General features: G+C 38.4%; 2 protein-coding genes across 3 annotated transcripts in view; both read left to right on the top strand.

Annotated features, from left to right (window-relative positions):
• The window catches only part of LOC138906424 (uncharacterized), a 2,017-nt gene extending 1,261 nt beyond the window's left edge, over nucleotides 1-756 (top strand). The window contains exons 5-6 of the mRNA XM_070195146.1: nucleotides 190-362; nucleotides 522-756. Coding sequence (XP_070051247.1) covers nucleotides 190-362; nucleotides 522-756 — 408 coding nt within the window. The remainder of the gene's footprint in view (nucleotides 1-189; nucleotides 363-521) is intronic.
• Nucleotides 757-34,176: 33,420 nt separating this feature from the next.
• Nucleotides 34,177-65,264, top strand: LOC104108131 (CAAX prenyl protease 1 homolog). 2 transcript variants are annotated; one of them, XM_070182210.1, is made up of 15 exons: nucleotides 34,177-34,314; nucleotides 54,307-54,454; nucleotides 54,557-54,641; nucleotides 54,724-54,819; nucleotides 55,963-56,028; nucleotides 56,128-56,226; nucleotides 56,429-56,542; nucleotides 56,647-56,757; nucleotides 58,608-58,670; nucleotides 60,007-60,099; nucleotides 63,526-63,639; nucleotides 64,535-64,606; nucleotides 64,718-64,783; nucleotides 64,924-65,075; nucleotides 65,141-65,264. In XM_070182210.1, the coding sequence occupies exons 1-14, from the start codon at nucleotides 34,284-34,286 to the stop codon at nucleotides 65,038-65,040; spliced, it is 1,275 nt and encodes a 424-aa protein (XP_070038311.1). In that variant the 5' UTR covers nucleotides 34,177-34,283; the 3' UTR covers nucleotides 65,041-65,075; nucleotides 65,141-65,264. The 2 variants fall into 2 exon arrangements, with proteins under 2 accessions (XP_070038311.1, XP_009615410.1); XM_009617115.4 differs by having other exon boundaries at nucleotides 64,924-65,225.
• The last annotated feature ends 6,825 nt before the right edge of the window (nucleotides 65,265-72,089 follow it).

The following is a 72,089-nucleotide window of genomic DNA, read 5'->3' as shown; positions in this document are numbered from 1 at the left end:
TTTTAAGGTCGGAGGGGACTTCGACAAGGTGATCCAATATCACCTTTACTTTTTGTGTTGGACATGGAATACCTCTCCAGAACATTAGGGAGGATGGGTGAACTTCCAGACTTCAAGTACCATCCAATATGTAAACAATTAAAGTTGAACCATCTCATCTTTGCTAATGATTTAATGGTTTTTTGCAAGGGTGAAGAGAGATCTGTGAATAGAGTAATGGAAGCACTAAAGCATTTTAGTGAGGTGTCAGGACTAATAGCCAACTTGGAAAAATCTAACATATTCATGACAGGGGTGACTAATCAAGCAAATGAGAAATTGTTGGCTGCCACAGGGTTCTCAAAGGGGTCTTTTCCTATTAGGTACCTTGGCCTTCCTTTGTCACCTAAGAGGTGGAGCAAGCTGGAGTGTCAACAACTGATAGAGAAGATCACTCACAGAATTAATGTAACCTATGCAAAGAAGTTGTCACATGCATGAAGGATTCAAATGATAACTGCAGTTTTATTTTTAATATACAGCTTTTGGGGTGCAATATTTATTTTACCTCAGAGTGTCTTAAAGGAAGTTGATAAAAGATGTCGAGATTACTTATGGGATAGCTCAGAAGATAAGAGAAGAGTACCATTAGTTGCATGGGAGAAGATATGTTGTCCTAAGAAAAATGGTGGCCTGAACATCAAGGGATGCAGTAGTTGGAATAAAGCTTCAGCTGGGAAACTGTTGTGGCAGCTAACTGATAAGTGGAGATTTTGACTACTTATTAGCGCCTTTTAGCTTTTGTTTTAGTCCAAAAGCGTTTAATTGTGTTCTCGAAAATTGATGAAATGTGCTAAATTACAGAAATATTGGAAGATGGACTCCCGAGATAAAATCCAACTCAAAAAGGAGTAATCTAAACTCAAGGTCATAAAAGGAATAGAAGCTCACAAGTGTGGACCGCAGAATATCATCTGCGGCTGCAGATGATGAAGGATAAGCCAACAGACTTTTGTGCAAAATGTGGTCCGCGTATGAGTTGTGTTGCCGCAAACGATGGCTAGAAATAAAGTTCAGACAATGTGCATTTCAAGTCCTTCAGAAGTGCGGACCGCACAGGAATTGTGCGGCCGCAGGTGTAAAAGTGCGGACCGCAGAAGACCCAGTTACGACCACAGATGTAAAAGTGCGGACCACATAAAGGATGCCTTGCGGCCGCAGATCAGAATTATGCGGCCACAGACCTCCAGTTCCTGACAAGATTGAAGAAATATGCGGACCGCAAATGGAATTGTGCTACCGCAGAACCTCCCAAAGGGCATTCACAATTTTAGGTTAACTTTTGACATCAGCTGCTACAGTAGTCGTTTCTCTTTACTTCTTTTAGTAGTTTTTCATATTTTAGGATATTTTAACATAGATTTGATCATTTTTATTTTGCAATATGAGTTTAATTAGCATTTCTTCTTCTTTTTCTTCAATATCAAGCATAAGTAGCTAGATTTTTACTAGAGTTTTCACCCAACCCTAGTGTATAAACCTTATGGGTGTTTAATTTAATGCTTGTTATGGTTGAGTGTTTATTATTTAGCCTTGTTCATGCTTTAATTTGTGAAATTAATAGTTGCAAACATTAGTTCATGCCTATTTGACTTGGTCTCTACTTGAAAAAGAGAGGCTTAGTCTAGGAAAACTTAGCTAACAAGAAATTGGGTCAATCGAGAGATTGATAATCCCAATTAAAGGGTTCAACCTAGAGATAGTGATAACCCGACTTGAGCTTTTATCAACCATTTTGTGCAATACCCATTTGGGCTTGAGAAAGCCAAATTGGGCAAAATCACTCTCTGACCGAGAGGTATTGAGTGAGTAATTGAGTGTTGATAGCTATAATACACCTCGATCAATAAAATAAGCATTAACGTTTATATCTCATTAGGCAAACACCTAGGTGATGGTCATAGACCTAGGCTTTTTACAGAACCTGAAAAACAACAAAAACAATTCTCTTAGTTTTATTTCTCAACTTTTCAATCTTAGATTTAAATTAGACATAGAATCAACCCAAATTTGTGGAAGTATAAATTGAGATAGTCAAACTCACATATTACAATATATACTCCTAACTCCAACATATAGCTCCCTGTGGAAATCGACCCCGACTCTTGTTGGGTACTATTATTGAAATCGACTGTTTCATAACTTTGAATTGAGATGTGAAATTGGAAAAGATCACTAACTCGGAGTAAGAACTTATTATGGGTCAAATGGGTGCATGGCATCTATATCAAGAATGATCCTAATGTATGGTCTCACACTATGCCCCAAGATTGCAATTGGTATTGGAAAAAACTAAATTCCCTAAAAGAGAAGATGCAAGAATGGTATGTGCAGGGTAAATATATACAAACTCCTAAAGGGGACTATTCCATAACAAGCAGCTATAATGATATACTGGGATGCCAAGAAAAGATGGAGAATGTGAGTCTAATTTGGAGTAATTTTGCACAGCCAAAACACAGAATCATTGCTTGGCTAGAAACTAAAAAGAGATTGCTAACAAAAGAAAGATTAGGCTAAATGCGGATTACAGTTATAGATATGGCTTGTTGTTTATGTGATGATGAAGCAACTGAGACTAGCCAATATTTGTTTGGCAACTGTCCTTGGATACAGGCTATTAGAAGATCACTTTTGCAATGGACAGATACTCGACTGCATGCTGGTGAGCCTAAACTGGTATTTGATTCAATTAGAAGAAAGCATTGGCAGAAACTCAAGAAGGAAGTGATGGCTATCATATCGGGAGCAACTATCTACCACGTATGGACTACCAGGAATAAAAAATTGTTTCAAAATGGAAATGTACAGGTGGATACTATAGTTACACAGATTAAGAAAGAGATAAAAGAGAGAATAGGTATGATCAAACTGTCAAATAGAGGAAGTAGGAGTAGAGGATTCATACAGAGACTATTGTGTAATTAGAGATATGGAGTCCTAGTTTCTTTGTGGAAGCTAGGAGCTCTTTAGGTGTATTGTTTAATTTTATTATCAATGGTAATATTCACAGTTGTTACCAAATAAGATAGATGTTTAGCCTGGCTAAGGTGCCGTAGTATCACAGAAAGATTCAGAAAAGTCAAGCCTTAAAGGGAAAGATATCAGAAATGTTAGCCTTCGCGCTAGAAGTTTAATTCCAAGATACACCAAGAAATTTTGTAAATGTATGATATCAAAAAGGTAAGATTACATAAAACATATATTTTTCTATGGTGCACCCATATAGTTGTACCAATTCAGAGTAGATTTTGAGAATTGGCATATGAGTTTCTCGAAGAGCCTCACTTTCTCAAGTTCGGCTAAATGTGACTCAAAATAGAATAAAACATTATGAGAAATAGTATCAAGGTGATTTGCATGTAAAGTGTGCAACCTAATGTAATAAATTGGATGGTATATGATGTTTAGACATAAGATTTGTAGTTTTGAAGAGTCGTAAAGTTCGGATACAATAAGAACCAAGAGAGCCCGAGATGAGTGAGCCAATTGATCAAATAAGTGATCAGGTGTTAGGTATTACACGAGCTAGACGATGAAATAAGAAAGTAAATCCTAAAGAGATAGATAACTAGAAGAAAATAAGCCACTAGATGAGATCATGACTAACTAGTGGTATTAAGAGATGCAGTAATGAATCGAGAAGGGGTTCATCTATAAAGTATTAAATCGAGGAAGTCTTGAATATTATGAAAGGATTAAATGCGCGTGGAAGTACATTTAAAGAGATGTTGACAATACTAGGATAAATCTAGACTAATGGTTAGTACTCGAAAAACCTATATATGACGTAAGTATCAAAGTAAATGAAGGACACTTTGCTCCAAGAAGATGGATGCATGAAAGAACATATCTCCTTACGAGAATAGTGATTACTAGGTTACTGAAGTGAAACATCTGCAATTAAGGAAGAATCCTATGAAGCACAAAGAAGGTTAAAGAACACGCTCAATCATTTAAGAGTGAGTCGTGATAAGTAAAATCAGTAGAAGATTGGTCCAACAAGAAGAGACCTCATCCATCTGGAAAACAAATAGATACTAAATCAATATAATCGTAATATATGTGGTGTCATGACCATAGACTCATACTAGGGAATGAATTAACATCCTCTTTTAAGGGTCAATGCCAAAACCATTTATCGTTGGCTAGCAAACCATCATCGAAGTAAATGGCAGGTCCAAGTATGTACTCAAGTTTAAAGGTGCTTGTATAATGCGAGTTTAATACCAAAAGTGATATAAGAGTACCATGGATGTTGTAGTAGATTAGGATGTATCAAGGGATTAACAGAGCAAGATGAGAGATGCCACAGGAAAATGGATATCATAAGCACACATATAGCGCAAAACAAAGGGATAAAGTTTTTAAAGTGTTAATAGCCTTAGAGGCTAAGGCAACAATAAAGTATTTTTAGCCAAAGAGCTAGAGCAGAGTACGCTAGAGCGCCTAAGCTATGCGATGCGGTAGCCCTAACATGTGCCTATTGTACACTTGATTGCGTGATATACTTGAGAATGGTGCCAATAAGTGAGCCATGGCAGACGTTAAATTGCAATAATCCCAAGGATGATAGAAGAACACCACTATGTTTTGGGTAATTTCAAGAAATTAGAAAGGATGAGAAGATGAAGAACATACATGGATGTTCTAGAGTTTACGTGTCACCACTTGTCACAAGCCATATGGAGGTGGATAATAGCTTATCCGTAGAATATTTAACTCACAAAGTTAGATATTTTCACAAGTTCAGAAAGAGTTTTATTTGTAACAATCAAGTGGGCAGAGGGTCGAGTTGCCAAATTGATATAGTGAACCTGATAAGATAAGTGGTATACTAAGACCCAAAATGGATAAAAGGAATGTTAGATATAAACGATTAAAGGGTGGCAACAGTCCTATGTGGAAGAATGGCGTCATGAGATTGAGGTTGCGAGAAATATGGTATGTTATAAATATGTGGTCTATAAGGAAAGTACATCTACTTTGAGAAGAAAAGGGAGGTGACATCTCAATCCCCCTAAACCTTTTGTCAGAAAGAAAAAGCAAGAAAGAAAGGACTAAATATGAGTCATGTTTCCGATATAACTTTATAATTTGTATGAGCAGACCTACAATAAAGGGTGCATTTCAAACCTATATGTGCCTTTTCGTGATGAAAGAACTAGAATAGAAGTGGAATAGTTAGTATGGTTAAGTCGCAAACCAAAATAGTAAGAGTGGCTAATTCGAATATAGAGGCTGAATCACAAGCCGGGGGGGTAGGGGTATTATGAAATTATAATTGTATGGTAGCTTCATAAGATATATAAGGGAACTTACGTTGGTTTTACTATTACATAATTTCTCTTAAAGGTCACGAAAGATCTATATAAATAAAGTCATGTTCCATGTTATCCTCAAGAAATTATAGACTAAAGAAAGACTTAGAAAAGGCTACATGAAAAGCAGAAGAAGACATGAAGAAAAAGTACTCTCATTTATTTGAGGAAGAGGTATGTAAATGTTCCAAGTTCGATAAGTTTTTATACTTGTATGTGCACTAGTTTTGATAGATATATATGATCATGAGAGCCTTGATTTTGGATTGTAGTTGGATAGCAATGTGGGAAATAAAGATTGAGATTTGACATGTTGAAAATACTGTGGTTGCTCTAATTCCAAAGGAGGCACTATAGAAATTTATAAGAAATTCAAAGTGTTGGCTAAAGTTTGCATTTTAGGTAAACTATGCAAAAGATACAGAGAGCTAATGGAAGGAGTGTTAACTTTAAGTGACCCATTCGATATTCAAGGACGAATGTCATATAAGGAGGGGAGATTGTAAAGCTCCGGAAAACTTTTGCTAAGTATTATGTTCTCGCTCAAGCTCTAAGTTGGACACAAAGATGTGTGAAAATTTATGAAGACATAAAATACATAAATCTTATGTTTAGAAGGTTGAATAGATAGTTATAAGAGGAGAGGAGTAAATTAAAATTCACTGGAGTTGTTTAAGGGATAAAAATGACCTTAGCCGCATATTACCTAAGTTTAAATGATCATATATATCAATATATAATGAATTGAGATTTTATCTATATATCAAAAGAAAGCGCTTGAAGTATAGTTTCTAACACTTCAAACTGTTCATCATTTCGACATTCCTATAAAAAGGTTATAGGCATTTTACTGTAGACTATCTTGTCAAAAAAAATGGGCCGCGTTTTTGGGCACACAGGGGCCCCTCCAGGTGCGAATGATAACACCAAAATAAGAAATAATTTTATATGGGAAGTTTTGGGCAATGTTGGGCGCGGACCGTGACGCTGAAGGCGTGAAGTTGAAATAAAAGAGACGAGGAGAGAGAAAATAGCCTCATTCTTTTAAGATTAAGCCTCCCCTCTCATCCTCAAGTCATCCAAGGGTTCTCATACTACCTAAGGTGAGTTTTCAATTCGATTAACATTAGAATAATACTTCCAAACATCAATTCTAACAATATTCCATCTCAAAATTGCTAGATTCTCAACAAGAACTCAAGAACAAGGTCTCTCCGCTAACCTAGAGTTTTGCGATTCAAGGTAAGTTTCGTAACCGCTTTCAACCACAATTGTTAGAAGGGTTTATGGTTGATATTTTTTCCTAGAAACTACTACAAAACTTAGATTAGCAATGAACCCTAGAAAGAGAGAAGAATCAAACCTAGGGTTTCTATATTTTGGAAATCTTGGAACTTCTAGTATTGATTTTTAAATTAACTATGTATAGATTTGTTTGGTGGGTTGAACTCATTGGATTTGAGAAAAAGAAGGTATTCAAAAGCAAGGAATCAAGGTGAGTAGAGACAATGCTTTTACTAAAGTTGTCTTCTCACAAAGATCATGACATGAGTATTTGTTGGACTGTATAGGAAGTTAATGTGGGCTCTGAATAGAACGAGTGGACTCACATTATTCATTAGAATTATAGAAAAGATCTTAGATGATTATCATGGTTAATAACTCGAGAATAGTATGTTGTTCTGTAAATCATGTCTCATGCATCCATGACTTGCATATATTTCTTTAATGTATAAACTACTGAAATTTCTTTTACATGATTTTATGGAGCTGTTTTGATGAGAACTGTGAAGATATATCATTGTTTTAAATTTTGTGATACAAGAATCACTCAGAATAATATTTTGAGAGTTTCCTTAGATCTCTGAGAATGGTTCATAGCCTATAGTAGTTTATGTTACCCTAAAATTAGTCGTACCAGAATAGGAGATTAGTGTACTGTTGGCTCAGGCACTATGATAGAAGTGCCCTGGTAAGGCACAAGAACACGAGCATGCAAGAACCTTAAACTGTGAGGCACCACAGGAATGAGGTCCAGGCAATCAGGCTGGGATCGTCCATCATACTAATCATATGGTGACATTTTCAGAATCAGAATCAGAATGAATGTCAGAATCAATGGAACTCCCCAGAAAAGAAAAGAAAATGCTTTAGAAAATTTACAAGGATTATTATGCAAAAGTTTACATATTTGTCTATTTGAATTTTATATTTTTTTTTCCAGAAAATAAAACAAAAGAAAAAAAGAAGAAGAGAATTTTCAAGATTGACATCAAGAAGATTTTTACAATAAATATGAGTTGTCTGTTTCAACTCTTTATTAGAAGCTTTTAGAATTTTCTTATATCATGCATACATACTTCTTTTGGAGTCTCGTTCCGACTTTAGTAGGAGGATTGCTTTACTTACTGAGTACCGTTGTGATGTACTGACGTTCTCTTCATGGGAACCTACATTGACCTATGTCAATGTGGGCACAGATTTTGTAGGTAACCAGGCTGCGAGCTATGATATTCTCCTCCCATTACCAACAGATTTGGTGTGCTCCATTTTAGTTCGTGGAGTTCGTTGATTCCAAAATTTTATCTTACTATTCAATATTTCTTAGAGGCTTCATAGACATAGTTAGAACAGAGTCATAGGCGTCCACTTTGCATTACATTTGTTTTTCAATGTATTCCAGATAACATAATGAATTTCTTTTCATACTATTATTTCGATTAAAGATTCAGAAAAGAATTTACTTTAAATCATATCGAATTATGCTGAGATGCATTGCATAACAGAAATATAACAGAATAGAAAAGCCAAGATGGTTCGCTCGGTCAAGTTAAGGCACTGAGTGCCTACGACTTGGTTAGAAATTGGGTCGTGATAATATGTTAGTCCCTTTGCGCTTTAAGTTGGCCTTTTCGTGGGTTTGCCCTTAAAAGGACATGTAATATTGCAATCTTAAGGTGGACATTTAAATCCTTTTGTACCTTAAGCTGGTCTTGTTGCGGTTGGTACTTTTATATGTTGTTGAGAATTTGTCATTCTATATGTTGCCATGGATTTGTCCTTTTATTTGCCATATGAACCTTTTCGCCTTAAGATTAGGCCTCCGACTTTCTGGCAAGATGACAGGATGAGTATCCCTCCCTTTACACTTTGAGAGTAATCTCTCCGGTATTCGAGCGAGGATAAGTATCTATCCCTTCACACCCTAAGTTATCCCTCTGATTTTTCGGGCGAGAATGAATGTCCATCCCTTCACACCCTAAAATCACCTTTGCATAGAAGTTTAACCTTAATTGTTTGGCCAGCAAAAAATAGAGGGGAACAGTAAAAGGAAAAAAAAAAAAAAAACCTATGTGGTGCTCGCAAATCAAACTCGAGAGTTGATACAAAGGCTGCTGTGTCTTGATATTAACAGTTGGAGAAAACGCAGCTATATATAGCGAGCAAATAGCAGTTGTCTAAGGAAGTAATGTCGATGTGGGATCAAGTGTTATAATTTATCTGCTAGAAGGACTTTGACTCTCAAGGCGGCAAGTATTTCCTAGTTACATGCAAACTGGAAATTGCTTACGAGATAAAACGAAAGGGAGAATAGTAGAAGGCTCTGTTGGAGACTTGGAGTCAAAAAGGGAGAAGTCATCCGTGGGTCCCGCATAAGTGCATATAATCTTGGAAGATAATATTCTCATTTTAGCCAACTATCAAAATTGTTGCCTCCACCTAGATTTACAATGTCAGGCCATTTGTCTTTAGCTAAAAAGATTTTCTATCTTGGCATAAATGGTCAAAGGTGTGTAGTACTATATATATGCTGCCGGGCAAAACAAGTACTCTACGTGAGTAATTTTTGTGTGAGTACACTCGGAAAGATATGATAATTATATGGCGTTTCTTTTGTGATAAATGTTGCAAAACCGTACTTCGTTAAAATGCAGGCAACTAAACCAAATGTGAATTTCAAGTGAGTGTTTTATGATACTTCAAGCCTTTGTCACGGATAATCGATAATTCAATACTCCGATAAGTCTTGAAGTAGGGGGTATTTGTAGGCATTTAAATTATATTTTAATTCAAGACAAATTAGTCCAAATATATATTATGGGCTAATATAATTGAATTAAATATATAAGTTTAATATATATGGATTGAATAAACAAGTCCAAATTCATTAGGCTAGCCCAATTAATTGGGTTGCGAATGATTAGCTACTTTGTCAAGCCCAAGAAGTCATCTTATTCTAGAGGCTCAGTTTGGTGCCACAAGTCAAATGATGTGGCACGTCAAGTCAAACGGAACAACCGATGGGATCATGCCACGTGTCAAAATGACAAGGCATGCCAATACAAATTAAATGGCTAGTGAAACTATGCCACACGTGCAAGTGACATGTTCTAACCAATCAAATGTGGTCTTGTCACGCTTCAATCTGATTGGTCGGAAAGAGTTTGTTTTCATCACAACTCTTCTCTTCCACAACTATAAATATGGGTCTTCATAACTCAGAAAAGACACCAGAAGTTATAACAAGAAGCAAGTGAGAGTTCGTGGATCAAACGCCACAAATTTCTCTACAAGTTTCAAGCTTTAAGCAATCAAGTTCAATAATTCAAGTTCAAGCACAAGAACGAATAACAAATCAAGGTTCAAGGAGTACAAGTTCAAATCAAAGTTCGTGCTAGTTGAATTAAAGATCACCGTTCGTGGCAACAAACATAGATTCAAGATCAAGCTCAAATACCCTTGAATTTATTTACTATTGGAAAGAAGAATCAGAGGAATCATAGAGACTGTAACAGTCAAATTATTTAAAATAAAATACTACGATTGTTGCAATATTTTTTGGTCTCGATTATTTTTCTTGACGCAAATTTATTGTCTACATAAAGCTTAGATCATTGTGCTCGGTGAAGGTTGCAGAACAAGAAGTGAATATAACAATTGGTTATTTTTTTATTGAATAAAATAGTTCTATGGTTTTGCTTTCAATCAAACTATAAATAACACAATCTCTTGTATTTCATGCCAAAAACACAGGTTGAGTAGTACCTGTTACAACCCTATTTAAAATTTAATTTTTGAAATTTATTTTAAATTAACTTCAGACTGAACCTTCTCATCTTTGCTTCCTCTTCTTCTTAAAATTCTTTGATTTAAGGCCTTGTTTGGATGGTTGTTACCTATTGTATTGTTTTGTATTGTATTGTTACTTTAAATACAATGTTTGTTTAATTGTTACTTACCTTTTATTTTATCATATCGTTAAATTCATCGTTACATAACAAGAAAAAGTGCAACTTTATGGAACGATGAATTTGGTGTGTTGGTGTCGTTTCCTTGCTTTTTTCTCTCATTTTTCCCTTCTTTATTATTAAATAATTATATTTTATCATTTATCCTTTTTTGTATATAATAATTCTACTGTTTGACCAAAAAATATACACTTTTGATTAAACTAATTAATATTGTATGATGAAGGGCTAAACATAGTTAATGATAATAACTTCAGATCTATAATCGATTAACACCAATCACGCAAAAGCAGTGTTGAGAGAAGATTAAATGTGATGTACATTCAATGTTTCAAGATCATTAATGATGGGGGGAATATCAAGCAATAAATAATGATAAATGACATTAAAGTAAATAAGGAGAATGATTCACCCAATATTAAATGAGGTGGATGATTCTTCTTTCTGACAATGATAAATGATAGATAAATACTAGAATGTTGGGACCCTTCTTGGATCTAATGGAAAAAGTGTAGAATAGTAGACAATCTAATATCTTTAGAAAGGTAGTGATTGTCTTTAATCTAGAGAGAAAGTCTACTTTTCAAAGAATGTTCTTATCATAGAATACTACATATATCTCTCCTCATATCTCTTTTTATATTTATATGGGACATTCCTCAGTCAACCCTAAAAGTATAGACACCAAGAATATTCAATAGAATATTTTCCTGAATATTCTATTACAAAAACTAGTTGTTAGCACTCGACCTCGGCCGTTATTGACTACTCGGCTACGAGCCCCGTTATCTACTAATTGACCTCAACTATATCGCTTTCTACGATACCGCTTCGTGTCAAATCTTAATGAAAGCAGATTTTGACCCATACAGTTAGTCCATCCGCTTATTGATGTCGGCCCTGGACGACCTCGATGAGCGGACTCTGTCTGTCAAGCTTGAGAAGTTTTATGCGAGCATGTCGAGTAATAGCGCTTCATACAGGATGGAAACATGGCCTTTTGTGATCCACAACCTAGGGGCACATCGTTTCATCGTGACGTTATGTTATCATGCGTCATTATTATGCATTTTTTCGATACCCTGTGTCGTTTCCTGTGTCTCTGCCGCTTCGATATTTGAGCTGGGTAACTGTGGTTTGCTTCCTCGATATTGATGCCCTAACTCTTATAAATGGGGATATTCAGTTCTTATGTTCACTCTTTGCTTTCTAAAAATCGGATTTTCATACCCCCTTCTTCCTTAATCAGAATCTCTGCTTCCTTGATTTTACTTCATACTTATGCCTTCACCGATTTCGGTGGTTCTTTCTACTCGACTCTTCTACATTTGCACCCTCTCTATTCATAAACAAAAATGGTTAATGTGTCTTCTAATTTTGGGGGGATACCTAATCCTGCTCCTTTGGCAGTGTACATGGCTCCCAATGACGGTGGGGCTGCCATTGCCGTAGAAGATGAAAGCTTTCCTATGGTGGAGGAAATAATTTTCCATAGTGATAAGGCTAGAACTGACTTCTCAAAGCTACCCGAGGATGACCCTGAGGCCATAGAGTCCGAGATGGACGGGCTGCCCTTGCTAATTTCAGGGCGAAGTTCAAAATTCCAGTCCACATCGATCTGGTCCCAGCTGGACGTGATGTGGTGCATATTCATCGCCCTGGATATTGCGCGTTCTATGCATATCCATTCTACGTGGGATATTCTTTCCCATTCTCCCATTGGCAGAGAAGTTCTGTCGCTACTACGGTGTCTGCCCGACTCAGCTTTCTCCTTATATCTACAAGCTCATCCTCATGCTGTCAAAGTATGCGGAATTGGATGGCTGCGGGGTCTCTCTTTGCCACCTGATGCACCTTTTCACGCTGAGTTTTTATAGAGGGATGATGTTGCACCTTCATCACCGTAGAGGCAAAAGTTTGGTAGTAAAGATGGACGATAAAGCGAATCGTCGATTCTGGTTTAATTACTTCTTTGTCAAGACTGAGGACGTGGTGGCGAACGCGAACGGATTTCCTGAGGCATGGAATTACGCTCGTAAGTGTTTTCACTAAGTGCTCATTTTGCTCATTCTGGTCGCAGTCTAACCATTCTGTCTTTTTCTCCGTCAGTTGAGACCAAGCCCCCTCCATTGGTCTCAAATATTCATGAATGGGTTAGCCAAATCTTGCCCCACACAGTGGGGATTCGTGGGTGGCCGGCCTTTTTCCTGAAGTTCGGGCCGAAGCTTTTAGCGACTGTTGAGTTTGTCCATTCATATAGTGACTTTTTACTTATACCATTCTGGCCTTGTGGTCGCGAGTTCGTCATGGCTTTGATAGTTGTCGTTCTAATAACTTTTGCAGGAGGGTCTTCGAAGAGGCGAAAAGCTCCTGCTCCGGCATTCCGTAAGAGGAAAGCCATTTCTGTTGCGGTGAGACCTGCTCGGTCGTCGACTACTGCAATGGGTGTCTCAACTTTGCCTCTACTTTATCTAGTTGACGAGGACGATGAGGAAGGATCGTCGCCGACTGATGATAATCTGCTTCGCCGCAAGAGGCGATCTGTCGGTATCGGCGAAGAAAGTGTCTGTGTGGGAAGTTAAGTGATAGATAGTTTCGTCATCAGAGAAACGACGACTGTAGATCTCAGAGTTGGTGCTGAGCAGACGTCCACGATCCCGCCGCAGTCAGGGGCCGAGGGATGTACTTTTCTCTTTGAGGTCAGAATGGCTTTTGAAGGATCGTCGACGCAGATACCCGATGCCTTACAATGGGGTGAGGCATCAATCTCTTTACCGACAGAGGGCCCTTCCTCTCGGGTTGACAACAAGGGCAAAAGTTTTGCCGAAGAGGATTATGAGACGGGCTCCGATATGGACGCTGAGGAAGTTAGGATGATGGGGGAAGGACTTACCCGGCTTGAGGTGAGGTTGGAAGGGAGCACGCGGACCATTGCGATCCCTTTGGACCGGGACCTATTAGTTGATACAAAGGACGTGGTCCCTTCTCTTGGTCCACTCTGTTCCAATATGGAGGGTAAGACCCTTGAGAAGTTGAAGGATTCCACTTTGTCGAAGAGCATAGCCGGCCTTGCTCTTAGGGTATGTTTGATATTCTGTTTCCTAATTCGTTTTTATGTTGATTTTGACTTTGTTCTTACCCGCTATGGCTTTCTTTTCAGACCGTGATCTTGGAGATTGAAAGTTCCCGCCGAGAGGAGAGGCGTAAGGCTATCTTCCAAAAGATAGAGCGGAAATATCGCGAATATCGTGATAAGCACCATCAGTTTTGCCTGGGAGTTGGTGGTAGTAGCATCTTTCGGGCCTTCCAAAGCGAGCTAAAGGAGAAGGATGACGAATTGGTGAAGGTCATTGGAAAATGTAGTGAGCTCGAGGGGGCGTTGAAGGACAAAGAGAAGGAGCTCGAAATGAGTAGGGTGGTTGAGGCCCAATGCGCCGACCTTCAGTCCCAAGGGGTTTCGCTGCGTGCCGAGCTGGAGGAGTGTTAACTTCGAGCGGCCGTTTTTAGTGGCAAGGTTGCCAAGAAGGTAGCGGATTTGGAGAGGGCAGACTCAGCCCAGTTATCAGCTGTGCGTAGAGCTGCAGCTTTAGAGGACGCAATCCGTGTTATTCATTCTGAAATGAATTGCGCCATGGAGACGGCTAGGCTCAGAGAGGAGCGGCTTGATGAGCGGATTGGGGAGTTAGAAAAAGAGACTGTGGACCTTAATGATCGAGTTATTACCCTCGAGGCCGAGAAGGCCTAGTTATTAGTGCATTCGTCCTCCTCCTGTACTGTTTTTCCTGATGTTCCTCGGGATCTGTATGAGGAATGGATTCACGCCGAGGCCCGGCTGGAAATATACAAGGATATGATGGGGACGGGGCTGTTTCGGAAGCCAACTTAGTGAATGCACGTGCTAAGGAACGTGAAGCTTGGTTTGCTTGTGGCTATGACCCTGCCACACCACAAGCTGGTGATGCTGAGGAAGATGTGGAAAGGATTGAGCAGGATGTCTGGTACGATGATGAGTATCCCGACGATGAAGATGGAGAAATGGGTGGAGATGATGCTGCTGAGTTAGGTAGCACGTAGTTGTTTTTCTTTCTTTTGCTTGTAATTCTTGTACATACTTTTGCTGGCATCTGTTTTAGCTTTTATAAGGAATATATTTGAAGTAAGAAATGTCATTTTAATCATAAATATTTGGATTGGGCCATGGTCGTGGATTAGCAGGTGTTAATTGGAACGAGGCCGAACGTAACCTGTATTGAGTTGGTTTGAGCGAGGTCTAATGTGAGTCGATTCGAACAAGGTCAAATGCGAGTTAGTTCGAACGAGGTCGAATGCGAGTTAATTCGAACGAGATCGAATGTAAGTTAGTTCGAACGAGGTCTAATGCGAGTTAATTCGAATGAGGTCGAATGTAAGCTAATTCGAACAAGGTCGAATGTAGTTTAATTCGAATGAGGTCGAATGTGAGTTAATTCGAACGAGGTCGAAAGTAGTTTAATTCGAACGAGGTCGAATGTGAGTTAATTCGAACGAGGTCGAATATAAGTTAATTCGGACGAGGTCGAATGTAGTTTAATTCGAACGAGGTCAAATGTAATTTACTTAATTATGGAAGAGGGCCGGGTTGATATTGAGACGATGTTGTTCTAGCGAGAACATGGGCGGACTTCATACATTTGTGTTTTGCTCATACTTGGAGAAATTTACATGTTTTTTGGGCTGGCATTCCAGTCCCAGTCTATCTAGTCCCTTTATTGGGTGACCTGGAGACGTGTTGAGAGGTTGGGCAATGAACTAACCATCCGGTGTCTCTTTCCGTTCGCATTTTGACTTGGAAGTGTGCCCTTTGTCGCCTCGTTAAAAACCTCCTCGAGAAAACCCGATTGGGACAAAACTCAAGTGAGGGAAAAAGAGTGCGACTTCAAGGACGCTTTTTCATAAAAGTTGAAATACTTGAGGTGGGTGACATTCCAGTTGTTTGGAAGTATTTTTCCTTCCATTGTTTCTAGTTGAAATGACCCTTTATTTGCTGATGTCATGATTTTGTATGGGCCGTCCCAATTTGTCCCTAGTTTGCTTTCCCGCGAGTCTTTACTTGCTTGTGTTTTGGCCTTAAGCACGTAGTCCCCGACCTTGAGTGGTCTAATCTTGGCTTTTTTGTTATAATAGTGTTCTGCCTGCTGTTTTTGGGCGACCATCCTTATGTAGGCCATATCTCTCTGTTTTTCGACTTCATCGAGCTTTTGCCTTCTGCTTTCATCGTTTCTCGGCCCGCTCTGATGGGAGTATCACGAACTGGGCTCTCCGACTTCAAATGGTATTACCGCATCAGTCCCATAGACTAAAGAGTAGGGTGTCCCTTTTGTACTCGTCTTTGGCGTTGTGCGATAGGCCCAAAGCACTTCTGGTAACAGCTCCAGCCATAATCCCTTAGCGTCCTCAAACTTTTTCTTCCTGATTTTCAGTATTGATTTATTGGAGGACTTTGCTTGCCCGTTGCCAATGTGGTGGTATGGTGTGGAGAGTATTCTTTTGATATGCCACTTCTCGAAAAGTTTGGCGACCTTTTTTCCAGTAAATTGGGGTCCGTTGTCACGACTGATCTCTTTGGGGAGGCCAAAGCGGCACACAATGTTTTTCTATATGAAGAAGGTCACTTCCTATTCGTGTATTTGGGCGAATGCTCCTACTTCTACCCATTTTGAAAAATAGTCAGTTAAAACCAAAAGAAATCGTACGTTACCTCGCCCCGCAGGGAGGGGACCGACGATGTCCATTCCCCATTTGATGAAAGGCCAAGGGGAGGTGACCGAGTGGAGATGCTCGCCTGCTTGATGGATCATTGGGGCGTATTTTTGGCATTGATAGGGCATGATAGGTGAATCACTAAGAAGATGACAACTGGAGTGTAATAATTAAAAGATACACGAGTTACATGAGGTACGAACAAATCACTCACGAGATGAAAGGATGCAGTTGCTCGCGCCTAAATTGTTCAATGAAGAGACACGAATGAAATGAGTTAAGACAATAAAAAGGGAAGATTCACGAACCTCCAATTAATGAGAAAGAAGAATCGGAACTGTTACAGAATCTTTATGGACAGTTACGATCGCCAATTATAACGGTTCATTTAATGTCATTAATGCTCATAATGACTCAGACATAAAAGGAATGAAATGTTATATTAGTAAACCTCTATATAAGGGAAGAGAATTTCACTTGTAAAGGCACGTTCTGATTCTTACTGGAATACAATTACTTTCTTTTGTTTTCAATCAATTATTTCCATATTTCTTGTCACGTTTATTTCCTTTCATATAATTGAGAAAGTATGTAATTTCTTGGTTATCAGTAACTCGAGTTCTTCTAAAAATAGGCTTTGACCGAGAATCTTATTTTTTGGTTAAACCAGTAACGACACCCTCACGACCATTATGAGAAAAATGGAAGAAATGGAAAATGAAAACAAAATGCTTCGGTATCAAATGAGAGAACACTAAGAAAGAGTCGACAAAATACCAGGTGCCCCAAAACTCTTGCCAAAAAGAGTCGTTGGTCGGTTCGTCGAACAACCCTACAGTGATGAAGCCACCTCACATGCCATACCCAAGACGTTCAAGATGCCGCCTTATCTGAAAATTTATGACGGTACGACCGACCCCAAAAATCATGTAACTCACTATGTCACTGTGGTAAAGGGCAATGATCTCGCCAAAGAACAAGTCTCCTCCATCTTGTTGAAAAAGTTCGGTGAGACCCTTACCGGAGGAGCATTGACTTGGTATTCACAGCTGCCCGCACGCTCCATTGAAATATTCGAAGAGATGGCCGACAAGTTCGTAACTGCCCATGCTGGGTCTTAAAAGGCGGAGGCAAGAATGAACAATATATTTGCCATCAAACAATCACCCGGAGAGGGATTGAGGGACTTCCTCGCTGGATTCAACAGAGTAAGGATGACCTTACCAAATGTATCAGAAGGAATGGCTGTAGCAGCTTTCCAGAACGGGCTGAACAGGAATGGCTCGAGGGTGACCAGAAAACTATTAAACTGACTTATGAAATATCCTCCAACCACTTAGGATGAAATACATAACGCCTACTGTGCCGAGGTCCATGCCGACGAAGATGACCTGAATGGGCCAACTCATCGATTGACCTCGGTACAAGCCGAAACCAGGAAGGATTGAAGAAATGATGCCAAGAGAGATCTTGCAGCTCCACAATCCAACAGAGAAAGGCATCAACCATATGTCAGAAGCGATATCATTCCCCTCTTCCGCCATGAAGAGATCCCATCTAGGCCAGGGACAGGGACTCACCGGAACGAGAGAGGTATGCCCCCTTTACTATCCGCTCACAATTTTTGTGTGTCACCCTCAGAAATAGTCTATGCATTGGAGAAGCTAGGACCAAAAGTAAAGTGGCCACAAAATATGAGGTCAGATCCAAGCACTAGAAAATCAGACGCCCTCTGCGAGTTCCACCAAGAGCGAGGTCACAAAACTGAGGACTGCATCGCCCTAAGACAGGAGGTCGTGAACATGCTTCATCAAGGACACCTCAAAGAATTGTTGAGCTACCGGGGAAGGACCAACTTTTCCCGAGGATGTGAACAACACCAGGGACCTCCGAAACAACCCTCACTGACTCACACCATTCAAATAATCATCGGGGGCGACGACGATGTTTCAATCAACAGCGTAAAGTTTGCCACAACCCATAAGCTCAAACGATCAATCACTCATGAACGGTACGACGAACTCGAAGAAAGTATCATCTTCGATAAGTTAGATACCCACAGTTTAGTTTTCCCTCACTATGATTCCCTCGTTATCACTTTACAAATATTAGATACAAATGTAATATGCATTATGGTGGATGATGGTAGCGGCGCGTGCATTGTACATCCTCGAGTACTTGCACATGAAACTCGAGGATAAGATAGTACCGCACTGCATCATGCTAATGGGTTTTAACAATGCAGTTCAATGAATATCCGGGGAAATCACACTCCCTGTCCTGGCCAGCAGCGTCATTCTCAAAACCACATTCCATATCATGGACCAGGATACGACGTACAATGCCGTAATAGGTCAACCCTGGATACACGCCATGAGGGCTATCCCTTCCAGCTTGTACCAAGTTATCAAATTTCCAGCCCCGTGGGGAGTATTCAGCATACGAGGAGAGCATCGCACATCCCGAGAATGTTATCGCATCGCCCAGGATTGTACATAGACCCAACAAATGAAGGGAAAAATAGAGGATGCATAGCAATTAATTGTGTCGAGGTCGAGCTGTGATGATAAGGCAGACGTCATCAGAGATCCCGAAATAATAGACCACACGGGATCAACCATAGAAGACCTCGACCCCGTCCAACTTGATGAAAACAACCATAGCAAGAAAGCCTATGTCGGACGCAAGCTTCAAGAACCAGGTAAATTCCGTCAATTCTTAACTGCTAACGCGGACTTGTTTGCTTTTTCCTATGCAGACATGCCAGGTATCCCAAAGGAGGTCGCCACACATAAGTTGAACATAGACCCGTTCTACCCCCCGGTAAGGCAAGTTAGGCGAATGTTCAATTCCGCAATAAACGATGCAATCCGCAAGGAGGTCGAAAAATTGTTAGAAAACGGCTCCATCGGGGAATCAAAATATCCCCAGTGGGTCGCCAATGTGGTCATGGTAAAAAAGAACGGAAAGTGGCTGATGTGTGCAGATTTCACGGATTTAAACAAAGCATGTCCCAAAGATTCATTCCCGCTACCTCACATTGACCAGCTCATTGACGCAACGGCCGGGCATGAACTGCTGAGATTCTTAGATGCCTACTCGGGCTACAATCAGATCCTTATGGAAGATGAGGACCAGGAGAAGACCACCTTCATCACCCACCAAGGAACGTACTGCTACAGGGTGATGCCCTTCAGACTGAAAAATGCTGGGGCGACATACCAAAGGTAAGTGACCAAAATGTTCAAAGACCAACTTGGCAAGACCATGGAAGTCTACATAGACGACATGTTGGTCAAGTCCAAAAAGAAAAAATATCACATCGACCACCTGATAGAGGCCTTCGACATACTCATGCGATATGGGATGAAACTAAACCTTGAGAAATATGCGTTCAGCGTAACTTCAGGAAAGTTCCTGGGTTTCCTAGTATCACAAAGAGGCATCGAGGTCAATCCCGACCAAATCAAAGCCATTGAGGAAATACCAGAACACTTAACCAGCAAAAAACAAGTTCAAAAGCTGACCGGCCACATCGCCGCCTTGTCGAGATTCATACCACGATCATATGATAGATGTCACAAGTTTTTCGGCATGCTCAAGAAGGATAACGGCCTCCTATGGACATCCGAGTGCGTTCAAGCCCTGAAGGAGTTAAAAGCCTACCTATCATCTCCACCGTTGCTTGCAAAAGCAGAACCAGGGGAACGTCTGCTCGTCTACCTCGCCGTATCCGAAGTAGCGGTGAGTGCAGTCCTAGTTCGAGAAAATAAAGGCATGCAATATCCTATCTATTATATTAGCAAAACCCTAGTCGACGCCAAGACGAGGTATCCCCACCTCGAAAAACTGGCCTTGGCCTTGGTCATAGCTTCATGAAAGCTTAGACACTACTTCCAATGCCATCTGATCTCGGTAATCACAACTTTCCCTTCGAGAAGCATCTTGCATAAGCCAGAGCTATCGGGAAGATTAGCTAAGTGGGCCATAGAATTGAGAGAGCATGATATTACATATTAATCGCGGACGATGATAAAATCACAAGTCCTCGCCGACTTCAGCACAAAAATAATGCTCGAAGTCGAAAAAGAAGTCGCCCACATTCTCTCCAAACACAAGATCTATGGATTTTGTACACCGACGACGCCTCCAATGCATCAGGGGTCGGACTGGGACTTGCACTCGAAGTCTCGACAGGCGAAGTGGTTCGCCAGTCCATAAGGTGCCCAGACATGAGTAACAACGAGGTCGAGTATGAGGCCGTGATTGCAAAGTTAAGGCTAGCACTCAAGTACGGGGAGAGGCGGGCCATCCTACGCTACGACTCTCAACTCGTCGTCAACCAAGTCACAGGGTCTTTCCCGATCAAAGAGCAAAGGATACAAAAATACCAGGCCAAAATATGCAGACTATTGCCCGAGTTCGACGAGTGCCAGTTCGACCAAATCCCTCGAGCACAAAATATCGAAGCAGATGACCTCGCCAAATTAGCGGCATCAACTAAAAGCATAACTAGAGAAGGAAACGTGGTCACCCTCCTCCACTCATCAATAGATCAAATCTAGGTAAGGACAATAAATCTAACATGGTACTGGCGCAACCGTATTGTTACATTCTTGTAGGACGACGTATTCCCAGATGATAAAAAAGAAGCCACGATACTCCGGATACAAGCGGCCAGTTACAACATCATTCACAACGACCTATACAAAAGGATGTATGGTGCCCCTAGCGAAATGCTTAGGCCTGAATCAGACACGGCGCGTACTGGAAGATGTCCACGAAGGCCACTGCGGAGCTCACTCAAGCAATCGAGCTCGGTCAGATGTCTCATACGGGCAGGATACTACTGCCTACCATGAAAAAAGAGGTCGCAGACTTCATAAAAAATGCGAACAGCCACATATAATTCCACGTGTATTATTTATTTTCTACCAATACAGATAGTCCCCCCCACTTGTCGAATATTCTGCAATTGAATATTTGGGAAGTGGTACGTATTTATGGCGGGAATCTTTTGCCACCATTTCCTATGTATCATTGTGTCTTCTTTAGAACTAACACATCGCATGTCACTTCCATTTAATGTATGTGCCATGTGGCCTTCGTCGATTGGGTCTGCGACTCTTCAATGGTTTTTACAGCTTTCTTGCGGTTGCGTCAGTCACAAAGTGATTGTTTCATTATGACGTTTCCATCATGACTTACTTTACATGACAGTTGCTTTTTCTTATAAATACCTTATGTGCTTTTAGTTTCACGAAACCTTCAATCTACAGTATTTTTCTTCTTTAATCGTTCTTGTTCTTCATCACACATTATTTTCTTGTATAACCATGTCTTCATCAAACCTTGATCCTCGCAGAGTAGTAATTGTAGATGAACTTCCCCCTTCAACTACTCATGTTAGGAGAAGAAGAGGTGGTAGATTATGTAGTTTAGGATATGTATCTATTCGTGGTTCTACTTCCCAAACCAACATTGTTACTCCTTCTTCTTCTAGGACTAGGGCTTCTTCAATCCATAGATCTTCTGCCAGAAATAGGGAATCAAGTGAACCCATTCGAGAACCAACGGTTGATGAAATCGTTCCTCAAGAATTTTCTTTCTCTACTGATCGTGAATCGATTAGGAACCAAGTTACTTCTATGACTTCCCATGATCGTGCAGATGTCTATCCTTCCTAGATTACTAATGGATTGATTTCTCTTGTGCGAAGAGAATGCCACTAGAAATCTGATTTTCCAGTTTTAGTTCCTGGCTCAAACCAAAGGATAACTTCGTACCATGCTGGTTATTCTTTTGTTTACATATATCCTTTTACCTTAGGTTTCAAACCACCTATTGACCCAGCACTCATAGAATTTTGTCATTTCTTTAACGTTTGCTTAGGATAGATTGGTCATATTGTATGGAGAGATGTTGCATATCTACGATACCTATCTAATTTGGCTTCCTTGCCCTTTACCTTTCAACACTTGCTTCATCTTTATCCCCCTAAGTTGTTTCGTTCAGGGGTCTTTACTCTCGTGACCAGAAGCAAAAGGGTTTTGGTTAGCCCTGAAGATGATAGAGATCGTGGCTGGTATGCCCGTTTTGTTGCTACTCCTACAAGTGGTTTGGTGGGTTAGGAGAACATGCATTTTCCAGAAAAGTGGAATTTTGCACGTAAGTATCTCTCTTCTTCTTTTATGAGGGAAGAAGAAACTTACGATCTCGTGGATTTTTTTCTTTTCTTTTTAGCAACCATGAAAGTTTTTGAAGAAATACCAAACTTCCGTGATTGGGTAGAGAAATTGTTGTCAGTTTCTCCTATGGAAGGAAGGTCTTGGAAATACCTTTCTCATAGGTTTGATTGGAAAGTCAAGACTTATGGTATCATTCTCTTTAATTTTCCTCCTTTCTTTTGTATTTACTTGGAGGTTACTAACTTTTTCCTCTACTAGGGTTTCCCATTCGAGGTGTCAGTGCTGCATCTATTACTTCATCAAGACTCTTTTTTTCCCTTGCTCGAGAGATGATTTTAAATTCTTCATCAAAGAGAAAAGTGGAGGGAGCTCGTGGCTCGGAGGGTGAAGAGTAAAAAGAAGAGGGTCCTTTAGTGCGCAGGCCTCGGGCTAGGAGGCGCATTATTTCGGATAATGAAACCACCCCTTCTCCAAGTTCAGTTCCTGTGAATGAGCCTGAAAGTGCTACTTTAGTGAGTTCTGATGAAGAGAAGAATGTTGCCCCTCGTGACTCTACCGATCAATTGTTTTCCCGTGGTTTTGATAGTGAATATCTTGGTCCTGTTTCCGAAGAAGTACCCCTTGCCTCTTTTTCAATGTCAGTTCCTATTAATTCTCAAATTTTCACACCTGTTGTTGCTGCTACTGCTCCTCCCGTGGTTGTTTTAACTTCCTCAACTGTCCCTATTGCTACCACTTCTCATGTTGAAGTTGGTACTTCCAGTAATAATAGGATGATGAAAAAGGTTACCATAGAAGTCCCCGAGGACGGTAATCTTTTGAAAAAATCCGGTCAAGCCGACGTATGGCTAAAACCTCTACTTGGCCCAGTTGAGAAGTCGAAGTTGGAAAGCTATATTTCCTTGACGTGGATGAATGATATTGTTCATTCATCTTTGAAGGTACAAGTCTTAGCTCTTTCCTTTATTATCCTCGTGATTTTAATCTTTGTTTGATAATCACTTCTTCTTCTTCTTTTGTAGATCAACTTGATAGGCACAGAGCTTATGAAGATAATTGCCCACACTGAACAACTAGTCAACGATTATCGTACGGAGTCGGACAACTGGAAGGAATAATACGAGGGTTTTCAGTTGGAGAAAGAAGTTTTAAATGAGGAGAAGTGTGCTTTGGAACAACAAGTAGGAGTGATGGCGGCAGAATTGGCAATTGAAAAAGCCTTTTCCAGTCAAGTTGGAAAAAGATAAAGACATCCTTGAGTCTTCATTTGCAGATCAACTTTCCAAAGCTACCGAAGAGATTAGGGGTTTGAAAGAACTCCTTAATCAGAAGGAGACCTATGTCGGGGAGCTTGTTCAAACACTCACTCAGGCTCAAGAAGACCTCCGTGCCTCTACTGATAAGGTCCAGTTCTTGGAGAGATCTCACGTCCCTTGAAGGCTTCTTATGATGCCTCTTTGACTGAAAGAGAAGAGTTGAAGGCTGAAATTGAGCAATGGGAGAAGGACTACGAGGCTCTCGAAGATAAATCAACTCTTGACGTAAGCTGTGCTTTTCTGAATATGCGCCTCGAGACTTTGATGGAGGCTAGCCAGGAAGGCTTTGACTTGAATGTTGAGATTGCAAAGGCTAAGGAAACTATTGAAAAAATTCAGCAAAGTCAGAACTTTTCCTCACCTGAGGTTGGAGTTCCCGAAGGTGATGAACTTACTCCTGGTGAAGTTGGTGTTCAAGCCTCTTCTGCTCAAGTCGAATCTTCTCCCGCTGCCGATGATGCCATATTGGATTCTGCCTCTCCCGATGCTGATAGTGTTACATTGGATTTTGCCCCATAGCGTTCTTAGTTTGTTTCTTGAACTTTTGATGGGAAGTTTTTTTTTTTTTTTTTTTTTGGAATGATTGGCTAGTTTTTACCCCTGGTCTGTTTTGGGGTTTGTAATCAAACTAATACCTTGGTTTTAACTAAGTTTATACTTAGTTTTAGCCAGGTTTATTATATAATATTTCGTTTGAGTTTATGTTTTACTCTTTGACTTGCATTTTAAGAATGCTTTAGTATTTCATTATTTTGGTATAGACACGAATTTTATAAAATAGGGCCCTTCTATAAAAGACACTAATGAAGAAGACGTTTCAGCTTCATATTGGTGTAAGTATATGAATCGAAGTAGGAAAATACATGTTTCGAAGAGATTTCTTGAATAATTTGAGGAAATTTCATATTTTGAACTTTCAAATTATATAACACTTTACGTGTATTCAAGTAACTTTTTGTACAACATCTACAACTCTTTCATAACTGTTTTCCTTATAACATATTTCATAAAATTCTAGGGTATATTTTGTAACCCATGACTAATCATTACCCTTAACCTAAGTACTCGTAGGATCTTATAATTTACATCCGCGAGTTTACACTTTATCAAAGCTTATTATAAAGGTTTTTGAATCAGGCTTATTTTTTGGCTCTTGATTAGCTCTTGATTTTTTATTTTGGGGTTGATCCAGGCTTGACTTGAATTCTGACTCTTTTAGTCTACTTTTGTCTTCTTTGACTTTCAGTCTTCTTTGCCTTCCATAGTCCCCCAAGTGTTAGAGCTTTGAAGTATGAAATCTCGAGCACTTGATTATTCCTTCCATGTGATCCATTTCCTGAAAAGGAAAATACATACGGGACTCGGAGGTATATTTTTAGATGATGACTGCTTAACCCTTTTTATTTCCATCAGAAAGGTTGTAACCCAGACCAGAAATAATTTTGTATCCCGCATGTCTTTCAGGTCTAATATCATCATTTGGTGGGGGCTAGCTTTTTGCCTATCATCTAAAATTATTAGTATAATTTTACTGAACAAAACAAAATCGTAGTTAAGTGATACCTAACCGTGGAAATTTCCCTTGCTTAGAAATAATATTTCTTCAAATGAACAACATTCCAATTCGAAGGTAACACCTTGTTTTCTATGGTTTCTAATTCATAAGCACCTTTCCCAATGATACCTCGAACTTTATAAGGACCTTTCCAATTTGGGTTCAACTTTCCTGCTCCAACTATTTTTGTTGATTGAAAAACCTTTTTGAGAACGAAGTCCCCAATCTTGAAGTATCTGAGATGAGCCTTCATGTTGTAGTATCGTTCAATGGTTTGCTTCTGTGCTGCCATCCTTATTAGAGTCGCTTCTCTTCTTTGCTCGAGTAAATCCAAGTTCGTTCTTAACTCTTCATCATTTTTTCTGTTGCTTGTGTGAATCTCGTACTTGGCTCTCCTATTTCAACTAGGATTAAGGCTTCTGAATCATAAACAAGTGAAAATGGTGTTTCTCTCGTGCCTGTCTTTGCTGTTGTTTGATAAGCCAATAATACTCCCGGTAACACCTCGGGCCAATTGCCCTTTGATTCTTCTAATCTTTTCTTCAAATTATTAATAATAATCTTGTTTGTTGACTCATCTTACCCATTTGCCACGGGATGATAAGGTGAGGAAGTTATTCATTTGATTTGCCAACTTTGAAAAATTTCTGTGACTTTCGAGCCTATAAACTGTGGGCCATTATCACATACGATTTCTTTTGGCACTCTGAATCGGCATATAACATTCCGCCAAATAAAATCCATTACTTCCTTTTCTCGCACTTGTTTGAAAGCTCCTTCCTCTACCCATTTGAAAAAATAATCCGTTAATACTAACAAAAATCGTACCTTTCCTTTAGCTTGTGGCAAAGGACCCACTATATCCATTCCCCACTTCATGAATGGCCATGAAAAAATAACCGTGTGTAATAATTCTGCTGGGCGATGCATATTATTTCCATATCGTTGGCATCTATCACACTTTGCTATAAAACGTTCTGCATCTTCCTCCATTTTAGGCCAGTAGTATCTTGCTCTAATTAGAGTTTTTACCAAAGATCTACCTCCTGCGTGATTTCCACAATGCCCCTCATGCACTTCTTTCATCACATATTCTGTTTGAACAGGTCCAAGGCATCTTGCTAAAGGTCCACCTAACATTTTTCGATATAGATTTCCTCGAATTAAATAGTAACAAGCAGCTTTTCATCGAAGAGACTAAGACTCTTTTTTGCCTCCAGGTACGGTTCCATACTGCAAAAAATTAACAAGCTCGTTTCTCCAATCCTAAGTTAGATTATTGAAACTTATCTCATTTTTATCCTGGTCCAGTGCTGAATGAACTAAATGTATTACGATAGCATTTTCTGCACTTGTTATTTCCACAACTGATGCAAGATTAGCTAGTGCATCTGATTCTGTATTTTCTTCCCTGTGTATTTGCACAATCTTCCATGATTGGAATTGCCTTATCAATTCTCGTGCCTTTTCCAAATATTGTTGCATCCATGCCTCTCTAGCTATGTAAGTCCCCTGCATTTGATTGACTACCAGCTGAGAATCACTTTTAATCACGATTAGCTCTATGGAGAGTTCTCGTACCAGTTCTAACCCTGCAATTACAACTTCGTACTCTGCTTCATTGTTAGTAATAAGGTAACATTTAATTGCTTGTCTTATACTTTCTCCCGAAGGTGGAATTAAAACAATACCCAAACCTTCTCCTTTAATATTTGAGGAGCCATCAGTAAATAGAGTCCACATACCTGGATTATATCCGGTGAATATTTGTAATTCCTTTTCTACTTCAGGAACTATTTTTGTGCTAAAATCTGCTACAAAATCTGCTAAAACTTGTGATTTTATTGCAGTTCTAGGTTGGTACATGATATCATATTCACTGAGTTCTATTGCCCACTTGGCTAATCTACCTGACAATTCTTGTTTATGCAAAATATTCCTTAAATGATAAGCAGTTATTACAGAAATAGGGTGACATTGAAAGTAAGGTCTCAACTTTCTAGATGCCATAACTAATGCTAAAGCAAGTTTTTCTAAATGAGGATATCTAGTCTCAACATCCAATAAAGATTTACTGACATAATAAATTGGAGATTTTTTACCTTTGTCTTCTCGTATCAAAACTGCACTTACAGCCATTTCTGAAACTGCGAGATAAACGAACAGCCTATCACCATCTTTTGGTTTAGCCAGCAAAGGAGGATTTGATAAGTATGCCTTCAAATTTTTGAGGGCTTGCTAGCATTCTTCAGTCCAATCGAACTGATTTTTCTTTTTTTAGCACTGAAAAGAATTTGAAACTTTTCTCCGAAGACTTAGAAATAAATCTTCCCAGAGCTGTTATCCTTCGTGTCAATCTTTGTGCCTCTTTTTTGCTCGTGAGTATATCAGAAATTTCTTCAATAGCTTTGATCTGTGCAGGGTTTACTTCAATACCTCTATTAGATACAAGAAAACCTAAGAACTTACCTGAAGCTACGCCGAAGTCACACTTTTCTAGGTTCAATTTCATATTATAGCCGCGGAGGATCTCGAAGGTATTTGAAATATTTTGAAAATGATCTTCCGCTCGTGCAGATTTGACTAGCATATCATCAATATATACTTCCATAGTCTTTCCGAGGTGTTCTTGAAACATCTTGGTCACCAACCTTTGATATGTGGCTCCAGCGTTTTTCAAACCAAAAGGCATGACTTTATAACAATAAGTCCCCTTGTCCGTAATAAATGAAGTTTTTTCTTCATCCAAAGGGTCCATTTTTATTTGATTATAACCTGAATACGCATCTAAAAAACTCAATAGCTCATGACCTACGGTAGAATCAATCAATTGATCTATATGCGGTAAAGGGAATGAATCTTTTGGACAAGCTTTATTTAGATCAGTATAATCTACGCAAACTCGCCATTTTACCGTTCTTTTTTGGAACTACCATAATATTAGCTAACCATTTAGGATATTTTACCTCACGTATTGAACCGATCTTTAAGAGGTTTTGTACCTCATCATGAATCACTTGATTTTTGAATGAACCTTGCTTCCTCTTCTTTTGCTTGGCAAGTACGTATGATGGATCTTCATTCAATTTATGAGTCATCACCTTCGGAGGTATACCTGTCATATCCAAATGCGACCAAGCAAAACAATCTGCATTAGATTTTGAAAATTCAACTAACTTACCTCTCATTCCTGGGCTCAACTTTGCTCCAATATAAACTTTTCGATCTGGCCATTGTTCGAATAGCACAACAGCTTCGAGCTCCTCAATTGTTGTTTTGATGTTTTCATTCTCCTCTGGTTCTTGAATTACATCCGATATCGAATCCATATCAGTTTGCTTTGATACATTTTCATATAAGATTTGATTTACTACGTCTTCCACGAAATCCTCATTTGTATCAATGCTTTCCTTGTGTGACTGCACCACTGAGTTAATATTCTTAGAAGTTTGTTGATCTCCTCAAATTTGTTGAATTCCCCATTTTGAAGGAAACTTAATAACTTGATGTAACATAGACGGCACAACATCCATGTCATGAAGCCATGGCCTCCTAAGAATTACATTATAGGCCATGTCCGTGTCTATTACTTGAAATTTCATCTCTTTGATGACTCATTCCACGAATTTAGTTAACATTATCTCACCCTTCGTAATAACGGTTGAATTGTTGAATCCAGATAAGGAATGTGCTTTTGGTATCATCTGGTCGCCAATTTGCATTTCGTTCACCACTCGCAATAAGATAATATTCACGGAGCTACCTGGATCAATCAAATCTCGTTTTACATTAGTATCATGTATAAGTAAAGATATTACTAGTGCATCATTGTGAGGAATCATTAAGCCATCCTCATCTACATCATCAAATGTTATACTATCTTCTTCCGAGGTTTGTCGAACTCGCTTTCTGTGGGTTACTGTGAATTTCGCCGTCTTTTTCGCAGTTGTGTATGTTACACTGTTGACTTCTTCTCCCCCGCTTATCACGTTCACTGTTCTCTTTGGAGATGGAGGTTTTGGAGGTTCTTGTATATTTTTCATGTAAGATTGTTTACCTTTCTTGCTGAACAGGTCTGACAAGTATCCCTGCTTCAACAAATATTCTACCTCACCTTGTAACAGTTTGTAATCTGATGTTCTATAGCTGTGGTCATTATGAAACTCGCACCAAAATCTGGATTTCTTCTGTTTGGGTTTGATCTCATTTCCTTTGGCCATCGCACCTTATCTCCCATACTCCTTAAAACAGCTACCAACTCAGAAGTACTGATATTGAAACTATAGTCTCCAATCCTTGCATTTGCGTTGGTATCCCCATCACGCACATATCGATCTTTTCTGAACCTAGATGATGATGAACCTGAATCTCTGTTCCTCAATCTATGGTCAGATCGTACATTTTCTGGCTTGGAATGTGCGTCTCGCCCTAAGGGTCCTATATAAGGCTCGTACCTATTTTTACCGGACCTCTTTTCAGATTTTGACTATCTCGATCCTGTTCTCTCATCAACCTTTGACTGAGCAACGATGTCTTCTTCAATCCGTAGCTTGGTACTATACCTGTTATATACGTCATTCTATGTTGTGGCAGGGAATTCTCGTAAGCTTTCTTTGAGCCTCATCGTGGCTTCTAAATTTTTTTCGTTTAGATTACTCGCGAATGCCATGGTTGCCCAATTATCATGTACTCTTGGTAGCATCATTCTTTCACGCTGGAATCTATCTACAAATTCTCTGAGCAATTCTGTATCTCCTTGCTTCACTTTGAAGATATCTTCCATTCTTTTTTCAACTTTTTGAGCCCCCGAGTATGCTTTTACAAATAAATCTGCAAGCTCAGCAAAAGAGTTAATAAAATTTTCAGGTAAAAGAGAATACCATATTAACACCCCTTTCGTGAGTGTTTCTCCAAACTTTTTGACCAACACTGACTCAACTTCCTGCTTGGTTAAATCATTGCCTTTTACTTCTGTGGTGAATGCAGCGACATGATTACATAGATCGATTGTTCCATCATATTTTCGGATGTCATACATTTTGAACTTCTTGGGAATGGACAATGGAGTCGCGCTTGGTTTCCAGGGTTGTTGCGAATATTTGTCGATATCCACTCCGTTAATCACAGGTGGTACGCCAGGTATTTGCTCGATGCGGTCGTTTTGTTCTTTTACCTGTTTCTGCAAAGTTAGTAGTAAAGTTTATAAATCAGGTCTATTTGGTGTACCTAGTCTCCCATCACGTGACTCATTAGGAGTTCCCCCGTTTCCTGAATTAGCAAGCCATGAGCGTGGAATTTCCATAGTTGCAGTATTATTTGGGGTAAGAGTTGGTGGTACAGTTGATAGTCCCCTCACGAAAGCTTGAAGAGCATTATTCACGTGCTCAACGATCAACTGGTTCACAGCATCCTGCTCAACGGTCTGCTCATCTCCATGTTGTTCATTCGTGTGAGTAGCAGATCTTTCAGGTGTTCCTTTTCGAGAAGTGCGTGGAGATCCCTGAGGTAATAGAACTGGAGTTCCTTCTACCTGTTGGTTGTTGTCATTGACAGTTGACATGATTTGGTTGTGAGAGAGAAAGATTTGGAAAGTAAAAAGATTATCAGATTCCCGGCAACGGAACCAATTTGTTTAACCAAAAAATAAGATTCTCGGTCAAAGCCTATTTTTAGAAGAACTCGAGTTACTGATAACCAAGAAATTCCGTACTTTCTCAATTATATGAAAGGAAATAAACGTGACAAGAAATATGGAAATAATTGATTGAAAACAAAATAAAGTAATTGTATTCCAGTAAGAATCAGAACGTGCCTTTACAAGTAAAATTCTCTTCCCTTATATAGAGGTTTACAAATATAACGTTTCATTCCTTTTATGTCTGAGTCATTATGAGAATTAATGACATTAAATGAACTATTATAATTGGCAATCGTAACTGGCCATGAAGATTCTGTAACGGTTCCGATTCTTCTTCCTCATTAATTGGAGGTTCGTGAATCTGCCCTTTTTATTGTCTTGATTCATTTCATCTGTGTCTCTTCATTGAACAATTTAGGCTCGAGAAACTGCGTCCTTTCATCTCGTGAGTGATTTGTTCGTACCTCTTGTAACTCATGCATCTTTTAATTATTACACTCAAGTTGTCATCTTCTTAGTGATCCATGTATCATGCCCTGTCAGCCACATATAATTCCATGTGTATTATTTATTTTCTACCAAATACAATTACCTGCAATATTAATATTGTGAGTGATACCTGTTACTGAAAGGGGGGGGGGGGAGGGTCGTGATGCTTGACCGTTGCTGGTGCAATGCAAGTCCTTGCATTTTCTCTAACTGCCTCCATAGTGGGCTTGTTGAGGATACCGGTCAGCGTATTTGTCAGCCAAGCTTCGAGTAGCTTCTTCACCGCTGGTGGCGCCTCTTCCGCTGTGGACGTAGAAGCTCCTTTACTGCGGGATGCTGTGATACTGCCATGAGGGAGGGGTTATCCACTTCGTCGGGGAGATGTGTTAGGCGTTACGCCTTCGCCTTCTGTTTCGGAGACCTCATTGATGGTGTTTAAGAGATTGGTAGTGAGATCGGCCACTGCCCTCATCCTTTCTTCTCCCTTACCTGCCATGTCAGATCTGAGTGTACAAGGAAGTAGGATTTTTTTTTTTGGTGAACTGTGTCAGTTATAGATCTAGAAGAAACTAAATTTTAACTAGGTATCCCCACAGACGGCGCCAAATTGTTTGACAAACAAATGTAGACTTTTGATTAAACTAATTAATATTGTATGACGAAGGGCTAAACCTAGTCAATAATAATAATTTCAGATCTATAATCGGTTAACACCAATCACGCAAGAGCAGTGTTGGGATAAGATTAAATGTGATGTATATTCAATGTTTCAAGATCATTAATGATGGGGGAATATCAAGCAATAAATAATGATAAATAGCATTAAAGTAAATAAGAAGAATGATTCACCCAATATTGAATGAGGTGGATGATTCTTCTTTCTGACAATGATGAATGCTACACAAATACTAGAATGTTGGGACCCTTCTTGGATCTAATGGAAAAAGTGTGGAATAGTAGACAATCTAATATCTTTAGAAAGGTAGTGATTGTCTTTAATCTAGAGAGAAAATCTGTTTTTCAAAGAATGTTCTTATGAGAGAATACTACATATATCTCTCCCCTATCTCTTTTTCTATTTATATGGGACATTCCCCAGTCAACCCTAAAAGTACAGACACCAAGAATATTCAACCTGAATATTCTATTACAAAAATAAGTTGTTAGCACTCGACCTCGACTGTTATTGACTACTCGGCTACGAGCCCCGTTATCTACTAATTGACCTCGACCATATCGCTTTCTATGATATCGCTTCGTGTCAAATCTTAATGAAAGCAGATTTTGACCCATACATTTACTCCGTATCCTAAAGTTGCACTCTGCCAACTTAAAATGTTTCAAAGGCCAAAGTTTAAATTTCAAAACTTCGAATCTGAAGTTAGGCTCTACCAAAACTAACTTTATATTCCAGGTAGTGGTGTATATCGATTGGTTGGTTCAGATTTCTTAATTCAACTCAAAGCAACTGTGTCGAGTTTTTAAATCTACCTAAACAAAATCAACAAAGTCGGATTTTTCAATCTAGTTTTTTCAAATATTTTTCTTATAAAGTCTTCATAGCACAAAATATATAACTTGTGCTCTAAATATTTCTTTAATCCTAGTAGAATATCACAATATAAGGTGTTCTCAAGCAAATAACACAAAATAATATGAGATAAGGGGTGGCATTATACTAAAATATTCAGCAATAAAGATAATAAAATTGTATAAAATAAATATTGCTAAGCTATAATAAAAATGAACATAATCTAAAAGTACTAAGTCATGCTAATATAAGTCGACTAATAAGTATTAGTACTAATTACATGATAAACACTAAAAAAAATAGTTAAATTATGTATTTTTACTGTCTAAACTAATACAAAGCTTAAAGAAAAATATCTAACATTGTTGCCATTCCTAGTATTGAATTTAAAATTTTTTGTTAGCATTAGTATCGATTTGGTTTAGGTTTAGGTTATGTTTGAATTGCTAATATTTATGGTATATAAAATATATTAGACCATTCAAAAATTCTAAGTCCAAACTTGAAATAACATGTTAAAAGATAAAAACTATGAAAAAATTTAAGAAATATTTATGAATTATACAATAAATATTTTAATTTTTTGCGAGATCTTCCAATCTTTTCACAGAGGGTTTGGTATTGTGCCCGCTCTTTTAAAGAGCAGTGATTTACATGTAATGTCGGGTTGTTTTGGTTTCGATTTGACTTTTTTTAGTTACAATCAAATTAATATGGTCGTGTTTTTTAAAACCAAATCAAATCAAATCGAATCATAGTCATTTTTTTTTTCCGATTTGACTTGTATTATCAATTTGATACGGTTTATTCATTTTTTTTGTACACCCCTAGACCCATGTGTGAATTTGAACTTTGTTGGCTGAACTCAACAGTCTGAATTTGGAAAGTTTAGACCTGCGATTATTTTCAGACTAAACATTAAAATCTTGATTATGAGGTTGATTTAAGGCGGCAAAACATTAAAATCTTATATTTCGTCCAACTTTAAATAGGGCACTAGAAATGGCTATTTGTGCACTTCACCCCAGGTGTAAATCATCTGGTTATATCCGACCCATAGAACCATGTCGGTGACCCATACACTCCATACTATGACCCGACCCACTAAGCCGTTCTCTATAAATCACCAAACGAAAACTTCTCAGCATTACTATACCCCCTCTCTCTCTCTCTCTCTCTCTCTCTGTTTGCAGTCTCTAACCAACCACTGAGTTCGCAATGGCATTTCCTTACTTGGAAGCAGTTCTCGGTACGCCATCCTTTTTCTATCTTTCTACACCTTTTACTTATTCGCGTTATAGTGCCTCAGGTATTTAATGGGTATTGCACTTTCTGAACGGCTTTACTGTTTTTGAATCATTACTGATATCTATGCAATCTTTTTCTCGTTTCATGTTTCCATTTTTACTGGGTTACATTATTGCCTCTTCTTTCTTGGTATATATGTTTCGAAAATTTTAGGCCCTTGATCAAATATTTGTGGTATCTCTGTTCGACGTCTCTTTTGAAATAAATAGGCATTATAGGTTTTATTAGATTCTTTAACTTAATAATTTTCTTGAATTCGGTTAAAGGACGGTTGTTGCTTTCTTAGTCTACAAATTTGGTGCTTTATTAAATATTTGTAGTCTTTCTTAGTGTGCTTTAGAAAGAAATATACATGTAGGGGTTTTGGGTATCTCTAACTTAATATATTTCTTGAAGAAAATATCGGAATCTGTAAAAGTCTTGACATGTTTGATTCATTATTTGGTCAAACGATCCTTGCTTTTCTTATTCTAGGAGTTCAAAATCTCTGGGTTCTTGATTGAATACTTGTAACTCTCTTTTGGTTGCCTATTTAGAGAGAAATAGGCTTTTAGGGTTTTTTTTTTTTTTTTTTTTGAAACTAATGTATTTTTTGAAGAAAGCATCTAGTCTGTAGAATTCTTGATTGTTTTCTATGCATGTATATGTGTACCTTTTTTTTTATTTTTTATTTTTATCTCGGGGACAATTAATTAGCTATGATTCTTTCGTCTTTCTTAGTGTAGAAGTTCAGTTTCTATTGTAGGTTTTTGTAGCACCTCTGTTGTCTGTCTGTTTAAAAAGAAATTGGCATTTTGGGGTTTTGGTTATCTTGAACTTAATCTATTTCTACAAGATAGTATTGTAATTGGTAAAAGTCTTGACGTTTTCTATGCATGTATGTACGTACATTGTTCTGTCTTCGATTAGGTCAGGTCTTTGCTGGGAGGTTTTTCAGTTTGGTTAAAGATTTATATGTCAATATAAGGTTAAATGCGATATAGAGAATTTTTAGTTTTGGACCTTGTCTTAAAATTTGGGTATTAGAATGAAATAGTCCCAGATGAAGTAGAGCTGGATATGGACCACATAACTGACCCTTATAACTGACCCACCTCTTTTGGGATTAAGTTGTTGTTCTAAAGAGTCCTTTGTTTCTACCAATACTTAGAGTTTCTAATGGGTAAGCCTTTGTTTGAATATTTGTCGGGTGCTATGAAGATATTGATATACTTCTGTGAAAAGGTATGTTAATCTTCTTGGTATTAAATATGGGGAAAGGAAGGATACAGAGAAAACAATGCGGATGATAACCTCCCATTCAATCTTTGGGCTCCATTGGTTAATCTGGACTCTGGTTGTATACTAGCTCAAGGTCACGCTTCGAGCCTCAAAAACAACTTTCTCTTTTTTGTACTTCTTATTTTATTTTTGCACTTTTAAAATATTTTTTACCTTTTATTTTATTTTGTTTTAATTTTTTATAATTTTGGCCCGAGATGAATTAAATGGACTAACAGGAAGATTGAAACAACAAAGTTGTCAAATAATGCTAACATCAACATATCGGATTGCATCGAGTCCTGCTTCATTTGGCTAAAAAGTAAAAATAAAGTATTAATGTGCTCTGACTTGGGAAATGTGCCATCCTTATTTTTCTCTTTCTGACTCTCTCTCTCCGGCGACTCCTTTCTCCGGTATCTCTTCTTTTTATTATGGGAGGGAAAACCTTTTTCATTTAAGGGGATAAGTCATTTGAAATAGTTGAAGAAAAGTGAGGGTCCAGACAGATGGTTCCTTTGGATAGAACGTGGCCGGAGATTCACAAGCCAAATCAAAATCGACTAAGAAAATTTGAGATGGGTATGCGAGCAAATGCAACAAGCATCACGAGGTCAGGGGAAGTTATACAGAAGATGGGGGAGGAAGATTCAAGCCTTTATCTACAGGGTTTATCAGAACTACAACAACTATGGCAGATATCTCAGAATCGAAACATGGGTCGGGGAAAGGAAAAAAGCTATCATCATGCCAGAGTCCAACTACAACTGGAGATGGGAAGATATAGCTGGGAAGATTTTACATTACTTGTTGGAAGCCACCAACTACAAATTCAGGAAATTTACAGATCTGCAAAGTAAATCTTTCTTGAATGCTGCAGAAATTTCACAATGGTCCATTTAGAAAGAAGGGAAAGATGCTAGAGTCTCATGCAATGTAACTAGTGATAGTTATCTCTCAAAGTGCCTGATCGGATGTTTCAATGACCTCTTCAGCTCCAGCCCGAATTCAGAAGTCATCCAAAAATGGTTCCTCTCTAGATGGCAAGTGACAACAAGTCTCAGAGTCACTCCTGTAGCCCACAACAAATTTCTATTCGAGCTTCCATCTAGGCAAGAAGCTCTTAGAGTTAAAGCGGGTGACTTGGTTTCGGGAACGGAAGGCATTTATCCTTGGAATGGTGGTCGCCGGAATCTGGGTCTTCTCCGGCGAAGAATAAAGCAGAGCAGAAATGGGTTAAAACTTTTGGTGTTCCACTGCATGGGTGGACAATGGACTCTTTCCGTCAAATTGGGGACTCGTGTGGTGGTTTTATTGATATAGATGATGACACGAAGAACAAATCTCACTTTTTCTGGGCCCGGATCTATGTAAAAAGCAAAGTTAAAGATCCACCAAAGGAGTTGGAATTAGGGATTGCTGAAACAAGATATAAAATCACGATCTTGGAAGATCAGATAACCCAAATAATCCCTAATGAAGGCGACACAACAACTGGTGAAGAAAAGAAGACGATAGAGGTCAAAACAGTTGCTCTGTCGGAGATTGCCTCCTCGAGTCACACAATAGAGATCAAGGAAAATCCACTGGTCCATAACACGGGAACCTGAGCCACTTTAATTCAAAATTGACTAAGAAGACCCAAGTCAAATCAGGTAACCCGTCTCGTACTAATGCCCCAATTGACACTTTTAGACATGGTAAAAAAGCTGGTTGCAATTTGGGCCAACAATTGGTCCAGTCTTACTATACAAAAGGCCCAAAGCATAAGCTCCACAAAAAGGCTAAAGTTGCAAAGCAGAAGTGGCAAGCCATTGGGCCTTTCCTTGACCCATGCTCTAGCAAAAATAGCTCCTTTCTCCACGACAATTATTTTGACCCTCTCTGTGTCGAAATAGAAGCTGCAAAAGGATATATAAACGAGCAGCAACTGCCGAACTCCGTATGTGAATCAGAAGCAGACGATGAAGCTGAGCCAATGACTATGATTATCCCCAGACCAATTTTGATGAACCCCATTGAAGCTGTAAGTAGTTCAGAAGCAGAATTTTCCTCATGCGATACTCTCTGTCGTCCATGGTACGATCCAGGTTCATCGAGTTCACAAACAATCAACTCGCCAGCAGTTATTGAGACCTCGAGGTGGACCATGATGAGGGCTTGCAAGGTATTTGGGCTAAATGTTGCGGGATTTGAACATGAGATTCTTGGCATGATCCTGCGTATGGAACAAAAGAGACAAGAACAAATCCAGTTACATAAATCCTCAATCAAAGGCAACAAAAATGGGAAGAAGAAGCTGACTTTGGAGTTAGACAGACTAAAGTGGGGTATGAATTCTGATGGCAAGAAGGCAGGGGATAGGGATAGGTTCTCTAAAGCCTTTTCCGAACGAAGATCAAAATTTTAAGTTGGAATGTACAGGGCCTCAATGAGGCAGATAAAAGAAGCACAATAAAGTGACTAATTCACTAATGGAAAGCTGATATAGTTTGCAAGAAACAAAAGTTGAAGAATAGTCCCCATATTGGATTAGACAAGTTTGGGATAGTAGATGGGTTGAATGGGTGGAGTTAAATTCAATTGGGAGAAGTGGAGGTATCCTGGTACTTTGGGACAAAAGGTTGTGGATCAACAGGGGAGTCCAACAAGGGAGTCCAACAAGGGTCATACACTATTTCTTGCATGTTGGAAAGCACACAAGAAGATTTCAGATAGTGTTTCGCAGGGGTATATGGCCACATACAAACCCTGAAAGAGAGATTCTTTGGCATGAACTAGCAGCTATCCGAGGTATTTGGGATGAGCAGTGGGTTATTGGGGGAGATTTCAATGTCTGCAGATTTGAAAGTGAGAGGTACAATTGTATTAGAAGGTCCAGGGCTATGAAGTCTTTCACTGATATTATACAAGATCTGGAAATCATAGATTTACCACTCCAAGGGGCACAATACACTTGGTTTAGAGGGGAAGACTCTTTGCAAGCTTCCAGAATTGATAGGTTCTTAATATCCACCGAATGGAATGACAATTTCAAAGCAATCAAGCAATTAGCCCTCCCAAGAGTTGTCTCTGATCATAGACCTTTGCTATTGGAATGTGGTGATTGGGGGGGAGCCAACCCCTCCTATTTCAAGTTTGAAAACATGTGGCTAGAAATAGATGGTTTCATTGACAAAATCAAAGGATGGTGGCAAAGTTATACAATTAGGGGCAATCCAGAATTCATTTTAATGCAAAAATTGAGAAGATTGAAGGACATTTCAGATTGGAACAGGGAAACCTTTGGCCAATTGGAAGCACAAAAGAATAAGTTGCTTGAAGACCTAGCCTTACTGGAGCAAGCAACTGAGAATAGAATGATGACTTGGGTAGAAAAAGAGAAATCTTTGCAACTGATGCTGGATATACAACAAATGGCAAAGGTTGAAGAGATATCATGGAGACAACAATCAAGATGCCTGTGGCTCAAAGAAGGAGATAGGAACACCAAGTTCTTTCAGAAAATGGCAAATTCTCATAGAAAGAACAACTGCATAGACAAGTTGTTAATTGGGGAAGAAATCAGTGAAGACAAAGATGAAATCAAAGCAGAAATCCTAAGGTTTTATCAAGATCCGTACACTGAAAATGAGCAATGGATGCCTAGTGCTCTCTTTGAAAACCTGGCTAGCATAACAACAACTGAGAAAGTATGGTTAGAGAGAACATTTGAATAAGATGAGGTCTTGGCAGCAATTAATTCATGTGCACCAGATCAAAGCCCTGACCCGGATGGCTACACAATGGCATTCTTTCAAAGAGCATGGGAGTTCATCAAAGCAGAAATTATGGGAGCTCTGAATTACTTTCATCAACATTGCTACATGGTCAGGTCTAGTAATGCTTCATTTATTGCATTGATCCCTAAAAAGAAAGGTGCAATAGAACTTAGAGACTTCGGACCCATAAGTCTCATTGGAAATGTTTACAAGATATTGGCCAAACATCTAGCTGAAAGATTGAAGACAGTCATCGGAGTTTAGTATCAGGAGAGCAAGATGCATTCCTAAAGAACAGACAAATCACAGATGCATCACTAGTAGCAAATGAGTTGCTAGATGGGAGGTTAAAGAGTGGGATTCCTGGCATTTTATACAAGCTGGATGTAGAGAAAGCTTTTGACAAAGTTAACTGGTCTTATTTACTAGCAATGCTGAAGGATATGAGTTTTGGTGACAAATGGATCAAATGGATTAGATTCAGTCTCACTACAGTTAAATACTCTATATTAGTGAACAGGACTCCAGTTGGATTTTTCTCTCCACAGAAAGGGATAAGACAAAGAGATCCACTCTCTCCTTTTCTTTTCATCTTAGCCATGGAAGGTTTGAGTAAAATGTTGGACAAAGCCAAGCAAATGCAGTGGATTGAAGGGTTTAGAGTGGGCAACAGTGTAGCTAACTCAGTCACAGTGTCACACTTGCTATATGCTGATGACACATTAATTTTCTGTGGGGCAGACAAAAAGCAGGTGCAATATCTAAACCTGACACTTCTCCTCTTTGAGGCTATCTCAGGGCTGCACATAAATATGCTGGAGAGTATGATCTATCCTGTTAATTTGGTGGAAAATTTGGAAGAATTGGCTGATATTATGGGCTATGACATTGGCTCCTTTCCAATAACATACTTAGGTCTTCCGCTGGGAGCTAATTACAAAGTTGCTGAAGTTTGGAGTTATTGAGAATGTGGAGAAAAGGCTGGCTACATGGCAAATGCAATATCTGTCTATGGGTGGAGGCTGACACTAATTAATAGTGTTTTGGATAATCTCCCAACATACATTATGTCACTCTTCCCTATGCCAATTAAGATACAAAAGCAACTAGATAAGATAAGGAGATCATTCTTGTGGGAAGGCAACTGTGAAGGGCACAAATTTCATCTGGTGAAGTGGTCCAAAGTAATCATGCCAAAGAAGCAAGGTGGTTTGGGCATAAGAGATTTAGATAAACACAACAAAAGTCTGCTTATGAAGTGGTGGTGGAGGTATGGTCAGAGAACGACATGCTTATGGAAGGAGGTAGTTAATGCTAAATATGGTAAACAAGATCATTGGAGAACCAAGCAGAGTAGAGCACCACATGGAGTCGGTCCCTGGAAGCATATCAACAACCTGAAAAATGAATTCTTTCAAGAGGTGTCCTTCAAGATTAGGAATGACAATACTATAAAATTTTGGAAGGATAAATGCCTTCATAATGTACCCCTCAAAACATCTCACTCTAGCCTTTACCAAATAGTTAGTGAACCCAACTCCACAATAACACAGAACAGAGCAGGAAACATATATTCACTTCAGGCGGAACATACATGACTGAGAACTTGGTGAACTCTTCGACCTGTATAGTATACTGGAAGGCTTCACAACAGGTACCAGACAGCCTCAGGTGGGGCAACTCCAGTAAAGGCATATATTCAGTGAAGTCAGGATATAACAAACTGTGTTCAGCTAATGAAGTGATTGAGCATTGGCCTTGGAAGCTGATATGGAAATCAAAACTCCCTACAAAAGTAATGTGTTTTGCTTGGACAACTATTAAAGATGCTATTTTGACCCAAGATAATCTATGCAGAAGGAACTTTCAGATGGTGAATAGATGCTACATGTGCAAACAAAGCTCAGAATCAGCAAATCATCTTTTCTTACAATGCCAGTGGCAGCAAATATATGGCATATATTCCTATCAGTTTTTGGATTAGCTGGGCAACTCCACAGAAATATAAAGGTAGTAGTGGAAAGTTGGAACTCTTGAAAAGTTAACAGGGCCATCAAGAAGATCTGGCAAATGATCCCAGCATGTATTTTTTGATGTATATGGACAGAGAGAAATAACAGATGTTTTGATGGCATTTCAACTCCCAACTGCACCCTGAAATCTAAGTGTTTGATGAATCTGTTCAGTTGGAGTAATCTAGCCCTTGTTAATGATGTAATTTCCATGTTAGATTTTATTAGCTCTCACTATGGCTTAAAAGCCAGTTTTTTGGTTTTGGTTTTGCTCCAAGCTCTGACCTAGATTTTTTGTATTAAAAGCAAACTGAACTTCTTTCTTGTACTCTTTGCATATTCTTGATGCCTTTAATGCTGAATCTTACTTCGTAAAAAAAATAAAAAATTTGGCGATTTGTTAGAGTTTGCTAAGAAACTAAGCTAGAATTCAATTTAGCTAGAGCCTACAACAACAACAAAAAAAACCCAGTATAGTCTCACAAGTGGAGTCTGAGGAGAGTAGTGTGCGCGCAGACCTTACCTCTACCTTTAAGAAGGCAGAGAGGCTGTTTCCGATAGACCCTCGGCTCATAAAAGATAAAGGGAAGGGGCAATGACAAGCAAACCAATAAGAAAACCAAGTGAAAACACAAAACTAACATTAGGTAGTGCAATTAGAAAACCTATTACAATTAGAAAACCGAAACGAAGGCAACAACAAGTAATAACAGAAGTCTAGGAATACGAAAATACACGAAAGACACTAAGTGATGTACTAAAGCTACTGTAACAAATAAGGACATCGCTCAGCTACCTAACCTTCTACCTTAATTTCAGTGTTTTGGATAGCGAGGCCCCGCTTCACTGAAGCGAGAGGCGCGCAGCGATGCGCTCGCCTTTTTGATGTGAAGCGACAATTTATACAAAACATAAAATATTATATATATATATATATATATATATATATATATATATATATATAAAACTAAAAACTCAATAACTATAATATATTAATAAATATATCAATTCAAAAATTAAAAACTCAATAGATTGTCATAGTAGATTCATAAACTAAAGTCTAAAAGTCTAAAACAAGCAACATCTATTCTTCTTCAAGATTTTCAAATTCTAAAACTTCGTGAATGCTAGCATTATATTGGCTATCATCTTCTTCATCCTCGGAGTCTTCATCAATTAGGGACCGGCTTGAACTTGCTACTCCCTTTCCCTTGTAATTTGAACTTGAAGAACTCTCTCTAAGACCATAGATATTCTCCTCAACTCCAGCCGCCATAGAAACAATACCCCAATCAAGATCATCTCCTACATACACTTCTTCATCTTCATGATTCTGGGGGGCTCCAGTTAACCATTCATTTGCCTCGTCAATGTTATCCAACAAAATTGGATCAATGGTATCGCGAGCTTCATAACGTCGCCTCAATGTTCTATTGTATTTAATATACACTAGATTATTGAGACGCGATAGCTCAAGCCTATTCCTTTTCTTGGAGTGAATCTGCGCATAAATTGTTTAGATTAATTAATAGATACTAATAATAATACAATATAGAATATATTAATATAATAAATGTGCTTCTTACATGTTCAAGTACGCTCCAATTTCTCTCGCATCCAGATGCACTACAAGTTAGGCTTAGTACTTTGATGGCAAACTTTTGCAAGTTTGAAGTTTGATATCCAAATTGCATCCACCATTCAATTATAGAAAAATATTTTAAAATTTAATAAGTATAAATCAAATAAATTAAATTAAAGCTATAAGGATATCTATATTAAAGTTAGTTACCCGGCGACCTTATGTCTCTGGCTCTAATGGCCGCCCAGTGTTTTGGATAGCGTGCGGCGACAAATAGCGACGAGGGCCCGCTTCACCGAGGCGAGAGGCGCGCAGCGAAGCGCTCACCTTTTTGATGTGAAGCGACAATTTATATAGAAATATAAAATATTATATACATATAACTAAAAACTCAATAACAATAAGAGGCAACAGAACTCAAAAACCACCTAAAATGGGCAAGAATTAAAGTGAGAGGTGATGGAACCTTGATTCCTAATACAGTGAAAATAGAGGCTGAAGGTATCTTGTTCGAAATCCAAATCTGGGTTGAAGCTTCAGTGAGAACCAGAGCAGAGAGGAGACACGAAGATGATGGGAACAACCAGTGGGTAAAAGAAAGAGACTTTAACCAGCGGGTAAAGAGTGATAACCTAATAAAAGTGGGTGGGGCTCGAGATTATAAAATATTAAAAGGGCACGTGGGCTGTTCTGACCTAGCACAAGACCGGTCATGTGAGTCTTTTAAAAAGTCTGTGCAGAATTTCACTTTGGGCCCAGACTTTATGGCCCAAATAATTATTGAAGAAAAGAAACTTTCCAAGCCCAACCCGGTCCACAGATCAGATCCTATTAGAGACGAAATAACAGCGCTACATAGTGGCTATCTCAACAAAAAACAGAGCACTTCTCTGGCGAAGGAAACCTAGAAACAAAATACCAGCCACGATGAGAAAACAGAAGAAGAAGAGAAAGAAAAGAAGGAAGAGGAAGGAGAAGAAGGAAGGCAACAAGAAAGACAGCTAGTGGAGAAAGCCATTACAATTGTTTCGGATAATGACAATGAGGATGAAAACTCAGAGAACTATGACAATCTGCAAATGCATGCAACAGAAATTGACAAGCCCATGGAATGGGTAATTGAAGAAGCAGAACCCCTCAACCAGCAGGTCTTAGAGGAAGATGAAGATTTGGAGTTCGAAGTATCAATTTGGGTACATCAGAACATTATAAAATTGAGCAAGGAATTTGGGGTGGACTTCAGTGGATGTGAGCGAGAAGCACTGGAGCTGTTTACAAAAATAGACAGCAGAAGGCAGGCCAACAAAGGGAAAGCAGTATCACAGGTTCTACAGACACCAAAGAAAAAGGGAGCAAAGGAGCTAAAAGCTTTGGAAATTGGCAGTTATTTCAAAAGCAATGGGGCTAGAAGTAGGGGGGGGAGGGATCCACATTGATTAATTTTAATGATTGTCAACATCTTATCATGGAATGTTAGGGGGTTGAATAGAGTTAGGAAAATGAGACTGATTAAAAGCTTGTTACTTAGTTGGAAAGCAGGGATTGTATGCCTTCAAGAATCAAAGTTAGCGGGGGATATCAGGGAGTTAGTGAAGGAGTTGTGGGACAGCAGATGGGTGAAATTTGCCCAGTTAGAGGCTAGTGGGACCAGAGGGGGAATTATAATAATGTGGGATGGTAGAGTTTGGGAGGGGGAGGTGGGTTACATTGGAGCCCATACTATCACTTGCAAATCCTCAGGAAAGATTCAGGAGTATTCATGGCATCTATCAGGGGTGTGTGCTCCAAATGATAGATATAATAGGGAGGAAGTCTGGTGGGAACTGGCAGGGGTAAGAGGTCTTTTTGAGGGGCCTTGGGTAGTTTGTGGGGATTTCAACACGGTGAGGTATCCATCAGAAAAGAAAAATTGCTCCAGAACTTCAAGGGCAATGATGAATTTCTCTAGTTTCATTGAAGACATGGAGTTGGTAGATATTCAACTAGCAGAGGGGGATTATACATGGAGGAAAGGAGATAGGCATGTGGCAACAACTAGACTGGACAGATTCTTATTTTCAGCTGATTGGAATGACAACTTCAGTAACATAAAGCAACAATTGGTGCAGAGAGTGAACTCCGACCATTCCCCAATAATGCTTCAGTCAGGCTCCTGGGAACCAACTAAGGCTTACTTCAAGTTCGAGAACTGGTGGCTACAAACTGAAGGGTTCATAGACAGAATTGAGGAATGGTGGAAATCTTTCACCTGTCAAGGAAGACCAGACTTCATTCTAGCCTATAAACTAAAAGCACTAAAAGCAAAGCTTAAAGATTGGAGTAAAACAATTGAAGGCAATCTAGTTAGGCAGAAAACAAGTATCCTCAATCAACTAGCAGAAATGGAGGAAGTACAAAAGCAAAGAGGCCTGTCTGAGGAAGAAATCTTCACAAAAGCATCATTGCCATGGAACATGAAGAGATTGCTAACCGTGAGGAAATAGCATGGAGGCAGAGATCCAGAGCCCTGTGACTTAAAGAAGGAAATAGGAATACCAAGTTTTTTCATAGAACAGCAAATGCCCACAGGAGATATAACCACATAGACCAATTGATTGTAGAGGGAGAGACCTTCCAGAGCCCGAAAGATATCAAAAGGGAGATAATCAGATTTTACAAAAACCTATACACTGAAGAAGAGGAGTGGAGACCAACAGAATCAAGCAGGAATAAACCAATGATTTCACCAGAGGACAATTCAATGCTGCAGAACCCCTTTGGAGAACAGGAAATCTGGGATAGTGTCAGGGCATGTGCAGGTGACAAAGCACCTGGACCAGATGGTTTTTCAATGGTTTTTTTTAGCAAGTGTTGGAGTGTGGTCAGGGAAGATGTAGTAGCAGCAGTACTGAATTTCCACAGCCAAGGAGTCTTTGAAAAGAGTATAAATGCCACTTTTGTGGCTTTGATTCCTAAGAAGGTGGGAGCCAAAGAGTTAAGAGACTTTAGGCCTATCAGCTTGATAGGTAGTATATACAAAATCATCTCCAAGTTACTAACTGAGAGACTCAAAAAGGTGATCAACAAGCTGGTGGACTCCCAACAGATGGCATTCATTAAAGGCAGACAGATCATGGATGCAGTCCTAATAGCTAATGAGTGCATTGACACAAGGAAATCAACTAAAGAGCCTGGGATACTATGTAAGCTGGACATTGAGAAATCATATGACCATTTGAATTGGAAATACCTTCTTGACACACTAGGAAGGATGGACTTTGGAGAAAAGTGGATCAGATGGATAAAATTCTGCATCTCTACAGTAAGTTACTCAATATTGATCAATGGAGCACCAACTGGTTTCTTTCCTTCTCAAAGGGGGCTTAGACAAGGGGATCCTCTCTCCCTTTTTCTGTTCATTATTGCCATGGAAGGATTGAATGACATGCTAAAGGTAGCTCAAACAAAGGACTGGATAAAAGGCTTTAAAGTGAGTAGCAAGGCTGATAGTCACAAGAGAATATCACACCTACAGTATGCGGATGATACTTTAGTGTTCTGTGAAGCTAAAAGAGAACAAGTAAAGGTACTTAAGGTGATTTTCATTCTTTTTGAAGCAATCTCTGGTCTTCACATTAACTGGCAGAAAAGCTACATCTACCCTGTTAATGAGGTGCTGGAAATACAAAGTGTGGCTAACATTCTGGGGGGAAGAGTAGGGGAACTTCCTACTGTATACTTAGGGATGCCTTTGGGTGCAAAAAGCAAGTCTAAAGGTATATGAAATACTGTGCTGGAAAAATGTGAGAAGAAACTAGCAAACTGGAAGAATCAATACTTATCCATGAGGGGTAGACTGGTTTTGATCAATTCAGTCCTTGATGCTGTACCTACATATATGATGTCTCTGTTCCCAATTCCAGCTTATGTAGTAAAGAGAATTGATGCTTTAAGAAGGAATTTCTTGTGGGAAGGTAATAGTGAAAAGAAGAAGTTCCATCTGGTTAGATGGAATGATCTGACAATCAGCAAAAAGGCAGGGGGATTGGGAATAAAGAACCTGAGAGTGCAAAACCAAAGTTTGATGATGAAGTGGCTATGGAAACTGGCAGCAGAAGAACAAACCTTGTTGTCAGAGGTCATTAGGGAGAAATATGGAAAGGAAGGGAACTGGACATCCAAGCCAGTGAGAAATCCATATGGAGTCAGTTTGTGGAGATCAATCAGAAACTTACGGCCAAAAATGATCAACAAGTCAAAGTTCAAAGTGGGCGATGGTAGCAAAATATCACTATGGTATGACAATTCGCTAGGACAAGAAACCTTGAAGGAGCTATTCCCTGACATCCATGATCTGAATCAACAAAAAGAAGCAACTATAGAAGAGGTATGGACAACTCAGGGGTGGGACCTCACCTTCAGAAGAATGCTAAATGATTGGGAGATCGATAGAGTAATTGAATTCTATAGGACCTTGGAACAGTTCAGTGGTACCAGTGCTAGCCAAGATCTTATCATATGGCAAGGGAATGAATAGGGGAAGTACTCAGTAAAGAGTGCCTACAAGGAATACAATCTAACCAACAATCAGATTGGATGCTGGCCATGGAAGATGATATGGAAAGTTAAAGTTCCATACAAGGTTGCTTGTTTTACTTGGCTATTAGCTAAAGAAGCAGTCCTAACACATGACAACCTAACAAGAAGAGGATTCCAGATGTGCTTTAAGTGTTACTTATGTGGTGAGAAGGCAGAGACAATTAGTCATCTCTTTTTGCATTGCAGCTTCACTATACAGATATGTAGGATTTTTATCGGTCTAAGGGGAATTCCATGGGCAATGCCGGGAAGAATCCTTGATATTCTAGCTAGCTGGAATAAAGAGGGCTCACTTTCGAGAGACAAAAGAGAAATGGAGAATTGTCCCAGCTTGTATATGGTGGACAGTCTGGGAAGAGAGAAGCCAAAGATGCTTTGAAGAGAAATCCAACAACATTCAGAAGATAAAGATGAAATGTTTAACTCTTTTTTATTTCTGGTGTAAAGGAAAACTTTTGGAGGATAGTGTATCCATTTTAGATGCCTTAGACTCATTGTAAGAGAACAAGGCAGAAAAGAGCCTTTTTTGTATAGTTTTGTATGGGCACTTATATTGTAATTATGGGTGACTTCACAATTTTAGTGAAGTCTTTATATAAATATACAAATATGTTACCTTTTCAAAAAAATAAAAATAAAATAATATATTAATAAATATCATTCAAAAATTAAAGACTCAATAGATAGTCATAGACTCATAGTTGATAGTAGATTCATAAACTAAAGTCTAATAGTCTAAAACAAGCAACAAATAAATAAAGCTACTGCCTGAAAAAACAGAGCAACAAATAAATAAAGCTACTGCCTCTGCTCGATTTTGAAAAACAGAGCAACAAAAAAAAAATGAAGCTACTGCCTGACTGCCTCTGCTCGATTTTGAAAAACAGAGCAACAAAAAAAATTACAGCTACTGCCTCTGCTCGATTTTGAAAAACAGAGCAACAAATTGAAAAATAAGAGCTGAAAGAGATGATGGAAGAAATAGAGCAAAGAAAGAAAGAAAGAATAAGAAAAATAGAGCTTAAAGAGATGATGGAAAAAAGAAAAACAGAGCTGGGCTGAAAGAGAAGAAAAACAGCGATCACTGAAGAAAGAAGAAAGAAGAAAGAAGAAGAAAAAGAAAAAAAAAGACCAGCAATGGTGGTTGACCAGAAGAAGAAGAAAGTAGAAGAAGAAAGGAGAAGAAGAAGAAAAGAAAAGAAAGAAACATACCTAGTGAAGAAGGGGTCGCTGATGGCTGACGATGGAAGAAGAAGAAGATGTGAACCCAAGCCCTAATTTTGTCGCTGAAGGAGAACTGGAGAAGAAGGGTCGCTGCTCGTAAGAAGTGATTTCACCCAAGCCCTAATTGCGACTTAAGTGCCTTTTTTTTTTTTTTTAAATAGTGACGCTACGCTCGCTTCTCGCCACACTGTCGCCTCTCGCTACACAAGCAGAGGCGACCGCTATTTTGAATCGCAACGCAACAGGCCCTCTGTAGCGACACACGCTCGCCTCGCTACACGCTTTTAGTGCTGTAGCGAGCGCTATTTATAACACTGTGGCCGCCTGTAAACCAAATAGGCCATCTGGTTGTGAGTACCTACCAAACTCCTCTCCTATTTGATCTACCATCGCTGAATCGGGGACCAACTTCTCAAGACATTGATGGTATCCAACCCACACCTTTGAATCCAAAGTGTCATCTCTAGTGTTCTTGTAAAATAATCCCCGGTTCAGAAGATGGCCTGCTGCATGCAAAGGTCGATGGAGTTGATTCGACCACCTGCTATCAATAATCTCAAAAACTTTCTTATATTTCCTAACATCTCCCTTAAATGACGCTTTAATGGTCTCTTTGGCTCTATCCATAGCTTCATAAAGATAGCCCATTGGTGGTTTTCTCTCCCCATCCACCATACGAAACACCCTAATCAAAGGACCACCAACTTTAAGAGCCCGAACGATATCATTCCAGAATGATGGAGAAATAAGAACTTTGACAGTTTCTTTCCCCGCAGCTTCCTTTGCATATCTCTTATCTTTCCATTCATTTGAAAGAACTAGCTTTCTCAAGTTTTTCTTTTGCAAGTAAAAACTATGCAAAGTCAAGAAAGCCATTGCAAGTCTAGTCTTGGCCGGTCTCACCAAATTTCTTTCATTTGTGAATTTCCTCATCAAATTCAACAACAACAGTCTCTGACTGATGTAAGAATATATCTTGATGGCCTTAGTGAAAACTGTAAAAGTAACAATAACAATTTTATAGTTAATACTTAATAGGACATAAGTATAAATAAAGTTAAAGCTTTAAAGATAACTATATTAAAGTTACCTGAAGCATATGGGTTTTCCTTGAATATGTCACCAAACATCAAGTTGATACAATGGGCAGCACATAGAGTCCAATAAATGTGTGGATACATAGCTTCCATCATCTTATCCGCACTAACATTCTCACTAGCATTATCGGTAACAACTTGTACAATATTTTCCTTTCCAATTTTATCAATAGTCTTTCTAAACAAGCTGTACATTTTGCTTCCATCCGTAGAAGAGTTGCTAGCATCGTAAGATTCAAGAAAAACACTCCCTCTTGGAGAGTTCACCAACACATTTATGATCATTTATCCGTTCCGTTCTGTCCATTTATCCATCATAATGGAACATCCAAACTTGTTCCATTCCACTTTATGCTCCTCAATAATTGTCTATCTTTTTCACGTTTTTTTTAAGATGAGTTACTCTAACTTCATGATAGCTAGGAGGCTTCATTCCTGGGCCATATTGTCCTACGACCTCAATGAATTTATCAAAAGTTTTGTAGTTAACACATTTGAAAGGAAGCCCTGCATCGTACATCCATGCTGCAAAGGCACTTACGGCGCGATCCCTCAAAATCTTCTTGGCTTTTAAACCTGAACCAGAATAACGTTTTCCCTTTTCTTGTTGTTTTGCCGAGAAATAAAGATTGAGAGGACCTTTTGTCACCGTATGTGCCGTGGATGACCCACTAGAACTTTTTGAAGATATCTTTTGAGTTTTGTGGTGGTGGTGGGGGGGGGGGGGGAGGTTTCACATCTTCTTCAATTAGATTCACCGATGCTTCATAATTCATTTGAGTTCTTGTCACATTTTTCTTCCCAACAAATGCTTTTACTTCCTCCCTAACCTCAGGCGGACAAAGAGGACATTGTACTACATTTTTAAATCCACCTATCAAATATTGCTTGTGGCGAGTTATTCTATCATGATATATTTTTTCACAAAACACACATTTAATTGCGGATCTTGATGAGCCTTGTATAGCATAATTCCAAGCTATATCATTTCATTTATTACTATCGGATGACGCCATTTCAATGCTGTTTTATAGAAAAAAAAATTATCAAGTCAATATGCAATTAATTCTACTCTATAAGACTATAAGTCTATAACTGAAAAAACAGAGCCTAAAAAGAGACTCTACTGCCTTTGCTCTGCCTCTGCTGCTGGTCGAAAAACAGAGCCAAAAAAATATAAGAGAAGAAGAAAGAGGAAGGGAAGAAAGAGCCTTTGCCTCTGCTGCTGGTCGAAAAACAGAACACAAAAAAAAAAGACAAGAAAAAGGAAGAGCTGATCACCGAAGAAAGAAAGAAGAAAGAGCTGATCACCGAAGAAAGAAGAAGAAAAAGAAAAAAGGCTGATCACTGAAGAAAGAAAGAAGAAAGAGCTGACCACTGAAGTAACAAGAAAGAAGAAAGAAGAAGAAAAAGAAAAAAGAAGAAGACAGCAATGGTCGAAGTCGAACTGTCGAAGAAAAAAAGAAAAAGACAGCTGAAATAGAAGAAAAAGAAAGTAGAAGAAGAAAGGAGAATAAGAAGAAAAGAAAAGAAAGTAACATACCTGGGTTACTGTGCTGATGGCTGATGATGGAAGACGATGAATCCCAAGCCCTAATTTTTCTGTTGCGGAGAAACGGTCGCTGAAGGAGAAGAAGTGAAAACCCAAGCCCTAATTTTGTATTTTAATCTCTGTCGCTGCCTTTTCTTCCTTTTTTTTCAAATAGCGTCGCTTCACAGCGCCTCTTGCTACACAGGCAGAGGCGCGCGCCTTTTCTGACTCGCAACGCAACAGAGCAAAATAGCGATACTACCTCGCGTCGCCACACGCTATTAGCGACGTAGCGCTCGCTATTTACAACACTAGCTAGAGCCTATCTACTGATAATTCTGAGGTCGTAATATGATGGTTCTAACTTTTAAAAGGCTGTGAAAGTTTCTTAGCCTTCTTTCTTCAGAGTTTCGGGGATCCATTGGACAATGCCATCAACCACTTCTAATGCTAGGTTGGCACAGAAAAGGTCTGAACAGGAACGAGAAGATCATGTTGTTCCTTGCTGCCATTTGGTGGACAGTTTGGTTAGAAAGGAATCATAGAATTTTTGAAGGCAAAAAGGGAAATGTACTTAGCCTTAAACATCATAGGTCTATACTTTTGCTGTCTTTTTGGTGCATGCAGTCTATTGTAATATGATGTAAATGCTCTGTTAGATATGCTTAGTCTCCTGCACAACCTGTAAACAACTGTAGCACTTTCTTAATTCTTTTTGTTCATCAACAGTACCTTATCTGATATAAAAAGAAGTCTTCAATACCTGAATGAGGCTGTGTTGAAATCGTTTAGAAATCCATGATTTCAATTGGAACTTCCCATTACAATCTTTTTCGTATATTTTTAATCTACTTACACTTTAGATGCTTGTTAGGCATGTTTTTGGTTCTGGATTTGTAAGGCTTGATCATGATAGTTTCAAAATTTTAATAAAAACATGTATTGATGCGCTGGCCCTCAGTGTTGTTACTGAGGTAACTGAAGCTATTGTTTTGTATTCATTTCAAACTTTGTGCAAGATGCTTCCTCTGATGTGGTTAAACCCTATTTGAGGTTACACATGTTACTGTTCTTTAGTTTCTCGCTGTAATACCTTTTATTGTGCTGCTTTATTTTATGTGCGTCTTCGCGTGCTGATAAGCTTCAAACTGTTAGGTCCTTTTTCTTGTTGTTGTAATCAACCAAAAGGATAAGACTAATAGATCCATTGGTGTCTGCCTTTTGGATTTCTGGAAGAAATGTGATAGAACTGGAGGACCTTTAGATTTTCCAATTAGTGAAGTTCATGTCTAAGTGCTTGAATGCCTAGCTCCTCCTCCTTTGCTCTCCCTCCCACCGTGCCTAAATTAAGGACCTCTCTCATTGTTGTCACCTCAAGGAGTGGTGCATTTTTGTTTATATGGACTATATAGAAGGCAAGGAACTATAGATGCTTTGAAGGAGAAGTTTACCCTACTTTTCATTGAAGTCAGTGTCTGGTAAATCGTTTTTGCTGGAGCAAACTGTGTAGTGTATATCGTATAATGAGTTTTTGGATTTTGTTGGTCCTGTAAGTTCTATATAGGAACATTTTTGTACTTACTCTGCATCAACTGGCTGCTCATTGTAACATTTACACTACCCTGTTAGAAAAGGAGTGATGCGTTATTGGCATTTGGAGGGCTTTAATTGCAGGATCACGTTGGAAATGCCTTTCATTCTGTGTATTTTAATTTGTTCTGGCAACTTTCTTCGTGAGTGGACAAAAAAAGTAAAATCCATATGAAGCTTGGTTGGATGCCCATTAATAATATTTTTGCATTGCCTTACCAAAAGGGGTAATGTGTTATTGGTATTTGGAGGGATTTTATTGGAGGAGCATGCTGTAAATGCCTTTTATTCTGCGTGCTTTAATTTTTTCTGGCAACTTCATAAGTTATTCGAAAAATATGATTCTTGGTTAAGCATTTGTGTTATACAGAATAATTGCTGTAACACTATTATCATTCACTGTTGGACTTCAATAATTTGCAGTGCCATGCCCATTACAGTTTATGAAGAGATTCATTACATCTCAATTCTATCTGGGCCCCATTTTTTCTTCTTTTGTGTTCTTAAATGTGAAACCAATGGATGTCGACTGTTGAATGGTTCTGTAGGTGCAGAAAATATGCTCAAATTGACTGACACCTTGACTCTCCCTCCATGAGTTTTTTAAAAAAATGGATTCTCCCTCCATGAGTTAATTGTTTTTTTTCCCATTTTGTTTGAGCATTGACTGCTAATGCAGTATGTTTTTCACATAATACCTTAAGCGATGATTTCTTAGCTTTTGACATCATTCAGTTGATAAGTAAGGACTGCTAATGTCGGTGGGGGATGCACTCATACTATCATACACAATATCCACAATTTGTGTATAGTTTATGGACTGGGACAGGCAAGAAAAAACTGAAAATATCCTTTCTGTTAATCTATGGAATTTTTGTTGTCATCTGATGTATGATTTGGTGGTCTCCTCTATTATTTTCACTCTTAATTTGGGCTGATATATAGTTCAACTAGCCAGTAGACAACATTGTTAAAATGATGATGCAAGGAGATGAAATGATGGAATTTCCTCCAACTAGCATTGTTTGCCTTTAGACTTTAGGGATGTTGTGTCATCCTTGAATGATTGTAAAAGGTCTGCTTTGGTTCACTTTGAGACGTGTTTTGTGTGTTAATGCTTTTCACCTCTGTATAATTTGGTTTGTTCCTTGTTTCTCTCGGTAGTTGGCTTGCTGTTTGCTTCAGATTTTATCTTGGACTTGCCTCCTTGATTTTATTCATTGCCGTCTTTTCTAGGGTGTTGTATTAACCTCCCTTCTTATTGTGCTTTTGGCTCTAATTTTGCTGTTGAATTTCAGGTTTCATGATATTAATGTACATATTTGAGACATACCTTGATGTACGACAGCATGCTGCTCATAAATTGCCAACACTTCCGAAAACTTTGGTAGGAGTTATCAGCCAGGAAAAATTTAAGAAGTCCCGTGCGTATAGTCTAGACAAAAGGTTTATCTCCCACTTGCTTTTGTCTTTTTTCTTTTCTTCAGGTGATACCATCCAAATTGTTCTATTTTGTTTGATATTCTTTTTTGTCTCCTTTTTTTTCAGTTACTTCCATTTTATCCACGAGTTTGTTACCATACTTATGGACTCTTCCATCTTGTACTTCCGGATATTGCCCTGGTTTTGGAAGGTGAATGGTTCAGCTTTTTTCTTAAAATGTCCTCTCTTGCCACTCTAGCAAGTCATTGACTTTGTGTTCTATTTTCTGGCAGATATCAGGAGAATCTTTACTATACCTTGGTCTCAACACAGAGAATGAAATATTTCACACACTTTCATTTTTAGCAGGAGTAATGGTTTGGTCACAGGTGCATACGAGTATCCCTTTGGTTTCAGCACTCTCCAGGGTTTTTATTTTAATAATTTTTGCACCCCTTTACGTGAATACGGTATGATTCGTGATCCGGGCTGCCTTTTTTTGCTTATAAAGGGACTTGAGGAGTTATCACTTTGTGAATATGACTTCAAATGCTCATACTCTCCTGTCTTGGGAGTGGATTGTGTTTCTACTTGATTTGGTTGCTTAAGGCTGGTCATTGTGAGCTCAGCTTGCATCCGAATTTTAAACTGTGAAACGTAAATGAAAAATGCCTCTGTGATGGTGTGATCCTATGTCAAGTGAATGTTAGCTGGGGAGGTTGTTGACTTGTAATCTGAGTTTGATTTTGGAATAACTTTTTTTCCTTATTTGATGATTTTGTGTCAGTTCTTGTCAGGGAACTTGTCTTTTGCTCATTTACTAAGGTACTTTACTCCAACTATATATGAATTCTAGGATTTGTTGCCAAAGGTTTAGGTGAATAGTTGTTTCTCCGGGGATGAGAAAATCTTTTTGTGCATAAACGCTTTCCTTATGTCCTAAAGGGTGCTCTGTACAGCCTCAAGCGATGTAGTCTGGTTCACATTGGCTAAATTAACCACAAACCATATATGCAGTCCTGGTCTTTCCTATTCTTTTCCTTATTAGATTGAAGATAGCTTCAGATCTGATTTAATCATCTTTATCTTCTTTAATTGTGGTGTTGGACGAGGAATCATGCTTTAAGTAGACCTGTTTGTTGAACTCAGAGGGTGAATTTTGTCAAACATGGTGCATTTGTTCCTGGTTCCCTTAGTGTGTGATGCGGCATCTTATTTTATGCTTTGCCCTTGCAATGACCAGCAAGTTTAATAGGTAGTTTTTAGTTTTTGGTGTTTCAGAGTTCGATGCATCTTTTTATAATTTAAGTTCTTAGTTTGAAAACTATTGTGAAATACTTCTATTTGGCACAAGACTACTTCTCATGGTGAATTTGTTGTTGGTTGGTTCCTCTTTTGAATTTGCTAGTGTTTAGTGTGGTGATATCCTGGTCCAAGGACATCTTCAAGTATTCTGGATTGCTTCAAAAAGTTATAGCTGTCCTAATCTTCATAATCTGGTACCAATACTAAATCTTCAAATACTTCTACAGATCACCGATTTGCCATTTTCATTGTATTCAACCTTTGTGATTGAGACCCGCCATGGTTTCAACAAGGTATCATGGAATAAATGTAATTCTTTCTTTCATTATGCATCTGTCTTCCCTTGGTGGCTAACATGTCTGTTTGGAATTTGAATCGTCTTTGTGATGCAGCAAACAGTATGGTTATTCTTTAGGGACATGATAAAAGGAATTGCTTTAGCTATTGTGATTGGTCCTCCCATTGTGGCTGCCATCATTGTTATAGTACAGGTACTGTCACATGGGTTATGGTAAATTCAAGATTTTATCATGATTTAGCCGCTCACTTGTTCATCTCATTTGACATCAACTTTTTCTTGGATCTTCATCACATAATTTTAATTGGGGTGTGTGGATGCTTCTTTCTCGTTCATTCTGCAAAATATCATTTTGTGCACTCCCCTAACAGCGAAAATCTATTCTCGATTTGCAGAAAGGAGGTCCTTACTTGGCAATTTACTTGTGGGGGTTTATGCTGATTTTATCTCTTGCTATGATGACTATCTACCCTGTACTAATTGCTCCACTTTTCAACAAGTTCACTCCGGTAAGTAGTACATCAACACCCTTTTCCCCTCAAGAAGAGGAAAAGCAAAAACAGATTTCCTGCAGCTCTATTGTGGTGATTAGTTTTTTTTTCTTCATGAGTAGCTTCCACAGGGAGAGCTTAGGTTGAATATTGAGAATCTTGCGTCCTCACTCAAGTTTCCCCTAAAGAAATTATTCGTCGTTGATGGGTCCACACGGTCAAGCCATAGCAATGTGAGTGATTATTATACTGATCTTTGTGTAGTGGTTATACATGAAACTTTACTCATTGCATGCAAATTCATTTTATGCTCTATAATTTCATAGATTTTGTGGTCCAAGTTGTGCTAGTAGATTTTGAGATGATATTTGACTCTTTAAATTAGGTTAGTTTTGTTTGGTTTCCAGCTTGAATTTTTTTTAATCCTCTCGGTAGTCTATGATAGCTTTTTGTCGGAACAAGCAATCAGAGTTCGGATGGTTGTTAGAGTTCCTCTCTGAATTCTGGCTTTGCTTAATTGCTTCAATATTTTAGCTTCAACTGAAGCAGATTTGCAGTATACCCCCGATCTCTTATTTGCTTTATTTTTCTTTCATAATTGATTACCTTTCAAATCTTCTCATACATTTTGGAGATGACGTGTGTGTTTTGTTTGCTCTATGGTTTGCAAAAGGTAGAGTAAGGTGTTCCGCTTACTCGTTGAACAAATCAACATGATAAAGAGCTAAGGATGTAAAACTAACTTGGAGAGGTCTCTCTTCGTTTTTTCATTATGGACTTAGTTTGAGACATCCTGTTGGATCTCTTGGTTTTAATTGGACGATGGAGTATTCACACTTGTGCTGAGTGACAAATGGGCATGTGATACTATTGCTTTTTATGTGTCATCTGCCTACTTACTGAAGGGTGGAGCCAATTCTTTTTGAGGGTGGGGCAAGAATATTTTTCACAACAATTGAGGATAAAAGAATAAATATATATTCTCTCAGAGTGTAATTGATAACAAGAAGATTTCAGCTTCTCTTACCCCCACCAAAAACAAGAAGATTTCTAAATATATGAAAGTGTCTATGAGCTCTAGCTCTAATATTCCTTTCAGAACTTTATTCTACGTTCAGAACAAATACATAAAACAAATTCTGTCTGCTTTTCTTTTTTCCCTTAATTTTTTGCTACAGTGATAAGAGCTTGGAGGGGATTTAGTGTTATCTTCTCTATCAGAGTACGGGGCTGTGCGTCAAATCTGTCTAGTCATTGGTAGTTGGTTATCTTTCAGCTTGAAAATTGTATTCAATTTCATATAGTGCGCGTGAGTCATAAACAATGGTTGATCAAGTCTTTATTGTTCCTGCATTTATATATGGTGAATGTAATGGTATAATACAATTATATGTCCTACAGAGAAACTATTGATAAAACTAAGTTGAGTGAATTGGTTGCAAGTCATGTGTGCTTCTGGGAAAATAAAAATACATATGAAGAATTTTTACCATCTGTTGCCTTTTGAAGTTATTTTGCTTTCAGTTTTGCGTTTGCTGTTGGAGTCTAATATAGTTTTCTGATACTTACTTTGGTTTCATTATAAAGTTCAATGGATACGATAATCGTATACGTGATAGCTTTATGGTCCTTATCCCTTCTACAATAACCACATTACGTTATCGGATGTGTTGCTGGATAGTGTTCTTACAGAGGTGCGTGTAAAAGTGTGTCTACACTTCCCTGGTGCATGTTTTGTAGATTTAAAGAAGCAGTCATGGCTTCCGGTTCCAGTAGTCATAGCCAACTAATTCTTACTCCGTATAAAAAGCTGAGCCATTTTATTGTATTAGATCTACCATATTGTAGCTTCTGGTGGAAAGGGATATGAAATTTGCATTGGGAATCTCTTTGCTCAGTCATTTGTTGGAATTATGTCGTGTGACACGGTGAAATATTAATGGTCACAGAGGGTATAATATTATCCTGATGTTTACCCCTAGTTACTTATTTCTGTCTTCTCTCCCGTATACCTAGTTATCTATTTCTCTATTATCTCCTCTCTTAATTCATGGGCTGATCTTGTGTCTGCAAATTTTGCTAGGCATACATGTATGGGTTCTTCAAGAACAAGCGCATTGTCCTCTATGATACACTCATCCAGCAGGTGTGGTGCCTATCTTGTTTAAGTGGTTTAAGTGTTCATTATCTTGTTTTTCCCCTGGTCTTCTGTTCATTGCCATTAGTTGATGAAGTTGTGAACATTTAATGATTCCTCGAAACTGTTTTGTTGGTAAAAAGGTCGTTCTAACATGATCTTGACAAGAAGTAAAATAGCAAATGTACGGGTTATGAGTTTACATGCAGATTCTACCATTTTACTATTGCATAACAGTAGAACTGTAACTCTGTTGGCTTCTTCGAAGAAGGGTCACCATAACAGATATTCCCTCCGTTTCAATTTATGTATCTTTACTTTCCCTTTTAGTTTGTATCATAAAGAATGTCACATTTCTGTATTTAGCAAGTTTTAGTTCCAAGTAACTCCAATTCATGTTTTAAAGTCTATGTTTACTCAATCTTTTTGCTTGCTGTAATCACTATAATGTAAATAATCCCCTCTTATTTTTGGATTTTGTAAGCTCTTTGAGTTTAGATAGGAGTCAAAAGAATGTACGGGAGCTAACAACTTTTCTGCTTAGTAAATGAAGTTTCACTTTACCTGATAAAAAGGGTTTTAATTCCAACATTCCCATTTTACCCTTAATGATACTCCCTTATAGGTATGATATTGCATGTTTAAGACCACAACATTCGAAGGGTATTTTTCAGTGTGTTTTACACACTTTTAGTTTGAGACCACAAGCTGCAAAAGTCTTCTTTACATGGAAAATTTTGTGCCCCGTCAAACTAAGACACCAAAACTGAAATGGAGGGAATGTCTGTGTGATGCAGGAGTCTATGCCGTGATACTGTGAAAATTGAAGATGGTAAAATTTGTTTACTGTGATCATTTTTGTTAAACCAATTCTATGTTTCTTTGAGTGGACAGTATTCTAATGACTGCTAGTTCATTGAAAACAATTTCTGCCATTTGGTTGCTCAAGTGTTGAATGTCCTCGAGGAGATAGAGGCTAATTTACCGTATTTGAGAGCTGTAGCCAGCTTAAGATGGAGTAATATCTTGAGGAATGACTATATAGGTCCATTTTCTCATTATATGTTCAGGCTCTTCATTTACTTTCTTACCAATTAAAATATGATATTCCTGTTTCTTTGAACTGATTGGATGTGAGAAAGCTGTCTTTACTGCATGAAATCATATGACATCATCACTTCTTATGTGTGGTATCAGTGTAGCTAGAATTCTGAAACCCCCCCAAACCCCGGAATGATTTCTTCTTCTCCTTTTATTATTATATATTTGGCTTTTAAAATCCTTTAAAATGTTTTCTTTGTAGTTTGTATTTTGGGAGTTAATTTCACTTGTTGGTGCTCTGTAGTGCAAGAATGATGAGGAAATAGTAGCTGTTATTGCACATGAACTGGGTCATTGGAAACTTAATCACACAATGTACTCCTTCATTGCGGTCCAGGTAAGCCAATTAATTCCTGAAGCCCATGCCTTCAGTCTCATTCATATTTCAAGTCTGTTATTGTTTTATAATTTATTTGAGGGGAGGGGGGAAGGAAGCAGGAGGGATTAGCTGGCCAAGAAGGTTAATGAGGTTGCTGCTGTACTGAAGTTAAAGACTTCTCACTCAAATCAGTTCTTTTTTTTCTCGATAGCTCTCCCTCTAATCAATTATGTTTTTTGTTTTTTCCCTAGGTTAAGCATATATTTGCTTCATCCATTTTTATGTGATTTACTTTGTGTTGGCACATAGATTCTAGGGGTTAGTCTGTTTTACATCTTTGATTTTTGTCGCAGAAGATTATATCAAAAAGTTAAAAATAAAAGAGATGCTTTTATGGAAGAAAATAATGCTAAACTTTGATGGAGTTCTTGAAACAGGTGAATCCTAAACGACATAAATATTATTGCCATTGTAAAGAAATGTGTCAAAAACTTAGAGCACACCCACCTTGTCACAGAAATGTGTGCAAGGAAATTTTTAGATCAAGCCACCCAATGATGTTGGCCTAGTGGTCAATAAAGTGGGAGGTGAACCATGAGGTGTCTTAGGTTCAAAATCCTAGCATAGGCAAAAATTAGTAGGTGATTTCTTCCCATTTGCATAAGCCTTGTGGACAGAGTTATAAGCAGGCACCCACCCAGTTGAATAGTCGAGCAGTTGAATAGTCGAGGTGCACATAAGCTGACTCGGACACCAGGATCATTTAAAAAAAGGGAAATTGTTAGATCAAGTATATTCTTGTTTACCAGCTGCATGCACCTGCCTATTTATCATTTTGTCTGCTCTATTTCATAAATAATTTATCATTTTGTCTGTTGGTTGGCTTTCACCTGGTTATAGTGAATGGTAATTGTTGGCTGGTTTAAATTTCGGTTTTTGCTGTAACGATTCATGAATGTGGTATAGCATTAAGCAGCAAAAAGAAGTTGCATATGGAGTTGAAATTACTCTAATAGTTATTGGATACTGATTACGATAAAAGAAAATTTTATTTTTAGATTTTATGTGGTTTGATCAGTGAAGTACTCAGGGTCATCAGTTTCTAAATTAGTTGGGGTCCTTTTGGCACATCTTCAGTTCTTATGATGTATTTTATATTTCAAACATGTTTGCTTATCTTTTGATAATAACCATAAGACATTTCCTACCTAGGGAAAGAACATCTTTATGCATTTGCATCCTTAGGTGATTACATGTTTTTGAAAAATAGGAAGATACCACAGTAAATATTGAAGAACGAGCACCTGAGTCCGATATATAAGAACAAAAGAGATATTTAAATTGGGCGAAGAAGGCCTACAATTTGGTAAAATTGAGCACTTTGCTTAAAAGCAAGAGGGATGGAGATTTGAGAATCAGAAATTTGAGCCAACATAACAAGAGTTTACTTATGAAGTGGCTATGGAGATTTTCTCTGGAGGATCAAGCTTTATGGAGGAAGGTTATCTATGAAAAATATGGGGCAGATGGGAGGTGGTGTACAGCAGGAGCTTCTGGATCCTATGGTGCATGTGTATGGAAGTCAATTAGAAATTTATGGCCAGGATTTATCAGCAATGTCAGTATCAAAGTGGGGAATGGCAATAAAACTTCTTTCTGGAATGATGGTTGGATTGGAAATGGACCTCTTAAAGAGGCTTTTCCAGATTTGTTCACTATAGTGCAGCAACCCCAAGCTACTGTGGCTGAGGTACGGAGTATGCAGGGGTGGAATGCTACGTTCAGAAGGTTCCTCAATGACTGGGAGGTTACCAGAGTGATTGAATTCTACACATTGTTGGATGGTTTTAAGGGCATCACAGAAGAGGAGGACAAACTTATATGGGAAAGAAACGGTGGAGGAGTATATACTGTAATGTCAGCATATGGAATCTTGAATAGCTCTGGTCACATGAACAATGGGACATGGCACTGGAAGCACATCTGTAAGGTGAAAATCCCTTTTAAAGTGGCTTGCTTTTGTTGGCTTGTCGTCAAAGAGGCTGTCCTAACTCATGATGAGGAGAGGAATGCTTATGTGTTCCAAATGTTTCTTGTGTGGAAAAGAGATTGAAACAAACAGTCACATCTTTTTACATTGCAAAGTAACTAGCAGGCTGTTGTATCTTCTAATGAGTAAGAAAGGTGCGAAATGGGCAATACCTAGGACAATTGCAGAAATGTTAGCTTGCTGGAATGACCCAGGTATTCTACTGAAGCAAAAGCAATGGCGGAGGTTGATCCCAGCATTTATTTGGTTGTCAATATGGTTGGAGAGAAATTCAAGGTGCTTTGAAGATAGAGCTAACACTGAACAAAAAATCAAGACGAATTGTATATTTTTGTTTCACTTTTGGTGTAAAGAAGCTCTGGCAGAGGATGTAGAGTCTATAGTAGATATTATTGGGTCTTTGTAACTACCACAAGTCTTGGTTTGCGTTTTGCTCTTTTTTGGGGTCTTGTAAGTTGTAACTATCTTTAACCTTTAGCATAATCTTCATGCTAAAGGTTTTTCTACTTAATTTATAAAACTTGTTACCTTCTCAAAAAAAAAAAATGTGCGAACTATCATGAGATTAAACCTATGAGTCATATATTGGAACTTTAGGAAAGGGTGATAACACGTCAACTTAGATATAACATAGGGGCACAAGGTGGGGGATAAGGTCTGCGTACACACCACCCTCCCCAGATCCCACGTGTGGGAATATATTGGGTTTGTTGTCGTTGTTGACAACTTCCATAGCATGTCAAGCAATATTCTTGGTGAATAATTTGATTGCTCAAAGCTTTCTATTTTTTCTGAGTTTCATTTGCTCCCTTTCTAACTGGTGATTTTGTACAAAATACGAGCTTCTTAAGTGGCCGCTTGAAGCAGTGCAGAAAAGGGCCTCAGTGAAACAAATCTTAAAGGGTGACAAGAATACTGTCGTCAGTAATGCTTAGAGTCATCATTGTCAACAACTGTTTCTTTCCCTTCTCAATTTCGGATTGGGATAACTTAGAGCCATATTTTCTATAAGGCCCAATATTCTCCAACTGCCAAACAATACAAAGTGTATCTTTTTGGAATCAAAGTTGTAAATTGCTACTGAAGTTATTGTTTATGGACATCACCATTGTAATCTTCTAGAATTAAAATGCTGGCAAAATGTATTAACTTTCCTTGATAGCATTCAATTGGACAGGCTGCATTTGTTTTATTTCAGGTGCATGATTTGTCTGACTTTGGGGCATGACATTTAGATCTCGCTTCGTTCTTCTTTACTTGATTGGTGCAATGCCTTGTGCTCACATACACACTTATCCATGTGGTGCATGCATGCATATAGTGTTGTTATTTTTTTCAGTCCAACTTTATATTCATGTTTATCTTTTTCTGACTCTAGTATTTTTTCCCTGCAGATTCTCACATTGTTGCAGTTTGGAGGATACACTCTTGTTAGGAATTCTAAGGATTTGTTTCAGAGTTTTGGGTTTGACACACAACCAGTCCTTATTGGACTCATCATTTTCCAGGTAATACTAGAAATCTGGTCAGGAGGTTTGGCTGCTAGGAGGGTTAAATACACTCTTGTTAGGAATTCTAAGGATTTGTTTCAGAGTTTTGGGTTTGATACACAACCAGTCCTTATTGGACTCATCATTTTCCAGGTTATACTAGAAATCTGGTCAGGAGGTTTGGCTGCTAGGAGGGTTAAATATGAAAACTTAATTTTGAAATGTGCAATCCCATTCAAGTGCATCTTTTGGGTCCCAATTACCAATTTTAGGATCAAACATTAATATATTATTAATTGAGATCAAGTGCTCCTTCAAAAGTTAGAAAGAGATGACAGCTTTTTACTCCTCTTTCTGAATTGAATCTCCATTTTCCTTTTCTAGCACAGATCGAAAATAATGGCCACTTTTATAAAGAGGGAACCTTGGAAACCTATGGCATAAACCAATGAGACCTGCATTTACTTTTCTCAATGCAATTTTTCTCTGTTTTATTATAAAAGGACAAACCAAGTACTCCATTTCTGAACCACTTCTTTTGCTTATATAAGTAAACAATTCATTTTCTTGAACTCACAATTTAATTTCATTAAAAATTAAACCAAGACGTTAAATTTGAAACGGTCTTCTCACTTATAAAGTCAAGTTGTGTGACATAACTTGCGAGTCTGTGACAAAGGTGCTATATACAGTAGTGATTGATTTGGGTGCCGTGTGAGTAATTAATCAGCATTGTGTCATCACGTTGTTTTACTTTGTGACGGTCAATAATTTTGTGTAGGCAACCAGGTTGAACTTCACTACTGTGTTGTACTGTTGTCTGAAAAACTGCAAGAACACAAAGATTATTATTTTTAGTTAAAATCAAATATTATTTTTTCTAATTTATTCAATATAAACTTTATTGATGCAGCACACTGTGATACCTCTCCAGCACCTAGTAAGCTTTGGCCTTAATCTTGTAAGCCGCACCTTTGAGTTCCAGGTATATTTTGCTTTTCAGATTTTTTTAAACTGTCTTAAATTTTGAATCTTTACCCCCACCCCCAACGCTAAAACGCATTTACTTAAACTTAATCTTGTTTTCTTTTTCTAGGCTGATGCATTTGCAAAGAAGTTGGGTTATGCTGCACCTCTTCGAGCTGGTCTTGTGAAACTGCAGGTTAACTGTGTCTTCTTTCACGAGCATCTCTTTAATAGAATTTGATTATTAGAATGTGCATGTGTTGTCCTCTTGCATATTTTTTTCTACTACTTTGCATGGTACTAGATGTGTATAACCATTTGTCTGGTGTTTTCCAGGAAGAAAACTTGTCAGCTATGAACACAGATCCTTGGTATTCAGCCTATCATTACTCTCACCCTCCCCTAGTTGAAAGACTCGCTGCCATTGATGAACCTGAGAAGAAGACGGACTAACAAATACGTGGGAGTTTCACCTTTTGTACTTTGCACTGCACATCTGCAAGCATAGCTATTATGGATTCTAGAATACCAACTTTTGAAGCATAAGAACAACAATGATCTTTTGTAGATGTTGCCTCAATTTTTCTAGAACACCAAAATTTGAAGCATAAAAAAATGATCTTTTACCAATAGACAAATTATAGTCCGTAAGTGTGCATATTCCACTTCGGGAACAATTTTGTTTTTGTTGTTTTGGCTCTTCATAGTCCGCTTTTTGTTTGAGGAGTAAGTAGGATAATGAAAATGGTTTTAAAGAGCAAGCCAGTACAGTCAGTTTGATAAATAAGCGAATGCAAGTTTACCATGTCAAGTAGCTTTTCTATCCAAAATTTATATCTATCTATCTTCTATATAATAAAAGGAGAGACAAAGTTACCAAATTAAGCCAAGTGGCATAATCATAAGATGACAAGTGTAGATTTTTAGAACAAAGCTCCAATAATGTTGGAGTTTTATAATTATTTTAAAATAAAAAATTACCAATTCAAATTGAAGAGTAGTTTCAAGTTGGAATTTTAAATTATTTTAAAATAAAATACAAAAAAACAATTGACAAATCAAATTTGGGAGTTGTGTGTGTGTATATATTAAGTAGAACAAAAATAAACTAATTATTTAAAATAAAATAAAAACTCCAACTTGAAACTACTCCCCAATTTGAATTGGTATTTTTTTATTTTTTTTATTTTAAAAATTATAAAACTCCAATCAAACCTAGTGAATATCAAGCGATAGCGTAAAAATATTTATACTAATAAAATTTCTCATGTAGGAAATTTTAGTTAATAAAATAGAACGCATAACTCCATAATGAAAAATACAAAATTATAAAGATATTGTTAGGTGTTATAAAATAAAGACTGTAAAGTAAAGACAAGTATATAAAGAAACTGATATATTATTCAACTTTCAAACTTATGTTCATAATGAACTGAAAACTCCTCTATTTATAGAAGAAAGGAAGCAGCTGCGAGGCTCTTTAGGAAGCAGCTACAAGGCTTTTCTTTAATTGCTTGTAAGTTGTCTGCATGAGCTGCTTGCAACCTGTCTGCATGAGCTGCTTGCAACCTGCCTGTTTAATAAGAAGCTGCTGCAAATCATTTCATTGAGTTGCTTGCAACCTGCCTGCATCAGCTGCTTGTAGATAAACTTTAACAGAGTACTAAATGGATAATCTTCTTCAGGAAGATTATCTATAGCGGAGTAATGAATGGACATCCACAATATAATATTTTTATAACACCCCCTGGATGTTCATTAAAAGATAATGTGCCTCGTTAAAACCTTACTAGAAAAAATTCAGTGGGAAAAATTCTAGTAAAGGAAAAAGAGTACACATATTTAGTAATACGCATTTTAGATGCCTCATTTAAAACCTTACAAGAAAAACCCTATGGAAAAAAGCTTAGTAAGGAAAAAAGAGTACATCGCGTATTTCACTCCCCCTGATGAAAACCTTGTTTCAAATATTTGAATCTCCGCATTCCAATCTTGTATACCATCTTCTCAAAAGTTGAAGTTGATAAAGATTTAGTGAACAAATCTGCTGGATTGTCACTTGAACGGATTTGTTGCACATCGATGTCACCATTTTTCTGAAGATCATGTGTGTAGAATAATTTTGGTGAAATGTGTTTCATTCTATTTCCTTTTATAAATTCTCCCTTTAATTGGGCTATGCATGCAGTATTGTCTTCGTATAAAATTGTGTATCTTTTATCACATTCCAAACCACATTTTTCTTGAATAATTGAATCATTGATCTCAACTATTCGTATTCCCTACTTGCTTCATGAATAGCTATTATCTCAGCATGATTTGAAGAAATAGCAACAATTGATTGCTTTGTGGAGCGCCATGATATGACAGTACCTCCACATATAAACACGTACCCGGTATGAGCTCGAGCTTTAAGGAGATCAGATAAATAACCTACATCTGCATAACCAACAAGATCTGCACTACCTTTGTTAGCATAAAACAAACTCATATCAAGAGTTCCCTTTAAATATCACAAAATATGCTTAATCCCATTCCAATATCTCCGTGTAGGAGAAGAGTTATATCTTGCTAGTAAATTAACAGAAAATGCTATGTCAGGCCTTGTAGCATTAGCAAGATACATAAGTGCACCAATTGTACTGAGATAGGGTGTTTCAGGACCAAGGAGTTCCTCATCCTCTTCTGGAGGTCGGAACGGGTCCTTATTCACTTCAAGTGATCGAACAACCATTGGTGTACTCAATGGGTGCGCTTTGTCTATGTAAAAGCGTTTTAAGACCCTTTCTGTATAGGCAGATTGATGAATAAAAATCCCGTCTGCTAAATGTTCAATTTGCAGTCCAAGACAAAGTTTTGTCTTTCCAAGATCTTTCATCTCAAATTCTTTCTTAAGATATTCAATTGCCTTTTGGAGCTCTTCTGGAGTTCTAACAAGATTTATGTTATCAACATAAACAGCAACAACAACAACAACAACAACAACAACCCAGTATAATTCCACTAGTGGGGTCTGGGGAGGGTAGTGTGTACGCAGACCCCTACTATGAGGTAGAGAGGCTGTTTCCAATAGACCCTCGGCATCCTTCCCTCCAAGAACTCCCCATCTTGCTCTTGGGGTGACTCGAACTCACAACCTCTTGGTTGGAAGTAGAGGTTGCTTACCATCAGAGCAACCCCTCTTGTCAATATAAACAGCAAGTATAATATGAAGTCTAAATTATCCTCAGAAATAAAATTTGCTTCAACATTTTTCTCTGTCTTCTTCAGGGAGGCTTGATAAAATTCAACCAGGTACTTTGGCGTACGACAGGTACGTGACCAGTGCCCTTTTCCTCCATATCTATAGCATGCATTTTTTGGCTTTGCTGCTTGCACCGCTTCATGCTTTTGTTCCTTCCTTTTCCACTGTTGGTGGTGAGAAGGGTTCTTTGGTGCATTATTATTACCATGATTAGAGTTTCTTCCCTGACCACGGCCATGACCACGACTGGGGCCATGTCCTCTTCCACGCTTCGCTTGGTGAAAGTTTGTCTCATTCACTTCAGGGAATGGACAAGAACCAGTAGGTCGGCTTTCATTATTTTTCATTAATAGCCCATTATGTTGCTCGGCTACAAGAAGATGTGAGATAAGTTCAGAATACTTTTTGAATCCCATCTCTCGATATTGCTGCTGTAGGAGCATATTCGAGGCATGAAAAGTGGTGAAAGTTTTCTCCAACATATCATGATCAGTAATATTATCACCATATAATTTCAATTGGGAAATAATTCTGAACATAGCAGAATTATACTCACTGATAAATTTAAAATCTTGTAGCCTTAGATGAATCCAATCATAACGTGCCTGTGGAAGAACGACCATCTTCAGGCGGTCATATCTATCTTTCAAATTATTCCACAGTATGATTGGATCTTTAATAGTGAGATATTCTATTTTCAAGCCTTCATCAAGGTGATGGCGTAGGAATATCATTTCTTTGGCACGGTCTTGGGTTATGCTTATTTTTGTCCTTGATGGTGTCTGCCAGACTCATCGCATCAAAATGAATTTCAGCATCAAGCACCCAAGACATGTAGCTTTTGCCCTATATATCCAGGGCTATATTCAAGTTTAAAAAGATTTGACATTATTTAGAGAAAAAAAAGTTCGTACCTCTGATAGTTTCAAAGTATTTACTCGAGATGGCAGAGTCTCGTGCTGATAACATGTTATAAAATAAAGACTGTAAAGTAAAGACAAGTATATAGAAAAACTGATATATTATTCAACTTTCAAACTTATGTTCATAATGAACTGAAAACTCCTCTATTTATAGAAGAAAGGAAGCAGCTGCGAGGCTTTTCAGGAAGCATCTGTAAGGCTTTTCTTTAGCTGCTTGTAAACTGTCTGCATGAGCTTCTTGCAACCTGCCTGTTTAATAAGAAGCTGCTGCAAATCATTTCATTGAGTTTCTTGCAACCTGCCTGCATCAACTGCTTGTAGATAAACTTCAACAGAGTACTAAATGGATAATCTTCTTCAGAAAGATTATCTATAGCGGAGTAATGAATGGACATCCAATCCATTATTTCAGTTGAACCTTCTTTCGTGTGGCAAAGTGACCTGCAAATATGAATTATCAAGGATCACAATCGACTTGTAAAATTAATGGTCATAAATTTTGCTAGTCTAGGAAAATGTGGAAATAGTGGTGTCACTATTAAAGAAGAGAGCAATGAAAAATTCATGAAAACGATTTCTTTTAGGAGAAGAAAAACTATTCAAATCATAGTAATATGTGATTTCGAGGTCGAAAAGGACCTTCTTGAATATATGCTCTTAATACTGCAATATTGTCATTTAATTGATATTTTTGAATTGTTAAAATTTTTACTTTGATCAAATTTTAAGGACGACTTTGAAATGCTAAATTTAATTTTGAAATCTTGAAAGAGACTTTATAAAAATATCTCCAGTAAATTTAAGCTGAACTACAAATTAAACTATCAATTAAATAAACTCTGAGAAAATCATAAAATTTTGCCCACAAAGAAAAATAATGAATACCATTGTATACGGTCAAAACTGGTTTCGACCTTCGTATGATTAGTCAAGATTGGAACATAATGGATCGAAGGTCATCTTCATAATATCGGGTATGAGATCCGAAGCCAAGTTACTAAGCTCAAGTATAGGGGACCAATTAAGTACCGAACTCGAAGTCAATACCGAGCTCGATTCCTAATCGAACTATAATGTGAGGCGGTGTTATCGAGCTTAAAAGCCAAAGACCGACCAATACCGAGACAAAGTCAATACCGGGTCCCGAGCCAATATCAAGCTCGAACCAATATCGAGCTCTAAACCTGGAAATCGACCAATACCAAGTCCGATCAAGATCGAGCCAAGAGACAAGAGTCGTTACAGCTGCACTAAGGAAGAGAATCTCGGCGGAAATTAGGAAAAAGCTAATCTATCATGGGATCCCCATTATGTATTTTTAATTATATCTAAATTAAGATCCCTCCACTATAAGAGGGATAGTTATTATTTCTGCAGGGGGACATCAAGGCATTCATACACTCTCATATTATTGATATTCACACAGAAAAACACACTGATATTCATATAGAGATTATCCCTTTTTGGGCTTAGTATATTGATTCATCTTGCTTGTTCATAAAATATTTTCCACTCAGTTTGGTTTGTATTTCATTCTTTATACAGTCAATACTCAATATATTTCTATTTACTTTCCGATTTGTGCCAAGTTGTATCACGTATCCTTAGAACTACGTATAAATTCAACTCTATCAGTTTTTCGGGTAAACAGTTTGGCGCCCACCGTGGGGCTAAGGATAACAGTGGTTGTTTGGTACGAATCTCTACAAAACACACCATTTTACACTTGATTTATGGCCTATCAAATGAAAGGTATATGTTTCTAGTTGCTAATGTTTCAAACCGTTCATCATTTGGAGATTCCTACAAGAAGTTATGACCTTTTTACTCTTGGAAGTATCTTTGATTTCAGGTTGAAAACGACGAATTCTCAATTAATGGCCCTACCTATCGACAACGGAGCTGGCCTTCAAGATGAGAACAACAACTTAACCCCCGGGGGTGGAAGGCCACTCGTCGATCCCGTTGGAGCTCGGGTCGAAGAGCCAATAGACATCAATTCACATGCAGCCATCGAGGCGAACCAATGTTCTGACCCTGAAAACAGCATTCATAGTGGAACTCGGTCTGCAGCTCGAAATACCCATAATGCTGAGGAAAACGGAATCAGCTTGCGTATGATCTTCGAGATGTTGCAAGCTCAACAAGTAGCAATAGCCCAGTTGCAGAGCCAAACCCAGGCACCGACCAGACTCGAGCCCAGTCTACCCCAAGAAGTCTCCCACAAAACGGGGCCACCTATAGTAAGGTCAAATGAGCAAGAATCTGGCACTAATCCCGAAATCGTTAAGATGCTCGAAGAATTGACAGAACGAATAGAGTCAAGAGAAAGGAGGATCGAGGCAAACGACAACAAAAGTGGAAACATATAACTCCAGGGTTGATCAGATCCGGGGGCACCACTGATATTGAAGGGCTTAGATTCCAAAAAATTCATACAAAAGCCTTTCCCCCCGAGCGCGGCTCCTAAACCAATCCCAAAGAAGTTTTCCATGCCCGAGATTCCTAAATATAATGGAACGACCAACCCCAACAAACATGTCACCTCTTACACATGTGCCATCAAAGGGAACGATATAGAGGACGATGAGATCGAATCTGTATTATTGAAAAAATTCGGTGAAGTCCTGTCAAAGGGAGCAATGATATGGTATCATAATTTAGCATCTAACTCTATTGATTCTTTTGCTATGCTTGCAGATTCTTTCGTAAAAGCACATGTTAGGGCCATAAAGGTCGAGACCAGGAAGTAGGACCTATTCAAGGTAAGACAAAAGGATAACGAGATGCTAAGAGAATTCATATCTCGTTTCCAAATGGAGCAAATGGATCTACCACCAGTCACTGACGATTGGGTTGTTCAATCTTTCACTAAAGGTCTAAAAGAACGAAGCTCGATGGCTTCACGGCGGCTGAAGCATAACCTGATCGAGTACCCAGCTATTACTTGGCTCGATGGGCACAATCGGTATCAATCCAAAATAAGAGTCGAAGACAACTAGTTAGGTTCTGGGTCCGATATTAAAAGGGATATAGACTAAGAATCAAGGTCAAACAAGGATCGATAACGGCCGTATAACGGAGATCGTAGGGGTAGCGGACCTTCACGTAACCCCGTACGAGGCAAAAAGAGAAATGATCGAGGCCAAGGGTCTCGGGGGATGATGAACATGAATGGGTTCGACAGGCATACCGGACCTAAGGAAGCACCTCGGTTATCGGAGTATAACTTCAGCATTGATGCATCCTCTATCCTATCGGCTATCGGACGCATCCAAGATACTAAATGGCCTCGGCCTATGCAGACCGATCCTGCCCAGAGGAATCCCAATCAA

The sequence above is a fragment of the Nicotiana tomentosiformis genome, chromosome 1, assembly GCF_000390325.3.
Source record: "Nicotiana tomentosiformis chromosome 1, ASM39032v3, whole genome shotgun sequence".
NCBI classification, from domain to species: Eukaryota; Viridiplantae; Streptophyta; class Magnoliopsida; order Solanales; family Solanaceae; genus Nicotiana; species Nicotiana tomentosiformis.
This window is presented reverse-complemented; position numbering and strand designations above follow the sequence as displayed.

What these genes read in the sequence shown, in the direction of transcription:
- LOC104108131 (XM_070182210.1), top strand. Translation starts at nt 34,284, where the DNA reads ATGGCATTTCCTTACTTGGAAGCAGTTCTCG. An exon ending in GAGTAATGGTTTGGTCACAG is followed by an intron (nt 54,820 to 55,962) that starts GTGCATACGAGT and finishes ATACTTCTACAG; the next exon opens with ATCACCGATTTGCCATTTTC. An exon ending in ACTCCTTCATTGCGGTCCAG is followed by an intron (nt 60,100 to 63,525) that starts GTAAGCCAATTA and finishes TTTTCCCTGCAG; the next exon opens with ATTCTCACATTGTTGCAGTT.